This window comes from Eptesicus fuscus, chromosome 13 (assembly GCF_027574615.1).
Source record: "Eptesicus fuscus isolate TK198812 chromosome 13, DD_ASM_mEF_20220401, whole genome shotgun sequence".
NCBI lineage: Eukaryota > Metazoa > Chordata > Mammalia > Chiroptera > Vespertilionidae > Eptesicus > Eptesicus fuscus.
Window position 1 is genome coordinate 23,024,294 of NC_072485.1, and position 72,089 is coordinate 23,096,382.

Here is a 72,089-nt window from a genome sequence, read left to right on the forward strand (position 1 = left end):
GAAAGAGAGAGAGTGATTTGTTGTTCCACTTATTTATGCATTCATTGGTTGATTCTTGTATGTGCCCTGACCAGGGATCGAACCCACAACCTTGGCATATGGGGATGATGTTCTGACCAACTGAGATACCCGGCCAGCGCAAACCTTCTTTCAATAAAGCATGTAGAAGTCATCCTCACTCAAGTAAAATGAGCAGCAACAACCTAAAATATGTATGCTTTCTGAACAGGGATCAAAACTTGAAGCTACAAGTAGATGCACTGAATAATGGTGAGCAGGAATCTGGGCCAGAGTGGGCTCAGTGTCCTGTAAATCAGGAAGCACGAGAGGATGGCCACAGCTTTCTCTCCGTGTGAGCTGGGTCGGCCCTGAGGGGAAGCCCATTCAGAGTCCCCAGCTACGTACAGTTCCCTGACTGCCTTTCATACCTCCCAGGTCCTCCCTAGTCTGTACGTTGAATCCTCTGTCCTCCCTTCGAACTAACCCCGACACCCTCCACCCCTCCTCCGACAGCAGCCCTGCTCTGCGTGACCTCTGAACCTGGAACACATCTCCGCTGCTGTACTCCGGATGCTGTTTCATGATTTATTTCTTCACATAATTTATTTGTTCACATGCCGGTCCCCTCCACTAGCCCGTGGGATCTTCAACAGAGCATTGTACCCTACAGGTCTGGCACACTGGTGACGTCCAGACAATACTCATGACTTTGAACTGAAATTTGGTTCGAGCCCTCAAATCTCTCACGGTGGGGCCTGTTCCGGCTGAATGACTCTGGCAGCTCTTTCTAAAGAAGATTTTTTTTAAATGTTGAAAACTCATTGAGTTGTACCTTTTAGATATAGGACAAATGACTTGGGCTTTACAGGTGAATGGCAAAGCAGTGATCTCACGCATCCTGAAGCTGCCATATTTTATGCTAATCCACTCCAGGGCCGCTCATAATTGCTCAGAAAAAAAAAAAAATGTTCTTCCTTATTTTCCCTGTGCTAGCAGTTAGGGATTGCCTGCGGACCTGGGGAGAGTGGGTCTCATCATTTAGAGTCTAGACCCTGCCAGCCATCGCCCCAGCCTGCCACTCCTGCCTGATGGCAAGCTCCTTTATGAGAGCACCACCCTCTCCATCCTCACTTGCAACTTAGCCGGCATAGACCTGACTGGGCTTCCCTTCTGGGTCTGTATGTCCTACCCACTAGTCTGTACGTCGGTGTCGCATGCCTCTTTAGGTCTCTCCCATCACCTTGCAAAATGATTAGCACATAGTAGATACTCAATAAATATTTTTCGATTTTTGAAAATCGAGCTACTTCTTTCATGAGCCCTCAATTTCAAATAGAAATTAATTTTTCTATTATTGCTAAGGAGAGTGAAGAATTTTTCATTCAGCACCAAAGAGTCACAACATACCAAAAAAAACAGTGTTTCCTTTGAATGTAAGCATACTGACAATACGGTTGTTAACGGTGCCAGGTGTTATGTTGGTTTTAAATGCGTTGTCTTACTTTTCACAATAACCCGTGAAGTAGAGGTTTCTGTCAGTTTTCATCACTTGTGATAGAGAAAGGGCGACTCACATACTCAACATCATGCAGCTAAGGAATGCAAGAAACAGGACCTGAACCATCTCAGAGTCCAAAGCCCACAAATTTTCTAATACATCGCTCTGCGAGACATGGCGAGACTCCAGGCATGCACTGAATGGCACCCAATTCCTTCCTTCTCCGTCTGTACCTCTCCAATCTCTCCCTCCCCCAGAATTTTGAGGAGAAAACTTAAGAACAAATTTTTTTTTAATTCTAAAGAATTCTCTCATCATTCTCAAGATAAGCAGTCTTGGGCTTCAGAAACTTGTAAGACTAATGGGGTTAACCTCAACATGGTATTTTGAGCATTTTATGTAACATGACATTTCTCCTCTGTTACCGAACAAGTTTTTTATTTTTTCTGCCTGGGGAGAAGTTCAATGTCTTCCTCAAAGAGCCTGATCAAACAGGTGAGCCTCAAGTGGAAACATTTTGCCTGCTTTCCTAATACTGTGGGAGTCCCTGACAATGGGATATTTGAGGAGCTTTTAAAGTTTAGTTGAAAAAAATTAAAAATAAAGTTGAGTTGATTCTAAGAGCTTTGGACTAAATTGAGGCTTGGCTGGGCTTCCTTTGTGCTCCAGCTGCTGTGTGGAGGGGCCTGCTTTTTCCTTTGTTCTGTAAGATGGAAAGCAAACAGAAGAAGCCCGGGAGACAATGAACACCGTGGAAAGAAAGAAATCTTTGATCCCGTTTCTCCCTGGCCATCGCCATATCGGGTCATGGGGCCCACCCTCTTCCCTGCATTCCCATCACCATTGCACTCACCGTGCCCTTTGCTTGGACCATGGCAGTGGGTCCTCATTTGTCTCCCTGTTTCCATGCCTCCCCCTCTAGACCTCTAGACTGTTCCCTAGATGGCAGGCAGTGTGATATTTGAAAAATACAAACCTGAATATCCGACTTCCCTGGCTAAACACCGTCAAGGCTTCCCATCGCCTTGAATCACGGCAAAAATCTTGAACCAGAACTTCAAAATGCTACGTGGTCTAGCCCCTGCCTGCTTCCCTAGCCTCATCTGGACCCCTTCCTCCTTTTTTTTTTAATCCTGCAGCCATATTAACAATTTTCTCTTCCATGAAGGTGATAGGCTATTCCCCTGCTTGGAATGCTCTCCCCCCTGCCAATCTTCTGGTTAACAACTTTTGGCTTTCAGATCTTAGCTTAAGTGTTATTCCCTCAGAAGAAGTGTTTCCAACAACCCAAACTAGGTTAGAGATCCCTCAAATAAACTCTCAGGGAACCTTGCGCCTCTTCTCCATGAGCACATTTTAACTAACGATTTCCCTCGTTGTTCATTTGATGGCCATGCCCTGGTCGTTGCCACATCCCCTGAGCACAGCACAGTGTCTGCTGCCTGGACGACCTGGACATGTCTCTATGGAAGGACCTGGCTTCCAGGCCTGGTTCTGCCACTCAGCCGTGTGACCCTGAGCAGGTCATCTAACTTCTCTGGGCCTCGCCTTTCTCATCTGTAAAACTGGGTTGATGACAACTGCATTGTTTCCAGGCCTGTTGATAGAACCAAATGATAAATGGAGCCTAAAGCAACTTGGAAACTGTAGCATGTTGTGTGGATGTCATATATTGTCATTCTTTTACAAGAGGATGTGTTACTAGAGGATTCAGCAGACCCAATACCCAAAACTCAAGATCCTTAGCTCTCATGTTTTCCAGAAAAGTTCTGAATGGCCGGGTGCCTGCTGGGCCTGTGACACGTGGACTCTGGCCAGTGGGAGAGTGAGCTGGATAAAGAGGTAGGGCAGGGAGCCAGGGTTCTTCCTGCCAGAGCCGAGCATCTGTCTGGTTTCCCCAGGAAACCCTGTGTCTACAAGGAGTTGAGGAGAGTCCCATCAGGAAGCCTTGTGCTGACACTGTGTGTCGGGGCCAATCTGATTCCCATGGGTTTTAATCCTTGGGACCAGGCACTCCTAAAGATTCTGCCTCCCACCTTTCTCCTCACTGCTGCCAGTGGCTGAGATATTCTTTATGACGAGCCACCAATTCCATGGCAAGCAGAACTGAGCAATGATTTTCATAAGAGTTCATTGAGGTAAAAGGCTGAAGTGGGAATGTAGCTAACTGACCGCTGAGGGTCCATCTAGACAATCAATCGATGTCTTTATAGGTCAGTGCTGGTTGTTGTTCAATGGAGAAAGGTGGGAAGAGGGGGACTTGACTGAGAAATAACAGCACAGCCACTCATTTGCCTTCTTTTTTAATTTTCTTTATTGATTAAGATATAACATATGTGTCCTTATCCCCTTATTGCCCCCCCCCCACTCATGCCCTCACCCCCCTAGTGTCTGTGTCCATTGGTTATGCTTATATGCATGCATACAAGTCCTTTGGTTGATCTCTTCCCTCATTTGCCTTCTGTATTAGTTTTTCATTTTGCTATGGAACAAATTGCCACAAACCTACCAACTGGAAATGTCTAAGTTTTGGTATATCGGAAGTTCAGGCCTAGTGTAACCGAGTCCTCTGCTCAGGGCCTCACAAGGATGTAACCAACATGCCAGCCAGACTTGGCTCAGCTGAGGCTTGGAGTCCTCTTCCAAGCTCATGTGGTGATTGCAGAATTCAGCTCTCTGCAGCTGCAGAACTCACACATGTTGTTTCTTCAAGGCCGGCAGCAAAGAATGAGCTTCTGACCTCTACACCCTTTTCAAGGGCTCACCTGATTAGGTTGGACCAGGCCAGGATAATCTCTTACTTGATGGTCTTTAAATCAACTGATTAGGGACTGCAAACTCCCTTCATTGTACACTAACGATGGATGCCAGAAATAGGAGTCAGGGAGGCCAGCTTAAAATTCTGCTGACCACACGTTGCATTTACTGAGCTCCAAGTGTGTGTGTGTGTGTGTGTGTGTGTGTGTGTGTGTGTGTGTGTGTGTAAGCAGAAATAAACTTGCTCCCACTCACCTAAGCAAACATAGGGAGATTTGTTTAGAGGAAACAAAGATGTCTGTGGCCCAGGGTACAGTGCAGCTGCCTGAGGAAGGACGGGAGTTGGGATGTGGCATGCCACAGGGAAAGCTGTCCCTGTGTGCATTTGCTTTTATCACTGTCTCTCCCTGTGGACCAACTCTGTCTGCTGTCCATTTATGCTTTACAGTTGTAGCCACATGCTGCCGTAGATAGAATCTCTCTCTCTCTCTCTCCCCCCCCCCCTCTCCATCTGTCTCTCTCTCCCCTCACCTCCACTTCTAACCACTCAGAGGAGGAATCTTGGCCAGGTGCTCATCTCTAGGGCAGTCCCCTCTGGTCAAGTGGGAAGGACTCCGCTCCAGCAGAGCTTCCAGCCATGGTGACCATCAGAGAGAGGAAGCGGCTTTTTCCAGCAGCTGTCCACTGCCCAGTGCAAGGCACTGTCCTCAGTGGCCAGGATGTGCACCCTCCGCGTCATCTTGTACACGATTCAGCAGCGAGGCCCTCCAGTTCGCAGTGGAGGGAGCAGATGGGTGTGTTTAACGATGTCCCACAGATGGTGCCAGGGGCTGCCTAAGCCAGGGTCCTGTTTCCAGCCAGGAATGACTGCCCCTGTCAAATGAGGCTGAAACTCCCTATCGTGACCACAGCACTCAGAAGAAGGGTCCTCCCACAGAAAGAATGCCCTGGTACAGAGCACGCAGGGACAGGCGCGGAGGGCCAGTGTGGAGGCACAGCCATGCGGCATCTTACAATCCCTTTCCTAGAAATGGCTGAGAAAGAGAATGCTCTGAGTGAGTGCAGAGAGCAGAAAGGTCTGGGTAACCAAAAGCCCTAAAGGAGGAAGGGAATGTTCCAGCACAGACTGTACTGCTCATGTTCTGATTAGAACAAAGAGAGACACAGAAGATGGAGAGTCCAGACACGGCCAGTAAACTCAGCCGTGCTGCTTAGGCACGCTCACCAGTTCTCCCTTGGGAGGCAAGGAGTCAGAGTCCCTCCTGCGTCTGATAACTGCCTCCTATAAATGTATATAGTGATGTGTAAACTGTGTGTGGTTCTCGCCCTAGGGCATGGCTGCATGGCCATCACGTTCCTCTGGGGCCTTCATATGGTTCAAAGTTAGAGTCATCTCCAGTGTTGGCACACTTGTGATCATTGTACGCCTGGACAAGGTGGTCTCCACAAATGGTCGCAGCCAAGATTCTGACACTAAAGGGGCCAGACCAGCCCCATTTCCTTAAAGACCTTGGCTTCCGTGAGCTGGTTCACATCTGGGTGTTCTACATGTTACAAAAACATTCTCAAAGGGGCATTTGACATGGCTGGTGGTAGAGCCCCACTAGATTGGGGGCGTCTAGTGACAGGGCCCAAGGCCTGCTCATCTTCATCTTGTGGTGTCAGCACATATTAGGTCTTCAAAATATGTTCATTGAATGAAAAAAATTATAGTTACTTATAATTTCCATATCATATAATCACTGTAATTATAATCTGCCATCTGTCCTAGTAGATAGTGCCGTCTCTAGAATTGTGCTGTCCAATATGGTTGCCATTAGCCACACAGAGCTTTTTAAATTTAAATTTAAATTAAGTCAAATGAAATAAAATTTAAAATTCTGTTTCTTCATCGCAGAAGCCACATTTTAATGCATAATGCACAAGTGGCTAATGGTACTGAACAGAGCTTTCCCATGATCACAGAAAGTGTTGTGGGACAAGATTGCTCTCAGAGGTGGAAACTCCATCAGTATCCCTCACAGAACCTGTATCAGGATCCTATAACATTGTGTTCAAGTACCATGTGTTCATTATTTTTTGAACTAATAACAATGACCCTCTCCTTGTAAATCTCAGCCTGGTCTTCATTTCTGGGTGGAAGCCTCCACTGAGTTCGACTCTGTGCTCCCCGAGACTAAAGCCAATCTCTGTTTTAGATTCTAACTCACCTTACACCTCACACAACCATCATACTTTTTAGCCTCTTCACTCAAATTCTTCCTTCTCTAAATTTTCTTTTCTTTTGGTATAGTGTGTTTTTTTTCTTTTTCTTTCTATTTTTCTTTTGTTTGTTTGTTTTGTTGTTGTTAATCCTCACCTAAGGATTTTTTCCATTGATTTTTAGAGAGAGTAGAAGACGAGAGAGAGAGAGAGAGAGATGAGAGAGACACATCGATTGCTTGCCTCGTGTGTACGTGTGTTGCCTTACTAGGGATGGAACCAGCAACCCAAGAACGTGCCTTTGACTGGGAATCTAACCCAAGACACTCTAACCACTGAGAGCAACGCAGGCCAGGGCTGTTTTTGATCCATTTTATACCTTTTATTGTATTATATAATTTTCTATATGGTATAGTTTAAAAAATACAAAAGTTGCAGAGAACTAGCAAACACCTTAAACCCTTGTATCAAGAAAGGTTCTGACAGGAACTGCATGGTAAAGGAAAGAGCAAGGTGTGGGAAAATCACAAGAGCGTCTTAAAGGGGCACGGTGTGGAGCTGTTACCAAAACCTGACAAGAGAGGGCTTCCTGAAAGGAGCCTGCCTTTCCACAGAGGGGGAGGAAACTGGAAAAATAAATACCCAGAGTCCCTCTCTCCCCTCCCTCCCACTCCGCCCTGTCCCCAGCTGGATGAGCCCAGTGGAAGCTGGCGGGCTGGGCAGCTGGGCAGAGGCCAGCCTCCTGGGGCACAGCAGGGTGGAGAAGGGCGAACAGTGGGTCTGGAGGACGACAGAGAATAACCCACATAACCTCCATCTGGAATTAACAAATGGAAACATCTTGATATTTTTGCTTCTCGTTTAAAAATAAATAGAAATTTACACATGGAATTAGAAGTCTCCTTTATTGCCTCACCATTCCGTTCCCCTCCCTCATCAGAGAGAACTCATTATATGAATTTGATGTATGCCCTGTTGTCCATGTTTTGTTCTTTCTTTTATTCCATATGTATAAGTAAATACTGGGTAGCATTGTTTTGGCTTTTAAAGATTTTTTTTTTATTGATTTTTTTTTTTTTTACAGAGAGGAAGAGAGAGGAATAGAGAGTCAGAAACATCGATGAGAGAGAGACATCGATCAGCTGCCTCCTGCACACCCCCCACTGGGGATGTGCCCGCAACCAACGTACGTGCCCTTGACCGGAATCGAACCCGGGACCTTCCAGTCCGCAGGCCGACGCTCTATCCACTGAGCCAAACCGGCCTCGGCTAAAGATTTTTATATAAAAGTTTTCATGCTGTTCCTATAATTTTGTGACTTGCTTTTTTCATCTAACGGTGTCTTTTGGAGATAGTTGCATGTTAGCATGTATCACTATATTTCACTCATCTTAACTGCTGAATAGTATTCCACTCTATATCTTCTCCTGCTGATGGATGTTTGCATGTTTTCCAATATTCACTGTTCAGTGAGCAACCTTGCACCCTAGCTCATAGGGCCTGAACATCAACTTTACTAGAAATTGACAAATTACTCTTCAGATGGTTGTGCTCATTTATATTCTTACCAGCAACATATGAGAGTTCCTCACGGTATTTCAGATTTCAGTTTTGCCAATATAAGGGTGTGACACGGCATCCTGTTGCTGGCATTTTCCTGGCCGCTAGTCTATATCCTTTGCCTATATTTTATTGAACTGTTTCTCTTTTCCTTTATGATTTCTAAGCCTTTATGTATATACTAGATGTTAATTTTTTGCATAAAATGTGATTTGCAACCTAAGACTCTTCTAAATAGCTCAGAATGAGGTTTTATAAATATCTGAATCAAGATCCTAACAAGTACGTCATCCTCAAGAGTAAAGGCCAACCAAAGGCAAGATAGTATGTTTTTCCAAAGTACTGGGCAGTAACAGGTAAATGTATAAAATTCAAAGGGAACCTCCACATTAAATCAGGGCCTACCTTCTCCACAGGGCTGCTGTCCCCTCTCTCCTGACTCCAGATGCATTGCATCATGAGATGAAATTATTGCTGTGTTTCCAGTAAGGGTTTTTAATCATACACATTGCTTCTTCTTTCTTTGGGGGATGGAATGGGCCCATGACACCGATTACCTTACTGGTGCTTGACCAGAAAATTCCATACTTGTTGGTTAAGATTATGTTTCTGGGAGAAGCTGAAACTACAATTTGATCAGATATTAAATCTAGGTTTGGTATCACGGGCTTTTAGCATGGTGGTGCCATTTTGGGCCTGTGGGTGTTTTTCCCCCTTTAACAAGGGCAGCAACTGCTATTTCTCCATCTCTGACTTCCCGGGCCCAGGGCATGCCTGGCTCTGTGAACCAAACAGAACTTTGCTTTGAGATGTGAAAAGGCCTTGCATTAGCGAAGTTATCTGATTTGGATTTTGAATGATAAAGAGGAATAATCTAAACCAGGCTCTCCCATGGAATTTTTTGTGATGATGAAAAATGTTCTATACACGCACTTTGCAACACAATAGCCATTACCACATGTGGCCTTTGAGTAGTTGAACATGTGTGACCAAGGAACTCAAGTTTTTATTTCATTTAGTATTAATTGCTTTACATTTCAAATGCTGCCACATTGGATAACATGACTCTAGGCATTGAATCACTTGTCCCACTATGAACACCATGCACCAAATGCAAGGAAGGATTTGAATAATTTCCTAGATATTCAGAAACATATTTATACTTCCAGTTTCTTTGACCACTATCCAAGCCTAAAGCAATGTAGTAAAGAATAAAATGAATATTACTATGCTTCTCTCTGTGTGTCTTAGGTGCCACTGAGTTTCCTCTGACTCCTGGCTACTCTATGAATGAGTGAGGCCCACAATATCCTGTCCTTGACAGCCCTGTAGACTAGAGCCTATGGCTTCTTTGACACTTCACTCTACAGAGGTGATAAAGAACCTAATCCCACACATTGTAAAGCAATGGGACACCAGGTCTTCAAGATGATGCTGGTGGACTTCTCAGAATCACCCAGTTCATCTACCCAGCCTTCTGTGTGTTTTACCCATTCCCTTCTTGTACCCGTGTACAAGAGATTCTCTAAAGTATATACCTCAAGGTAGACTTGCTGGTTTGTAGGGTCTGGAACTTCTAATATGACTGCACCAGTTCATACCCCAGCAGCAGTGGTTAAATTGGTTTCCCCACATTCTCAGTATTAGGAGACTTTTTAATTTTTTCCAAACTTATGAGAGTGAAATTAAGTCTCATTGGTATTTTATTTTTTAATTTCCCTGATTACTGGTGAACTTGAGCATCATCTCATATATTCATTAGTCATTTAGTTCCCTTTACTATGAATTGATCATTTTTGGCCCACTTTTCTATTGGGTGATTTTGTTTTTTTTCTTTCATTTTTTAAAAACATCTTTTGGATAAGAATCCTTTTCCTGTTGTATATGTTACACATATATTGTCCTAGTCTGCTGTTTGTTGTTTAGCATTATTATTATCTCACTTGCCATTCAGAAGCTTACATTTTTACATAGTCAAAGTGATCAGTCTTTTCCTCTATAATTTTTGCTTTTTTGTATACCACTTTAAAAGGTTTTCCTTACCAGAATATCATAAAAATATTCCCTATATTTTCTTCTGGTTGTTACAATTTTTGTTTTTAATAATCATGAAATTTCTTTTTGTTTTTCACTTAAAATGGAGATCTAATTTTCTTTCTGTAGAAAGCCCAACTACCTTTTATTGAGTAGTTAATTCTCTCCTCTCTGATCAGTAATTCTAGTTCTATTAGATAAGTGGCCACATGTCTTTAGAATTTCTACCTGTTCAACTGATCTTTACTTCTTTAGCTTTATAATAAACTCTGATACCTGATAGAATAAGCCTTTCTGTCTTATTAATCTTTCTCAGAATTGCATTGGATATTTTCGGACTTTTATTCTACCACATGAATTTTATAATAACTTTACTAGAGGCCCGGTGCACAAAATTCATACATGGGTAGGGTTCTTAGACCTGGCCAGCGATCAGGGCCAATCGAGGCCTTCCTTTATTCCATGCCGCTCCTTAGTGGTTAGCATATGTCATAGCGAGCATTCGAACACCCAAGGGGACAATTTGCATATTAGGCTTTTATATATATAGATAAGTTTTATGGAAAACCATGTTGGGGTTTTCATTGGAATTACATCGAAGTTTTAGATTTATTTGGGGGAAGATTTTCATCTTTACAATATTAAAGCTTCCTATTGGTGAGCACAGTTCAGCTATCTTTTTGTAAGTAACTTCTTATATGTTTTTCAATGCAGTTTAGAAATTTTCTAAGCAACAAATTTCACAAAGTGCTTGTTTTATTTACTCTTAAGCATCAAATTATTTTTATTGTCAAGTTAGATTTTTTCAATTTATTTGTATCATACTAATTCATAGAAATTTGTTTTTGAAGGTAATTTTATATGTTCTATCTTGTTGAATTATTTTATTAATTCTGTAGGACTTCCTGGATGTTCTAAATAGATAATAATACCTGAATAAATCATGATAATTTTGTCTCTTTCTTTTTGATCTATGTATCTCCATTATTTTATTGACTAGAAGCTTGAATACAGTATTAATAATAGCTCTATTATTATTATTATATATAATATATAACACCTTATAATACAAAGTATATATTATATATATAGACATATGATAATATAACTATTATTATAGTATAGCATTGTTAATGTGGTAGTGGATATCTTTGTCTTGTTCTTGACTTTAATGGGAAAACTTTTAAGCACATGATATATGATAAAAATTTATTATAATAGGTTATAGATTTTTTTATTAGAAGCCTTTTTTCAAGCCAACGATGTTCGAATTTCCATCTGTTTATATTTTGTTAAGAATTGTCTTTTAAAATGACACATGAATATTAAATTTTCTTGAATGCTTGGTCTGCAGCTACTGCAGTGACAACGTGGATTGTGCCTTTAAATCTGCTGATTACATTCATAGATTTTCTTAAGTAAAACTTTTGTGCATTCCTGAGATAAACATGCTTGGTCTTCTTTTTATTTTATATTTATTTATTTATTTATTAGCCTCATCCAAAGATATTTTTCCATTGATTTTCAGAGAGGGTGGAAGAGAGAGGGAAAGAAAGACATAGAGAAATGTTGATATGAGAGAAATACATCAATTGGTTGCCTCCCGCAGAAGCCTGTACCAGAGCCGGGGAGGAGCCTGCAACTGAGGTATGTGCCCTTGACCAGAATCAAACCCGGGACCCTTCTGTCTGCAGGCCAAAGCTCTATTCACTGAGCCATACCAACTGTGGCTTGGTCTTCTTTTTAAAATGTATTCTTCTATTCTGCTAAACTGGGTTTGTTAATATTTTATTTGGATTTTTTACATCTGTTTATAAGAGAGGTTGGCATAGAGTTTTATTTCAATACTGTCTTTGACTGGTTTGGAAATCAAATTATATTGTCTCATAAAATAAATTGAATGTCTCTGTCTATTTGTCTCCTCTTTGGAACAGTTTGTATAAGACAGGAATGATCTGTCCCTCGACCAGGATAAAACTCAGCTGTAAATCTTTCTGGCTGTTTCCTTCTTAGGCTGGACATTGTGACTACTGAGCAAGCTCTTATTTTGTTATTACCATATTAGAAGTAGGTAACACTTAAGACAGTGCCTCTGTTCCGATCTAAGCATTTCAACAACTAATTCTCATTCATCAATACCTATTCCTGAAAGTGGGCCCAGCATCTGCATTTTTTAAATCTTTTAAATGTCTACTCCAACCCCCCTTCTCATAGTACAGATTGAGTAACTGAGTCTCGGGGAGGGGATCCCACAGCTAACAGTGTCGGAACCAGAGCTCAAATGAAGAGTTTCCTAATCCCCTGTTGGCTTCTGGGAGTTTACTTGACATTGGCTCTTCCGCCACGATCTGCTACACCACACCTGCAAAGGGGAAGGGCCCTTGCTCCCACACAGTCCTTGTCTGCCCCCTGGTGGGCTAAAATGGCAAGGAGCCCTACCTTGAGCAAGACTTGATAGTTAAGAAGCTCTACAGAGTCCTGTGTGGATTAACCCTAAAGCCGGCTGCTGGTGATGGCGCTTTACAGCATCCTTGTACTTGGAAGGAGAAAACAACATCATCGACACAAAAACCCAACCACTCTGGATTGGTTTAGTAGCTTGCCTTCACTTGCCAACTTTAAATATAAGGCACCCCCTCACCTAAGAAACTCAGGGAGAAAATTTTAAAATCTTACTGTACCTTTTATTCCAGTCTTATGGTTCATCTCACAGGTTTTGGAGTCAAACACACCAAGGACAAATTCTAACTCCACAATTTATTAGCTTTACAGTTGGTGAGCCACATAGCATCTTTACTCCTCAGTTTTATCATCTGTAAAATGGTCGTTATAGTGACTCATTCACACAGCTGTGGAGGTTAAATGTGAATGTAAAGAGCTTGGTTTGGCGCTGTGCCTGGGACGCCCCTCACACCCATCCTGGTTATCATTACTCTTTCTATTACTGAAATGGACCATGTTACCAGGCCTGAAAAACACCCTCAAATGGGAAAAGAATGTTTTCCGTGCCATCGTATATCTCTGCATAGGGGCCTGCTCTCCTCGCCCCTCAGAGACAACCTTCGGCTCTCCATACCCCCTTCACTATAGCCTTCCACCTAATCTCTCTCTGTGAGAAGAATCTAGAACTCTGATTTTTTCCTTCATAAAAACAGATTTTGCATGTGGCCATATTCTCATTCCTGGGGAATCTCCTGTGAAGGATGAGATGAGAAGATGAGGAGAAAGCAGCAAAGGAGACTGGGAATGTGTGACTGATCTAGTGGGAGAGAAACCAGGAGAGTGTGTTATCCTAAAGGCCACACAGTGTCTCACAACGAAGGAAACCATCAGTTGGGCCAAATGCTCTAACAGGTTAAGCAAGACCAGGACTTAGAATTGACGATCAAATTTCACAAAGTGGAGGTCATTAGTGACCTTGGCAAAAGCAATTTTTTAAATCCTCACCCAAGGATATTTTTTTACTGATTTTTAGAGAGAGAAAGAGAAACACCGATTGGCTGCCTCTTGTATGGACTCTGACCAGGGATCAAACCCGCAACCTAAGTTTGTGCCCTGACTGGGAATTGAACTCGAAACCCTTTGGTGCATGGGACAATGCTCCAACCGGCCCACCCAGCCAGGGCGACAAAAGCAATTTTGATGTGGTGGTTGTGAAATTCTGATTGGAGTGAAGAATTTAATACATTGAGGATAGACTTTTTTTATTTTAGAAGTTTTTCTAAAAAGAGGAGCAAAGAACTGGGATGGTAAGTGGAGGGGGAAAAGTTTCTTTATTAAGATGGAAGAAATAACCCAGTGGTTGAGCATTGACCTATGAACCAGAAGGTCACTGTTCAATTCCCAGTCAGGGCACATGCCTGGGTTGCAGGGTCAACCCCAAGTGGGGGTTGTGCAGGAGGCAGCCGATCCATGATTCTCTCTTATCATTGATATTTCTATCTCTCACTCCCTCTCCCTTCCTCTCTGAAATAAATAAATATTTCAGATTTCAGAGAGGAAGGGAGAGGGAGTGAGAGATAGAAATGGAAGAAATAACAGCACTTTATCATGCTGATAGGAATGATCAGTGTGAGAGGAAGACTGATGATGCAGCAGAGGGAGGGAAGAAGGACTAGAGCAGCATCCTTCACAGCCAGAGGGAGTGAGAGTGAGCACACAGATGAGAGCCGTCCATAGAGCAGAGACATGTTTACTTATGATAACAAGGGAGGGTCTATGCACACAGAAACCCTTAGATGGATGGAATGGAAGCCTGTGCAAGTCCTCTCGGATGAAGTGTTTTCTCAGTGCAGTAAGAAGCAAGGTCTTCAATGAGAGTAGTTGTATGAAGTGAAATAAAGTACCATAAAGAGAGCAAGTGATAGGCTCAGTTTTAGAAATAGGACTCAAAGAGTGATGGTGATGAGGTCTAGTTGGTAAGAATTTTTGCTGAAAACACTTATGGTAAATAATAAGGTTCACATGTAACTTCAACTGAAATTTAAATAATGATAAACACAATCTACGATGCTCTAAATTTTCTTTATTTTCTAATAACTACTTACACCACTCTACAAAATGCTCTATAACATTAAGAAAACTTCTGAAACATTTACGGTGGGAATTAGACCCCGTTTACCTACCCATCAAAACATCACGCAAACACTTATTTTCTTAGAAGATATTCAGCTTTGTGGACTTACCAACAGGTGATGGTACATTTTAATACCATATACCACAACGAGAATCTACGCCAAGCATATAGCTTTCAAATAAAACAACATACATTCCTTTTGAACCATTTCAGATTAAATTTTTTGTTTTCCCCAGAAGTTAAAGCTGGCTCAATCTCCTTTCCTCAGTCACAGCTTTGAGCTCATGGCAGATTTGTAAAGAGTATACCGACTACTCCTGGGGATTCTTCATCTGGCAATGCCGATGGTTCGTGTCATCACAGGTAGAAGAGAGAATTGGCCAGCTCCAGACTTGGTTCTTTGTGGATGCTCTGTGCCACGAGGAAGGTCAGCTTGTGCGCGTACTGGCAGGGTGCTGGGATACTGACTAAGCCCTGAGAGGAGAAAGTATGGGTGGTAATTAAGAGGATAACTTGTTCTTCAAAGTGATTTTTCCCTGAGATTCTTCATCTACTAGTTACATACACAATAGGATAAGTTTGTGAGTAAACAGTAACTAGACCCAACCAACAAAGGGCATCGGCTCACTGGACCTTATGCTCACTGGGCAGAATGGGCCGGAGGCCAGTCTGGCTTCATGGCGCTGGGCGCTGGGAGCTACCACACTCAGGGCTAATCTATGTTTCCTTCAACTTAATGTTCCAAGGGGCTCAGGATGAATCTTGGCCTTGGACTCTGAGAGCAGATCTCGGCCTCATGCACAGGCACACAGCACAGGGCCAGGCCCGTCCCTTTCCCGCCAGACCTCTGAGCTGGTTTCAACGTCAACTGTAACATGGAAATAACAATATCCTCTTTTCCCCCCAAGGCTTGCATAAGATAACGAGTTCATACGATAAAGTCCTTTGGGAATTATAAATAGTAATGTTTTAATAGTTATTGCTATTTCATTTCTATGACAGACTGGGTTTCTCCCATTGTGGACTCAAGGAGTCCTTCATTCATTCACTCGTCCATTCATTTCTCCTTTGTGAAAAATCGGGCATTATGCGAGGTATAGAGATACAAAGGTAAACCGGGGAAGAATTCCTGGGTGGGAACCTTGAATGTCGGTACTCGAGTGTCAGTAAACGGCTGTCACTCACCGGCCAGTTGTAGTAGAGGTGGCACAGCTTGAATGTAAGTCTCTGCATGTGGTCGGGCTTCAAGCCGTTGTCATCGTAGATGACGTTATAGTAGGTGGGATTAACAGTTCCCCGACAGGCCGTTTGGCTGACCAAGTAAAAGTCATACCTGAGGGGGGAAATGGAATGAATGTGAGAAAGAAGGCAAACAAAATGAGGCCAAACCTGAACAACACACAGTAATGTTTCACTGAACATCGGTTTTCCAACAGCACTCACCACTCAGGACGCGTGGCCTCTGAATCCACCACGGTGCCCAGCGGCGGGTTCTGTAAGGTGCGGTTCTGTTCCACGAAGAACCGCGGCATGCACCGCTTCCTGACCACAATCACCGACAGCTTGGAGCTTGGAGCCAGAGAGGCAAGAAAGTAAGACAGAGAACCGAAAACCAAGCCATGCCGCTTTCTATTTTCTGATTTTTAAAGAAAGATAAGCTGACATATAGTAATTCTAAGTTTTGATGGAATAAATGAATTAATAAACTCATTAGAAAAGCACTGCAATAACAAGGAAAATAAAAATCACCCCCAATCTCTCCTCCCTCAGAGAACACACAATTTTTTAAATTAGGCATCGTCCTCGTTACTGCAAGAAGTGGGGGAGGTCCAATCATTTGGCTAGTTTATATCATTTAAGGGGCAATGGTTAATAGGACAATGAACTTAAATTAGCACTTCTAAAAAATGATTTTCCAGAATTATCTGTGGAGACAAGATTCTTTTCCGGTAGCAACAGTCCCTCTATTTTCGCCTTCAGTCTGCCTCTCACTTTCTGAATAGGGAAGGAAGAACCACGAGTCCCTCTTACTCTTCAAATCATCGCTTTTGAACCATGGAAAACACACTCTTAAAAGGATGGATGGGCGAACCAAATACACACTTGGGCCAAATGCTGAATGACCAAGTGTTAAAGGCAGCATTTGGGAAAGCCAAGGCCAAGTCCAAGAATCGGCCATCATGGAAGGGACCTCTGGGATGCAAAGGTCACCGTGAAATTTCACCTTAAGCATTTTAATGATTTAAAGTACATATTATTGTTTCCAGTGTTGAGACTTAAACGGTGATGTCCTAATGCTAGAAAACTAACTCCCTGGCACTCTTAGCAATCCCCAAATTGCACCCTTGTGATTCTGAATAGACACATTCACCTGCCATCGGTGAATAGGGAGAGATTTGGGCTCTGACAATTTGGATGCAGCTGAAGATGATCTTGCCCTTAAACCATGATGCTCTCCCTCCTAACAGTCACTGATGAGGTTAAGACAGCTCCTTGTGGCTCTTGGCTGCAACACTTGGTTGATGGAGGTGATGGTGGTATAACCCTACAGATGCCCACTGTGCACTGCTTGGAAGATGCTTTCTGAATATTTTCAGATTATCATCCGCCCCCACTTTCCAGTTCTAATATTTTTCTTGCACTTGACATAATGAATGTTGTACTGAAACATGGAAGCTAGACACGTGGCAATGGAGCGAGGTGCCTGGTGTTTAAGATGGTCTCATTACCACATGCAGCTCGGCTTTCACAACACTCACTCCTCTCCCTGCTGTAGATCTCGGCCGCACACCAGGGCCTGCACTTCAGAGGGTGAGCCCTGTGTGTGGATTTGGGCCTTGAGCTGAAGCCATAGCTTGTTTTTCCCCATGGCACGTTAACATGTCTGAGCATCTTCACCTGCCAGCAGCCCCGCAGGCTTTCTGCTGCATCTCAGTGTCAGGCTCTGGAGGGTGTCCCCCAGGCGCCCAAAGCTCATGCCTCCCAGGCTATTTACGTAAGACCACCCGATTACCTCCCATCTAGGGGAAATCAATCCATCCAGATGCAGAAACAGAGCAAAACTTAACTGCCTAAAAAGGATTTGCTGACATACAGTAACTTTAACAGTTACAACAAATGTGCTATAATCAGGAGTTGGAGAAAGAACAATTAACTGAATACCTGGCATTTGAACTTGCTTCTGTCACACTGCTCAGCAGCTGTGGAACTTCATATTCAAGAAGTGTTTGGAGCTGACCATTTCCGACACCATCACGGTACACAATAATCCGTGCAGGCAAACCGTGATTGTACGCGTACCATTTGTTGAGTGCTCCTGCAGAATGCGGTGTAAGAAAACAATGACTCGTGCAACGCCAACAAAGAATACAATTCCCATTAAATTTCAATGGTTAGCTCTAGCTGGTTTGGCTCAGTGAATAGGGCATCGGCCTGCAGACTGAATGGTCCAGGGTTCGATTCCGATCAAGGGCACATGCCCGGATTTCGGGTTGATCCCCAGTGGGGGTTGTGCAGGAGGCAGCCAATCAATGATTCTCTCTCATCATTGATGTTTCTATCTCTCGCTCCCTCTCCCTTCCTCTCTGAAATCAATAAAAAAAATATTTAAATTTTTCTTTCAATGTTTCAGACCACTGTGAAATAAGGTAATACCTAACTTGGGTTGTATTTGCAATAGCATAAAAACAAGTAACTTTAGGGAAACATTCCTGCCTCTTTGCTATTTGAGGAATCGTAATGATTTCTATGGCAAAATAGATTCTTAAGCTTAGCATATTGCAGCAGTAAAATTTTAATATTTAAGCAATAAATTAAAACTTAATTCATGCAATAGACATACGAATTCTATTTACATGAGCCAAATTAACACCAATTTAGTTTGTTTTAGCCTTTAAATCCTCTCCATAAATACAGACTGGGTAAGTTCAGTTCATTTTCTCCTTTAATGAGCATGGGTATGAAAATATAAGGAAAGACCTTGGCTGTTCCTCTGGAAGCATCTCCACAGGGACTCACCCAATCAGATTCCACGTCTCACTGACAATATAAATTCTGTAAACATTTCCACCCACTCTAACTAGAACTCACCTAAAGGCAGAGACCAGACAGTAACTCCCACCCAACAGAAACTTTTCATAACCACTAAAAAAAAAGGCCAGGTTTTGAAGTGAGAAGAAGGTAATAATATAATAAAGATGCAGTGATTCTTTTTGTGTATATATTTTATATACAATTGTATAAGTTTACCAACCATGGAATTCATTTTAAGTTGGTAGAAGATGATCATATATGTAAGTCTATTACCACCTATCACCAAAATTCACTTTCTTAGTAGAAAAAAAAAACTCTTTAAAAACCCCCAAAGTTTGCCCTAACCGGTTTGGCTCAGTGGATAGAGCGTCAGCCTTCGGACTGAAGGGTCCCAGGTTCGATTCTGGTCAAGGGCATGTACCTTGGTTGCGGGCACATCCCTGATAGGGAGTGTGCAGGAGGCAGCTAGCTGATCGATGTTTCTGACTCTTTATCCCTCTCCCTTCCTCTCTGTAAAATATCAATAAAATATATATATTTTTAAAAAGAACTCATTATAAAAAAACACACAAAAAAGCAAAGTTTACAGATGGGAAAACGCAGCTCGAGAAGGGAGTGAGGTGCACAAGCACACCATTCAGGAATGACGACGCCAGATCCAGCCTGGGCTGGTGGAGGGGGGGAACTCCAGGTCCCTCTTCTCACCAAGTCACACTGTGAAGAGGACACCCTTCCTCACCTGCTGTCTTCCCCATCTTCTCCCGCTATGCCACACGGCCTGCACACTTCCCCAAAGCTTCTCTCCTATTTCTACACCTAACACTGCTCTGTCGTAATCCTCGTTCCTCTGGGGTAGGTTTCTTTTGGCCTTCAAGCTACTCGTCAGAGCCACCAGCAGCCACAAACTCTCCCTCCTCCTGGCTTTGTTTATCACACGCCGACGAATTCCGAGGTCTGACTGTTAGAGTCAGGACACAGCTCTGGGGATCTCTAACTGGCTGCCCACTGGCTCAGGTAGGCTTGGGGAGTTTGCTTCCTCCTATCGGCTCTACTATCAGCACATGGACCTTGGGTCTTGGAGCCCACACGCACTGTTACGGTTTTAGTACCGATCATGAAAACTTTTAAGCAGTCTGCAACCTCCGTGGTTGATCTCTGAAGGATACAGCGGGAAAACCACCTAAAGTAAGCAAAGAACAAAAGTAAAGTTCAAAAATTGCTACTATACACATGCTACTAGGGTTAAATTAAGAAATAAACATTACAAGTAAAAACCAATGTTGTTCATAATTTTGTATATGCTGTATGATCACAATTATATTAAAATCTCACCCTCCCCCCAAAATGAAATTTATTGAAAGGAGAAACTAAAGCGTTCTGCTGACATCAGACACATCTGGGTTCAAATCCTGGCTGTATACTCATCAACCACGTGACTCTGCTATGCGAACCTAAGCTTCAGTTTCCTCACCTGTAACGAGGACATTTACAAGCTGGTAGGATAGTTACTACCTCACGGGGTTACTGTAAAAATTAAATTAGATAATATACGTAAAGTGCTTAGCACTGGCCACATAAAAAGCACTACTAGAGGCCTCTATGTTATTATTATAAAGGAATTTATTAGGTTAGCAGTAGATTTCTACTTTCAAAATAGCCAAAGATTTCTCAAGCATAAGCTCCCACTTCTAATGGTGAGCCTTTTGGACTTAAAAAACGTAACATGATGAACTTATTTCTATTTCAGAAGCAAGTTTTCTTGCTAAAGTCATCAATTAACTTGAAGCACTTAGAAAATGAAGGTGACGACAATACTAAGGATGCCGTCAGCATTATTATAGTTCTCTAAATAGAGGCCACAATGATGATGCAATGAGGATGCTGCTAGCTGGCTGGACATCCTTTAGCTGCTTGATCAGGGAAGTGATACCTGTAACCAGGATCTCTTTCAGCCTGGAATGAAGTTGGAGGCATGCTGCTACTTTCCCTGTTTTCCACCATCCCAAATACACCCAACCACAAACTTAATGGAGGAAATCCAACAGCTTAACCCTTTGCACTCACTTGCTTTTTTCGCGATTCCTGCTACTGATGCTAACCGTGTCGAGTCACACTCGACATCCGAGTGCAAAAGGTTAAGTCTAGGAAGAAGGAATTTGCCAGCAGCTCCTCCTGCCTCAAAGCAATGTTTAGTTACAAACATGGAAACGGTTTTAGGAACTACAATTTAATAAGAGCCATGAGCTCATGTTTAATGTGTTATCCCTAATCCTGCCTATGTTTTTTCCCCTGCCTTTTTAATAGTTGTTCAAACAGCCACCATATCAAGTGTCTGTGAGCATTAATAATAATATAATAACAAGCATGAATCCAGGCAATCTGACTCTCAACTGCTTGACATAATGTATGTGAAGTTCCTAGTACAATGCTTAATACAGTGCAGATGTTCAGAAAATAAATGCACAAGAATTTTTACATGGCCATCCTTTTGGGAATATGACTAGCATGTGAGTAACTGTCCTAATATATGTGTAAAAATAGTTATTTAATGTGGCAATGTATTGCCCCAATATTATCAATCATTTATATATGTCAGTATAATTTATGACCTTTATTCACATTTTAAAAATACTAGTAAATAAAGAATACAAACTATTCCTTGCTGTATAGTCTTTAGTTAAGCCACAATTAATAGTCTAGATAGTGGAAGAATATGTTAGAGTCATTGTAAAAGTACCTGGTGATTCTGAGGTTAATACTGGCCACAAATCCAACCACCACCATTCCCTTGTTGAATGCATCTTTACAGACATCGATACCAACTACCATCAGGGACTTTAACTGTAAAATTAAATTTTTCATGATTTTAATGGGATGAGGTATTATTTCCTCAAACAATGACTTAATATCAAAGTTTTAAAAATTACCCCGTTATTTAATTATTCAAGTTAAGCTATGTGCTAGGATGATCAAGGTCTAGGTGAAGCAGATTATTTAACCAGAAACCAAAGAAACTTCAAGAGGAAGGGAAGAATATGGTACATACTTTGCTTTAAGAGACTCACTAGAGTCCAAAATAGCAACCATCCTTTGTGGAGATGGCCATGAGTCATCAGTGGTTCAAAGGATTCTGGGAAAGTGCTCGGTCCATTTATCCCTTGCCTCCGGGCTGAAGGAATCTGAAGAGGAATTCCAGCCCCCTTTCTTCATATCTCTAAGGACTCCTCACCTGGCTATGCAGCTGGGGCCACCCTGCTTATGGAAGCATAAGAGAATGGGCTACATTCCCTCACTTCTCATTCCCGCACTTCCTCCCACGGTGGCCACAGTTCAGGAAGGAGAAGAGGATTTTCTCAGTTCCCCACACAGTTTGGAGATTCAGATGATAGGTTCTGCCAACAGATCTCCAAGGTTTGGGGAGGCCCAACCAGGATGCAAGACTACCCTGAGAGTTAGCACCTGGTGGAAGCAGATAAAGGCAAAGGCCATGGAACACAGATTTTAAATAGCTGCCAGAGGCTCTAAAGCAAGTCCTTCCAAGTCTATGCCAAACTAGATTCTCTCCCATGAACTATTCTGTTATCAGCTTAACTGAAGCTCCTTGAGAATGGGGGTTATGCCTCATCTGTGCACACCTTCACAGTGGCTTGTGTAAGCCAAACCCAGAGCAGAGCTCATCAAGCAAAACAAATACCTCTGGGATCCTATTAAAATTTCTCCTACTTTGATTTCATTTTTTAAATGAATTAATCAGCCCGGCTGGCGTGGCTCAGTGGTTGAGTGTCGACCTATGAACTAGGAAGTCACAGTTCAATTCCCGGTCAGGTTACATGCCCAGGTTGCAGGCTCGATCCCCAGTGTGGGGTGTGCAGGAGGCAGCCAATCCATGATTCTCTCTCAACATTGATGTTTCTCTCTCTCTCTCCCCTCTCCCTTCCTCTCTGAAATCAATTTTAAAAAATATTTTTTTAAAAAATGAATTGATCAATTGACTGATTACTAAAAGGACAAGAGTGACAGATTCCTCACAGGGATCTCAACGGCCCACAGCTCGCCTCCGAGTTTACAGGCCATCTGCATGGCAATCTTGGTGGCAATACTCATCATCATCCCCTGTTTACTCAAGGTCCGAACAAGCACACACTGGCTTGGGACGGGGCAGTCGGAGCTCAGATATTTTTTAATGGATTCATAATAGTTCTGCTGAGTGGAAGGCAGAATACACATGACCTAAAAGCAAAGCAAAAAAAAAAAAGAGTCAATTTACTTATGCTTAGAAATTGCTTTTTAAAGAAAAATGAATACATGGATTCTTCAAACATCTTTTGCCCTTAAGTTTTCAAGAGGCAAATGTGAACATGTCTACAGGTCTTTAAACGTTGACAATTAATCAAGGCCATCTGAAACGCCTTCTCATCAGCCATCCACTCCACCAAGCCCAACTCCGTCTTACCATCTCCCTCGGCCAACCTTTCCCATCTCCTTCACTCCTCTACTGAGTTCACTCTGTCTCGTCCTCGAGTTCCCTTCTAACCGAGCTCTTCCTCCAGCCACCTGCCCCCTCTCTGCATGACCCTCTATGGCTCTCCTGTCTCACTGCCTCTGCCTCCCACCTTCACCCACAGAAAAGTGGCTTACACTGTGGTCTTTTTCCCATTAGGTACTGAACAACCAAAATAAAGAAAACAAAAACAACTTATGTTTTGTTTCCTGGAACTTGAAAGTAGGGATATGGGAAGAGAGAAAATAAGGAGAAAGAAACTCCGCCCCCCTCCCCCCGGCCCCGATATATTTTAAGTCCACCCAACTCTGTCCCTGCCCTACTTATCAGGTATTTCCCTCAGAGAAGGATGATCCCTGGACTACCTCCACCTCCTTTCCACCTTCTATTCTCTACCTTCAAAACCCCCCTAAAGTATAGAAAAGAGAGGTACTGTCATGATAAGCAAAAGAAAACAAATACAGTTATTTTTTTCACCTATAGATCTGTTCAAAATCATAATGCCCAGTGCTAAAGTCATTTACACTTGATTATAGAAAGTAGGAAAAGGTATTCTTAAATTGTCAGCAAAATTATCTTAGGAACCTTCCTTCCTTCCATCCAATGAGTTTGGGGCCAAGCAAAGTAGGGGGTAGCAGCAAGGCAGTGGCCCAATAGGACCAGGGCCGAAGAAGGTGGGAGCCAAGTGAGACTGGTTACACTCCAGGGATGGAGAAGTAAGCATACATTTAGAAAATAATAGCGGCCACTAGCAGAGGAGGAGGGGCACAAATTTGGAAAGGGAGAATGCTTTCCTGTGGTACTGAATCATAACTGGAGGTGTGAACATGTTTTTAATATATACATAGGTACATATAGTAATAACATAGATGTAGTTATACATAATATATATGTATATACGTGCAGGCACATGCACACACATATTTGCCCCGGCTTTGCCCACTGAGAGAGCCTGGGACAGCAACACTTCAGTAGCAAATGAGCACACGCAATGCCCAGATCTTGGTTTCCAAATACTGTTCTCTACCCAGAGGAATCAGGGCTCATTAGAGAAATTTCTGATTCCAGAGCTGGGCAGCAAAACTTCAAAATTAGCCTGGCATATCTCCTTGTGCCAGACAGTAAGGATATGTTCCAAGAACGATGGGGACATGTCAACAAGACACATAAACCAGCTTGAAGAGGACTCTCACTGGAAAAACCAGGGACAATTTGGGCACAAAAGTAAGTAGTAGTAGTGGACTGTAAGGTAGTAAGTAAAATAGGGATCCATACTGCTATAAATAGATGAACAAATAATTGGAGAGAAAAGGAAGCTTTTATGTATAATATAATGGCACCTAATAAATGTAGAAGGAAGTATAGAATTAGAAAGCCACCATTTGGCAACCATCATAGTAATAATGGATTCAAACAAGAATTACTAATGGATTCTAAAACTAGTGGGTAAAAGTTTGATGAGGAATAGATATTGACAGAGTCTCAAAGTATCTCCCTATCAAAAAGAAAAAAAACTAATTATAAAGAGAAAAAGAATAACTTGACAGGTACCACCTTAATCAATGGGGTACCCTATAGGACGCAGTGAGAACTCAGATTCATACTTCCGCCCAAAGTGCATAACCTGAATTTAATCATAAGGAAATGTTGGACGAACCCAAATTGAGGAGCATTATACAAAATACTGGTCTATACTCTTCAAAATTAAAAGGCCATCAAAGGCAAGGAAAAAACTATGGAACTGTTCCAAATTGCACACGAAACTAGAGACAGCACAACCAAGTGCAACACATTAGATCCTTTTACTAGACAGGACATACAAATGGAAAAATGTCCATGGAGTCTGTGGATTAGCTGGTCATACTGTTTCTTGATTCTGATGGTTGTCCTATGGTCCTGCAGGAGAGAGACCTTGTTTGTAGGGAATATGCACTGAAGTATTCAAGGCTAATGGAATATCATGTCTGTAACTTCCTCTCAAATGGTTTTTGGAAAAAAGAGATAGATAGATAGATAGATAGATACATAGATAGATAGATAGATAGATAGATAGATGGTAGATAGATAATGATAAAGCAAATATGATAAAATGTCAACAATTGGGGAATATGGGTGAATGGTATATGGGAGTGTTTTGTACTAGCAACTTTTCTATAAGTTATATTTTATTGATATTAGAGAGGAAGGGAAAGAGAGAGAGAGAGAGAGAAATATCGATCAGTTGCCTTCCATATGAACCCTGACCAGGGTTCAAACCCACAACCTGGGTATGTGCCTTAACCTAGAATGGAACCCACCACCCTGAGCCACACCAGCCAGGGTGAAAAAAAAAAGTACTTGCCCTGAGGGTGAGAATTCCCTTTGTTTATTACAGCATCCTTACGGAGCATTTATTCTGTGTCAGACTAAAAGAGCTGAACTGCTCTGCATGAGATCTGAGCAGGAATGTAGGGAGCTGGGATGAACAAGCCAGGAGGCCAGAGGAGGGGATGGGACAGGAAAGGCCCTGCAGTGTAGTGCGAGGCCTCCGCCTGGGAGAAGAGCACACACTTCCAAGAAACAGGGATGGTTGAGGTTTTGTAAGAACAGGGATGTCGATTTTAACTTGTCTGCCATGTTGGAGTGTGATGTCATCAAACCTAGGCCCCAAACCCTGTGCAAGGTCAGTCTCACACCACACACACACACACACACACACACACACACACACACACCTTTGGGAAATTAGGCAATTGTGGAAATCCCACAGGCTGATGCAATGCAGGAGGAAATGGCACTCACAAAATATGAACACACACAGGAAGGCAAGAATTCAGGGGAGGCAGGAACATGGGGCCATAGGTGACATGGAAAACCCTCACCCTCAAGAATCCCTGAAACACTGGGAAGAACACGGGTGCCCCAACATCTATGGGGTAAGATGGGAATCAATTTATCTTAAATCTCAAGTGAAAGATGACCCCCCTCCAAGAACTAGAAAAATATGTAGACACCCAAAAGGGTAATATAGGGGTAACAACATATATTTTCAAATTAATATTAGATATAGGAAAGAAAAATAAACTGTTGATTAAAATGCTAAGAGTAATACTTTCTTGAATGCTTGGGGAAATGCACAGCAATTTGTAAACATCACAGGAGATCATGTTCAGATTCTTTCATACTGTTATCTTGCCGAAACCGGTTTGGTTCAGTGGATAGAGCGTCAGCCTGTGGACTGAAAGGTCCCAGGTTCGAATCCGGTCAAGGGCATGTACCTTGGTTGCGGGCACATCCCCAGTGTGTGGGTGTGGGGGGGGGGGTGTGCAGGAGGCAGCTGATAGATGTTTCTAACTCTCTATCTCTCTCTCTCTTCCTCTCTAAAAAAAAATCAATAAAATATATATATATTTTAAAAGACTGTTATCTCCAAAAAAAATAAAAATTACACATGAAAACACAAAAATGATCCTGTACTCACCAACTGAACATCAGGATCAACGTGTTTCTGTAGAGCGCCAAAAAATGCAGCCGGACTTTCCTGTACTTTTATGCTGCATAAAAAGATTAATTTTGAAGATATAAAATCCCCTTTGTAGTAGCACATAATCATATAGAGTTAAAATAATACAAGTGGATTTTTATAACAGACTGGCAATTTGAGAAAAAAAATCATTAGAGAAAAGTGACAACCTTTTGAGTCTAAAATTGTTTCTCACATGCCAAGATATGCCAGAATTATCTAATGACCATTTTTACTAGCTTAAAAGTAGTTCGGGGGGAAATAAAATTTTCTGAACCACCTGATATCCTACAATTAGTAATTCTGTTGCTCAAAATGAGATTGAAAGCGAAGTTTGGAAATCACAAGTCTCAATAGCAAGCGTCTGAAACAAGATTCAAGTTAAACTAGGAGTAAGATTTCTCTAATACCAAATTGCCATAAGAATTTTAAAATGAATGTTTCAAAATCATCAGGTTAATGAGACCAAAATATTCAGCTAACCTTGAAACTGTATGATTCAGACTAAATGATTTCCCCCCCTCCGTGACAGCTTGTTTGAAGCCTTAATCAATCAGTCAGCAAGTTCTTATCAATGATCTGTTCTGTAGTTAGGGGCCAGAGGCTACAGAAATAATTCCCACACGGAGGAATTTCCAAATCCACTTTCTTTATGTACAATCAGCCTCTTTTGAGTGTATACGACTGGACTGCCCCAATGCCCTGTGACCTTTTAAAACTTGCCCAGCAGGGGGCAGGACCACTGCCTCCTGCTTGCAGATTCCAATGAGCTCTGTTAAAACAACTAAATGCTTCTGACTTTTCCAGTTCAATCTCTTGAATGCATAGACTGCTGTCTTACTGTCCATTCCTTCCAAAGTCACCTGGCAAATATTTCAGGTGGGAGACACTATGCACATAAGTCTCATGGGTAAATGGATACTTCACTGGGGGGGGGGGGGGTGGAGCGGGGGAGATGGAACAAAATACGGGCTTTCAAATAAAACAGTCCAGGGACAGAACATAAGCACAGGCTTGCCCATGGAACTGGTGTGAGAAAGGTGCCGGCCCAAGGCCTGCTGACTGTGGCTTCTTCCATTATTAGTCTTTCCCTGCCTTATTAATTAGCTCATGGTTTAAGAGAAATTAGAGCAGGTGAAACTCAAACCAGGCAATCTGTTAATAGATTTGGTCAGAGGAGAATTCTAAACTGCGGTGTAAAATGAGACTTTGGGAAGATCTGTGGTTTTCAACAATGCTGATGTAATTAATTAGCAACTCTGTGTTTAAAGAATAATTTCCCATCCCAATGAGGACATCTGCATCTCCACCATCACAAGGGAAGAAGTATCCTTACTAAGGATAGAAAAAGCTCCTTGCTAAGCATATCCAGCTCAATAAAACGAGACATGACCAACTTTATGACTTTTTAAAAAGCAAAATGATGTTCAGTTTGGAGTGTGCTTGGGTATGTCTGGATCGCTTACTAAATGGAAAGCAACTAATTTATCTTTCTCATCCCCCACAAACCGGCATTATCTAACATAGAGTAGCTACTCAATAAATGTTGAAAAACTAAATGAATGGCCTTGGTTTTATCAGAAAACTATGTAAATGACTCATTTTATACTAAAGTAACAGCATCAGAAAAACTTATTTCAGATCTATTTTTACATCCAATTGTAATGCATAAAATTTACCAAATAAGTCAGGAAATGCAACTTTCATTTTTGTACTATCCCATTTGCTGTTAAGTTTTATAAATAACTAATAGCAAAGAATTAAAGAAAAAAGCTGAGAAGGCAATATATGGATTTATACCCGAATGACTACTGAAAGACTTTGAGGTAATGAGACTATTGCCTTAAAAAAAAAACCTGAAAAGATAAGTTTACAAAGACCAACATGAAGAATATTTAAACCGTATGAAAATTTAATCATTGCAAAAGTCCATTTACTTAGAACTATCTTCTTGGCACTTTCTATTAGGAAACTTTGCTGAGATAACGAAGCTTTTATAGCTAAATCAGCTCTTATTTCCTAGATTCTAACCAAACTAAACACATATAAGAAAGGTTGGGGTGACTGACAGGGCATGCTCACATTTTGGGATAGTCCACATTAAACCCCATGGAACTTCCAACTCTTCTCAAGCAGCTCAGAAAGTGCTCGATCATGCTTTCAGCTCTGCTGCTACATACAATCAGCCATTTACTCAGAGACTGTGCACTTAAAACCTTGCAACTTCGAATATCCTTGGACCAATCAGCAGCAGACACAGGTTGACACTGGGAAAAATAATGACCATGATAGGGTTGAGCATTTCATTCAGAAAACTATTAAATAAAGAGTGTGAAGACGGTCCACATTGTCTTAAGAGAACTATTTAGTACAGTTTGCTATTCAGACTCGAAACACTGATACAAGCTCTGTAGGTGTAAACAGAACCCAAGGTGCTTCCTGGGAGTGGAGGCATCTGAGCATCACCCCAGGTCGGCCACTCATGGCTGCAGAGCCTTAGACAAGTCCCTTTACTTCACAGGCCTCCACTGTGCGCAAAAAGGGGGTCTGGTTCAAAGATCTCTAGGTTCCCTTCCAGCTGTAAGGATCTCTGACCCTGACTGTGAATGGCTCGGGTGAGCAGACTGTCCAATTTGGTCTCTTTACTCTAGGCATCTAAGTAGGTCAAACAGAAAATGCTGATCACTGATACTCCAGGTCCTCATAGTAAAACCAACAAACCCTACAGGGCAGTTAAGAATATATGTATTCGAGGAGGAGCTACATCTAGGAGCAAAGATGAGGCCAGGACGCAAGCTCCTTCCTCACTCGGAAGGTTCCCCAGGTGACCAGGGAAAGCAAGCTCCCTGCACTGAAGTGGGGAGACATGAGACTGGTCACGTCGGTCACTCGTCTTCTGCTTATATCCATGGGCTGAACTGGAATAGAAGTGTCCTTGGTATGGTGAGCCGGGAAGAGCCACTGTTAGAATTTAGAAGAATCACACTGCAATCTACTCCCTTGCTCCTCCAAGTGTTGCCTTGCAGCAGCATGGCTAGCTGCTGTGAACTTGTTGGAAACACCTAGTTCTGGGCCCCGCCCCAGACCCACTGAATCAGGATCTGCATTTTACTAAGTTGCCAGGTGATTCATCTGCACTTTAATGTTTAAGAAGCATTATCATCCCCTTGTTTTACAGACTCCGAAGCTGTGGCAGAGACAGGTTATGGGGCAGTTGGTGGCAGTGGCAGGTTCAGAATGCTGGTCTTGACATTTCAGCCAGGGCACTTTCCACCAAGCACTCTGACTTTCAACCACCTGCCATCCTCACGATGCTTTGACATTAGGTGGCGAGGCAAGGACTCAGCTCCAAGAGGAGACCTTAGCCTGAGAATGAGGGGGAAGGGTTAGCCCTCCCATGAATGGTTCTGTCTGGAGCCAAGGTTTATTCCTTCCCATTACAGCCAGTATGAGGAGAACCATGGCCCTCTCACCTACGCTCCCACCTGTAAGGGCTGGAAGGAGACAAATGCCCAAGGCCCACTCTCGTGTCCATGAACCTTTAGTTTATTCATTTCCTGGAACCCAATTCAGAAAACCAGAATTCGTCAAGAAGTCAAGGCCCAGCCACATGTAGCCACCCCCCACCACCTCTAGGGGGCAGCCTCTTCATTTTAGTGCTCTGTCTATGGAGACCTGTTTCCAGGCAAAAAATGCAAGTAACGCTCAGACAAACAGGACTTTACTTATGGAGATGATGAGACAAATCATTTTAAATATTTAAATCCTGCTTTATATGTGGAACTAAAATTGAGCTTCTCTTTATTGACTCCTGACCAAAGTCCTAACGGGGGCCTACATTTTAGTACTTTACAAGATTATGTTTTGTTTTTAAAAGTAGTTTTCCCTCGGCTTCTCCAGTAAGGTGTTGGTAATTTGGAATAGGTTAACAAAAAGAAAGGATGAAAAAAATCTCCATTCTGCCAACATAAGCCATTCGTTGCTCAGTTACATTAATTTAGACATGTCAGTTTATATCAAATAAGGCAAGAAGAGAGCCTTTACAATAAAATAAAATGTCACTGGATTTTGAAATGGGGAGGAACATGGAAAAAGTAGAAAGATAATGCACAATTTTGCAGAGAATAGATTCATTTCTTCAACTAAAGCCTAAAGCCCTAAAGAAGCAATGATTGGTCTCTTAACGTTTCAGAATGCCTTCCTCCCTGAATGCTTTGGCTGGGGATGTGCTCTGTGCGAATTTCTTCATGTTTATGCCGATTGAGCAGCATTTTACTTTGGGATAAAAACAACTATGGTATCATGAAAAAATGTATTAAAATTAACCTTCACCAGTTAGTAGAATTTTCCCAGGTACTATGATTTTTTTTAGTGACATAAGAGTACTAACAGTATCCTATAACAGGTGGGCATGTTTTAATTGCAATGGCTTAAAATACCATTTTTTAAAATGCACCTTTAAATGTGACACCACATCACACTGACTGACCTCAATCATGTCCTCTGGGTGCCCTAAGCCGAGCAAGTACCCGGAAACTGAAAAGGAAAACAGAGGGGACCTCGAGGTTTAGGACAAAGGGAGTGTATGAACATGGGCACAGAGAAACCTAATGAATATGACAAGCCCACGTGGTCACTCTGGCGTATGATGGAACTTACACCCATTCAAGCAAATACTGTTAAATAAATATAAAATCACTGCACTTACTATGTGGTTTTGCATTAATATTTTTTCAGAAGGCACAACCCGGCCAGTCAGTGACATCTGGCATCCAAAATGCAGCCCCCAGGTCTCCAGCTCAAAACGAGCATCCTTGTTTCTGTTGATAGAGTTGAGGCTTAAGTCATTCAAGTGCCTATTTTCTAAAGAATTTAATAATTAGAGACAGAATGATAACTTCCTGAATTATTCAGAGGCTGATTTTTTGTTTGTTTGCTTTAGGATTCCCGACTTATTTCTAACCACTAACGGTTTTTCTCCTGCTCAAAAGAATTACGGGACAACTGTGCCCAGCTGGGACCGGCAGGGATGGAAAAGCTTCCAGTGCAGCATGTTGGTCAGCAAAATGGGCCTGTGAGTCAGACAGACCGGCTTCACTCCTAGTGCTAACATTTAATGATATGCGACCTTGAGCAAACTCTTAAAACTTCTTTAAAGATTTTTTTTTATTATTATTTTTAGAGAGAGAGGAAGGGAGGTCAGCCCAGCTGGTATAGCATGGTGGTTGAGCGTCCACCTATGAACCAGGAGGTCACGGTTTGATTCCCGGTCAGGGCACATGCCTGAGTTGCGGGCTTGATCCCCAGTGTGGGGCATAAAGGAGGCAGCCGATCAATGACTCTCTTTCATCGTTGAAGTTTCTATCTCTCTCTCCCTCTCCCTTCCTCTCTGAAATAAATAAAAACATATTTTTTGAAAGATCATTCTACAACAATGTTGCCCAGTAGAAATATAAAACATATTTCATTTAAATTTTCCAGTTGCTGCACTAAAAAAGTAAAAATTAACAAGTAAAATTATTTATATACATATATATTATTTAACCCAATGTAGCCAACATGCAGCCATTCCAAGATGTGGCATTAACCACATTTTAAGTGCCCAATAGTGATGGGAGGCTACAGTACTAGACAGCGACATTTTAGGAGGTCAGCAGGGAGAAGTTCAATTTTCCCATCACAGGTTACAGCTCGTTGTCACAAATGAGTGCAGGAATGCCATCTGAGAATCAGGTGTGCTGAACCGAAGGGCACAAAGGTATTCCTAAGTTTAAAGAGTGCACAGAGGAGTTTTCCTAATGATCAGTGTGCTGCGGCCACTCTATTAGGATCTGAACATTCCTGACCCTGAATATTGGGGGCCTGGAGTGGTAGTTTGGAAGGATTTTGTTTTTGTTTTTTAAAATATATTGTTATTGATTTCAGAGAGGAAAGAAGAGGGAGGGAGAGATAGAAACATCAATGATGCGAGAGAGAGTCATTGATGGGCGGCCTCCTGCATGCCCCCTATTGGGGATCGAGTCCACAACCTGGGTATGTGCCCTGACCGGGAATCGAAATGTGACCTCAATCACTGAGCCACGCCAGCAGGGCAGATTTTGTTTTTTCAATGACAGCCCTTTTCTTCATTCAAACTTTCATCCAGAGCCTCACTGTATTAAATGGATGAAAGCAGAGCCGTCTAGTTGAAGTGGGTGGTACTTCTGCCAGCGTGACCCAGGACAACACAATTCACAAGGGCCTCGCTCTGAGACAATAGGAATGAGACATTCCCACCAGGGAATGAAACATTCCACAGATCAGCCAGGTCTATACCGAGGCCTTCGGCGGGTACACCCTGGTCCTGGGGAGGCGCCCCCCCCCCACACCCCCCCGTACCTCTGGATGTCATCAGCAAGCCTGGCCAGGCGCTGCTGCCTTCCTTGTGGACTGAGCCGCGTTTCTTCCGCCACAGCCTTCATCAGTTGGAAATCCGAGGTTGCCTGGCTAGTCAGTCCTATGAAATGTAAGCAAAAATAAAGTGAAAAAAGTGAATACCTAGTCTACAATGTAATCCCAACCCATCTCAGGCACAGTGTAAGCTTTTCAGAGTTAGGGTCTGGATAGCACTCGCCAATAGAAATGATGCCACACGTGTCATTTTAACTTTCCTAGTAGCCATGTTAAAGAGGGAGGGAGGGAGGGAGGGAGGGAGGGAGTTATTTTAAATAGTATGTATTATTTAACTCAATATATCCAAAATACTATCATTTCAACATGAAATCAATGTAAAAAATTTATTGAGTTATTTTCCTGTTTTTTATACTAAGTCTTAGAAATCTAGTCTGCATTTTGCACTCATGGCACATCCCTTAACCACGTTCGTTACATTTCAAGTGCTCAGTGAATGCATGTGCTTTCTGGCTACCCTATGGGACTGCGCAGATCTGGAATATCAGAACACCACTAGACTAAGCATCCCTCCCTTCAAGGAATATATCCTTACGAGCATTTCTAATCGCAAAGTAAACATCTACACACCCTCACTGGTTCGAGCAATACAAAAATGTAAAAAGTGAAAGTCCTCCCTCCTTAGTCCCACCCTGACAATCAAAGGAACGCGATGAAAAGTACTCGAGACAGTTACGCAGATTCCACTCTACAGTGAAGATGACCTTCTGGAAGCACAAGCAAAAGGAAAATAAGGGTCCTTTTGGCACAGGACACGGGAGGAACAGTCCAATCACTTCCTAAACTAGTGAGTTTCAAACAACGATGAAGGGCAGCAGGTTGGGTTTAGAAAAACATCCGGGGCCTGTTTATTTTACATCGAAATAACAAATGGAATCCCCGAGATGAAGGAAATAGGTAACCTTTACTGTGCCAAGCAGTTTCCAAAGGGCACTCCATCCTCCCCACTTTCTCTACTACTAAGTAAAGTCTTTAAGGGTCCCTCCTCCATGGGCTGAGTTCATGCTCAGGTGCTCAGCTAACTGAAGGAGGTCCTGCCCACTGCTAAGTGTCAGAAGCCTGCGCCCCATCAGGAACCTGCCGGAGCATAAAACATCAACTTTACCTGTTAGGAAGCAGAGCTCGGGTATCAGGTGAACCATCCGAGCCTCAACGTCATTTCTCTTGCTTTTCAACAGACTAACAAGCATTGGCTGATGTAGGTCAGATAAAGTAATATCATATTGCTATAGAATGCAAGATTAATGAGGGAAAAGTTAATAGGGAAACTGTGAAATGAGCATCTCTGCTTATAAACAACAAGGTAATCGCAAAATGAACATAAGCAAGTATTTCAATGAAGAAAAAAAAAAATCCCATGATTACCTAGTCATTTCTACTTCCTTCTTCTCGGGTTCTATCTTTTATATCGGAAGGCCAGTCTTTAGTTATCTTTTACTAGAGGCCCGGTGCACAGATTCGTGCATCAGTGGGGTCTCTCAGCCTGGTCTGCACCCTCTCACAATCTGGGACCCTTCAGGGGATGATGGAGAGCCTGTCTGGGTTCAATCCCCACAGGCCAGGCAGAGGGGCCCCACCTGTGCACAAATCTGTGCACCGGGCCTCTAGTATGCATTTAAGATCTTTAGTTAATCTCTTTCTGCCCTCCCCCCTCCCCCGTATCCCCTTCCCTCTGAGACTCATCAGTCTGTTCCATGTTCCCATGCCTGTGGTTTCTGCTCCTGCATTGAGCGTCTGCCCCTGGTGGTCATTTTGCATCATAGCTACCAGACGGTCAGCTGGTCCAGTCGCTTAGGTTTTTATATATATATAGATAGTACACCATTGTTCTGTCTTGTTTTTAATCATTTCCATGCTCTCTTCTGGGTTTCACCCACAGTTAGAGGAGCCTCCAGCTGGCTCCATACACAGTGCCCGACCCTCCTGTAGCTGCCTCAAGGCCAGCATCTCCACTCCTGATGACTCAGATGGGCTGCCCATGCATAACTAACGGGCTCCAAGATCCCACATTCATTTTGAAAATATCTATACACAAGTTGGAGGCAAGGGTTAGTTTAAGTCAACCTCAGCTTTCCCCAAAAAAGAGCTTAACTTCCAGGGTTGTCAGATGTTATAGGGAAGCAGCTGTGAAGTCTGGCAAATGTGAATCTGACCCCCGACCCTTCTACTTAATTGGACGAGGACACTGGAGAACTTACCGTATTTTCCGGCATATAAGACGACTTTTTAACCCAGGAAAATCTTCTATACGCCCAGTCGTCTTATACGCCGGAAAATACGGTACCTACCTTTCCTCACCTCTGAAATGAGAACAGTAGCTCAGAAATAGCCCATGGAACCACTAGCATTGTGTCTGGTTTTTTAATGAGCTCCTACCTCACCCCCTTGCTTCTCCCATTCCAGTATTTTCAGAATTTCAGTATTTTCACCTTGCCAAAAGTTCATTTCTCTTCCAAAGGCAAAGGTTCCAATTAACATTCATTTCCAGTAGAATTTGCTCAACACTAATGACTGAACAACTGGAATTATGAATTACAAAATGCCTGGGCACTGTGTGATGCTGACATCAATACTCATAATTAAGTAAGTAATAAAAAATAAATAATAAAAAAAAAGAAGTGAGAGTGTCTCCACTTCAATAAGGACTTTTAGTCATTAAAATAAAAAACAGTTTAGAAAATTGCAATTTAAAGTGTTATAGCTACAAAGCTTGGAGAGCCTTTGTAGAAGGAAGAGTGTTTATACATGACTTCATTAATTCAGTACACGTCCTGGGCCCACCACGTTCTGGGAACTGCGGTGGATAAGTTACCTATAAAGCAAGGTAGATGAGAAGCACAAATAATGATATGCTAAATACTTATATTTTTCCTCATTTAACCTTAACAAACCTATGAAACATATTATCATCATCCCCTTCACAGATGAAGAAAGATTATGAGACATTAACTTTCCCAAGGCCCCATAACTGGACATTAGCACGGCCAGGATGTATCCCTTAAGACTTGGGAACCTCTGCTTGTTACACCATTTAGCACTGGGTCCTGGGGAGGGGGACGGGAGTGGGGGGAGAAATGGTGAGACAATTTATGGCTTTTAAACCAGAGAAGGCTTTAGGAAGGACGCAGAGTCCAGACGGCACCTTGAAGAAAATGTGGGGGGTGTAAGGACGCCTGGGTAACAACCTGAACAAAGCTGGGACATGTTCCAGGAAGAGAATGTTCTGTGTGTGTGCGTGTTGTTCTGTTTTCTTTCTTTTTTTGTTTTGTTTTGTTTACCTTCTCATTGTGGGGGAGGGGGGGAATATTCTATTTATGTGGAGCATGGCCAGAATTCTCCCCCCTATGCTAGGTCATGAGGCAAACTTTACCCTCTTCCTTGCCCCAATGTTCTTAGCCTATGAAAATATCTTTTATGAGAAAATAAAAGAGAGAAACATAAAAGTCAATTATCAACACGTCCTTCACTTTGAAAGTGGACTACATCATAATTTAGTGTTCCTTTCCTGGACAGGGAGGAGGACATTCTAGAAAAATGCACAATGTGTTTCTTTTCCTCCCTAATTACAAGATAAATGTAGTGAACAAAAATCATTTCAAAGAAAGTGAGTGGACTTTTACAATGCCTCCCTCTTCGGCATGTCACAGGTCCTGACATACCTCTGGCTCAAGGAAGAACCAACTTAACCACACAGAAAAGAAACCCAAAGGTTGCACACACTTAGTGTTCAACAAACACACACTCTGGAGCACATTTTATGCACAAGATGCCGTGGGAGGCACGAGGCACCAGGGGTTAGCCAGGCGCCGGCCCTGTTCTAGAAGGAAGAGTGTTCTGGAAGCAGTGGGATAAGAGGTACAAGAGCTCCGAGGACAGCCGGCTCTTCTGTGACTGTGGCAGGAAGCAGAGTCAGAGAGGACTTCACAAATGAGAGGACAATGACCTTGAAGCCAGGATTTTACCCGCTGGCGAAGGAGAAAGGTGCGGGGTGGCTTTAGGCAGATTTCTTTCCTGAACCTGAGCGAAAGCTGAGGAGCATTTAGTGGCAGCAAGTGGACTGGGCGACAGCAGCCTGGGGTACGTGGCGGGAATGCCTCGGGACATGAGGCTAAAGCTGAGCTGGGACAAACTGTGTGATGCTAGAGATGAGAAGGGGAGGCTGGGAAAAGGGGGCAGGGTCTCCACTGTTCACCCAGTGCTCCCAATGTGCTAAATGCTCTGTGTGCACTATTCTCTCGCTCAGTGTTCACACCGCACCATGTCGGCAGGCAGATGACTCCCCTTACCGACGACACTTCACATTCAGGGACTTGCCCGAGGTTACACAGCTATGCCAGGGCCACCTTATTCCAGGGCTAAGCTCTTACCCACAGTTCTGGGCAGTGTTTCAGAAAGCTCTCTGGTGGCAGTGAGGATGACGGGTACGTGAGGGTGGGAATCCAGAATTCCCCGGGTGGGATGGGACTCCGTGAGAGGTTCTACACTGAGGCGTGAACCGGGCTGGGGAGGGCACGGGCTCCAGGGAGAGTTCAAGGATAAAGGAGGCAGTGCAGTACTCATCTTGGTGACAACCGGAGGAGGTGAGGGTGAAGCAGAACAAGGAAGCCAATGATTTCCTGAGACACGGAAATCCCAGGAGGAGCGGAAATGAGAAAGACAATGAATTCAGCACGAATTATGTTAGTCTGAGATGCCTGCAGGATACTCATGCAAATATGGTCTGAAAATAGAGATGAGTATGTAATTGAGAAATGAGGGCAAGGCAAAAATAGTATATTTGAGAGGTCTCAAAATATGAAGAACAAATCCTGTATGAGGGGACCATGGAGAATAATAGCATTTAAGGTTTGGGGAGGGGATGGGGGAACCGCCAAAAGAGGCTGAGAAAAACCCATCTGAACCCTCATGGAGAACCACCTGGGATGTGTGGGCAGGCCAGCCAGGTGGGGGTGGCCACTAGTGTCACATACCACCAAAGGATGATTAAGATGAGAAAACAGTAAGTGAATTTGGCCTTTAAAGAGCTATTTCTGAGGCAGAATAGTAAGAGGCTAGGGAGACTCCTTCACAAGTGGAATAAGGGAAACTGAGACAAAATAATTAATCAAGACGAACAATCTAAGCAATTTACAGCTCAAACTGAATCACAAGGTTTCATCTTCCCTCACCAGGGACACTTAGGATCAAATGGTTTACACAGGTCAGACCATCCCCGGGCAGACAGGCCTTGGTCCCAGTCCCTCTTTGATGACATTATTTGAAAATAAAACTAATCAGAAAATAACCCTGATGCCTCCATAAGCACATTTTGATGACTCGACATACCGAAGGACACGCCTGGAAAACTAATGAATATTAGCTTTGAGACACCCCCCACCCCCCCCCCCCCCCCCCGCAAACCTCCCTTAGGATTCCCACTGGCAAAAAAAGTTAGAAAAGCCATAAGACAAAGGAGCCACACCCATGCCTTGGATCTCTGCTCTCTTTCTCCTAAACTCTAGGGTCCCCATGAGACTTACAACCTGGGGAGCAGTGGGCAGAACTCAAGTCCTGACGTTGCTGAACCCAGGTCCCGTCTGACCCCTCGATCTAACACCTGGTGCCATTCTCACCGTCGCCAACAAAAGCAGCCCACCTGGGCTCATTTCTTTCCTATCCTATCTAATAAAGAGTAATATGCAAATTGACAGTCACTCTAACACACAAGATGGCCCCCCCATGTGGACACAAGATGGCAGTCACAAGATGGCCAGCAGGGGAGGGCAGTTGGGGGAAACCAAGCCTGAAAGGAAGGGCAGTTGGGGGTGACCACGCCGGCAAAGGAGGGCAGTTGGGGGCAACCAGGTCTGCAGGAGAGGACAGTTAGGGGTGACCAGGCAGGCAAGGGAGGGCAGTTAGGGGTGACCGGGCCAGCAGGGGAGGACAGTTAGGGGTAACCAGGCCTGTAGGGGAGGACAGTTTGGGGCGACCAGGCCTTCAGGGGAAGACAGTTAGGGGCAACCAGGCCTGCAGGGGAGGGCAGTTAGGGGCAATCAGGTCAGCAGGGGAGCATGTAGGCGTTGATCAGGCTGGCAGGGGAGTGGTTAGGGGGTGATCAGTCTGGCAGGCAGAAGCTGTTAGGGGCAATGAGGCAGGCAGGCAGGCGAGCGGTTGGTAGTCAGCAGTCCTGGATTTTGATAGGGCAGTCGGACATTCCTCGAGGGGTCCCAGAATGAAGAGGGTGCAGGCTGGGCTTAGGGACACCCCCCCCCCATGCACAAATTTCATGCACCGGGCCTCTAGTAATATTTCTAAGAAGCCAAAGCAGCCTCATCTAGGCTCTCTCCTGTTGCTTCTCTCATCCTAAGCCCTTCCTTCATTCCACTGTCCCCAGCTATAAAAAACATACTCTCAAAATCACCTGGATCCGAGCTGTAAAATCTTTCCTGCATGATGTCAGGAACCCACACACTACAGGATGGCCCAAGGCAAACCCGCCCCAGGCCTGGTCCCAGACACCAGCCTGGGGGCTTCGGGAAGGAAGAACTGAAGAGGTGTTTGGAGCTAATGTGGGTGACTTTCTCAAGAAATTAGCTAAGGAGGAAAAGGAGACCACTTTTCTTGGAGGTGTGGAGACATCAAGGAAAGGATTTTGCTTTGTGTTTTTTAGCTTTTTAAAACACCTGTGAGATTTTTCAGACTCTCTGGAATACAATTGTCCATTACGGAGAAGGAGCCTCTGAAGAGAACTGTAGGTGGAGGTGGGGGCAGGGGTGATTGTGATCCTTGTGAATCAAGCTTCCAGAGGCAGCAGGAGATTCCATCAGTAAATGTCTGAGTACCTACTACGTGCAAGGCACTGTGCTCGCCGTGGGTATCCAGAAATACAGAGCTCAAAGTCCAAAAGGGGAGCTGGACCATTCACATCCTACCCATAATGACCTGCTGCAGCTAAGTGCAGGGAGGGGGGCCGTGGGGAAAGCTTCCGGGGGCTCCCCTAAGACTTGACAGCTGAGCTGAGTATTGAAGAGTGTTTAATGGTTGGCTGGCTGTGAAGGGGTGTCCAGGAAGAGGAAGCAACATGTGTGAAAATGCACAGGGAAGTCACCACAGACCATATGAGGGGAACGGGAGGGGTAAGGGAAGAAGCTCAAGAGGCAGGGAAAGGTTATATTATAAAGGGTCTTGGGAGTTCTGCCCAGGAGCCCCTAAGGCCATGGGGAGCCATACAAATATTTTAAGCAGGGAAGTGACATTATCAGATATGCTTTTAAGAGCAATTACTCAGCCTACAGGAAGAAGAACAATAGGAGACAGGATGAGGGTCTGGGCCAAGCCAAGAGTGACAGGGATGGAGGAGAAGGGACAAGTCAGAGAATCATACTGGAGGCAGACTCAGCCTGACAATCTGAGGAACCTGTTGGACTTGGAATGACACAGGGAGATTTCTCTGAGCTACGAGGGAGGGAGATGAGGATGGAGGGAACAGAGCCCGACCTGCTTGTAGTAATCCACATAGGTGATCTCCGTGCCGTCCCGCTTCTGGAAGGAGTGCGTGGGCTTCACCGACCAGTCAATGTCATCAACGCGATAGGTCCGGTTGTTATATCTGGTAAATGCAATAAATCTTAACATATTTTTCAAGTCATATAAGATAAGCAGCAGTTTCACTACACTTTTAATTCAAAGCATTAGACTCCAGAATTTCAGAAATATGAGAGTAACACAAAAATAGTCACTTTAAAACAAGTGATCAGCTCTTATCTGCAGGAGTAGTAATTAATTCTTCACTCTACAGGGGGACGGACCTCTGTATGACAACAAAGCTGGCAGAAAACTTGTTAGACCTCAAACTGTTTTTCTCACTGATAAGCACTCTGACTTCCGGTAAATCATTCATAAATGTTGGAAGGCCAAGCATTGTTCAAAACTTCCCCATCAGCTCCCAGTGTCACCCAGATTTTTTTTTTTTTTGAGCCCCTAGATAACTTTTCTTTTTTAATTTTTTTAAAATTGATTTTAGAGGGAAAGGAAGGGAGAGGGAGAGAGATAGAAACATCCATGAGAAAGAAACATTGATGGGCTGCCTCCTGCATGCCCCATACTGGGAATCGAGCCTGCAACCCAGCCACGTCCCGTGACCTGGAATCAAACCTGCAAACTCTTGGTGCATGGGACAATGCTCAACCAACTGAGCCACACTAGCCAGGCCCCAGATAGATTTTCTGATTAAACAAACTAATAAACAAACCACCGAAAAAAACAAACACACACACACACACACACACACACACACACACACACACACAAGAAGGGGGTTAATCAACCACTGGATTCTGGTATGCTGCTCTATCTTCCATCCAGGGCTGGCCCTCAGCAAAAATGCAAAGCAGGTCAGCTAAGATCACTCTAAGCTTTTGTCCCCTTCAAGCTGTGTGGCTGGAGTATCTCCTCCTTACCTTGCCAGGTGACTTTAAATCAGTGAGACAAACAATCAGGAAGCTCAAGATAGGAGAAGAAGGAAGCCTTCTCACCCTAGGTAGTGTGGAATCTAACCAGTCCCACCTCTGTGCTCTATAAACCAGAAAAACAACTTTCCGGGGGACTTCTGAGCCAGACTAGGAGAAGGCCAGCAGGTCCTGCACAGGAAGTGTTGTGGATGAGCAACAATATGCGGAGAACTTTTTGGTACTCAGGAAGTTACCTCATCTGCCCGTGTGTGATTCAGTGCAAGGTGTACGGAAGGCAAATTATGTGCAGGCAAACCTGGAGGCTTGAAAGGTCTCAGCCTTAAAGACCTCATACTCTTCTAGAGAAGAGGACATGGGCCTAATGTTCTATCTTATACTGTCATTAAATGAAATAAATGACAATGAAGAGGTGGCTATAAGCAATGAGGTATGCGGGTAGAACAGGGGAAGGCACCGAGTAATTCCAACTGGGTGGACAGGTGTTGGCCTCTGAAAAGCAGTGACATTTGAGCTGGGCTTTGTGGAAGTACATTTAAAAGGCAGAATTAGCCTGGCTGGCTTGGCTCAGTGGTTGAGCGTCGTCGTGGTTCGATCCGCAGTCAGGACACATGCCCAGATTTCGGGCTCAATCCCCAGTGTGGGCATGCAAGAGGCAGCTGATCAATGATTCTCTCTCATCAGTGATGTTTCTCTCTCTCTCTCTCTTCCCTCTCCCTTTCTCTCTGAAGTCAATTAACATATATTTAAAACAAACAAATAAATAAGAGGCAGAATTAGGGGTAGGGAATCCAAGTGGAGTGCAGCAAGAGATAATTCAGGCCCATGTCAGATTGTGGACAGTCCAGAACGCCACTCAGGAAAGTCTGAACTCTAGACAACTGAGAACGGCCAGGTCTTCTAAACAAATGGTGAACTGATCCGATCTGTGGTCAGGCCGATATCCTTGAGACAGGCCAGCAAGCCAGGACAAGTGGAATAGGGAAACTGAGAGAGATAAATGGCCGAGCAATTTGCAGCCATGTAGTGAATCTCAAATTCCTATCTTCCCTAACCAAGGACACTTAAGAGTAAATGGTTTACACTTTCCTTCCCAACTAGAGGGCAAATAGCTTAAATCACCCTACTCAGGGAGACAGATAGCAGAAATCCAAGTAGTGCCATCTGTGACAACCACACCCAAGGACAGATGAAGTTAAGGGAATAAATCTCAGTATGGTGCATCAGCATAAAGCTGGCGAATATTCTACTGAGATCCTCCCCAAGACTTCCCTTAAACTCCCAGCCTTTTAAAACCCCTCACAGATGACCCAGGGTGCACTCTCCCTCCCAGAAGCACGCCCAAGCCTTTCCCTTCCCCTCTTCCTCCCTCTCAGACGTTCATCTCCTAAACTCTAAGGGACCCCATGAGCCGTGCCACGAGGGGGGCAATGGGCTGTGGCAGCTAGTCCCGAGCTAACCCCTGAACCTGCCTCCAAGACCCCCCCTTTTCTCTGACCTCTCAGTGAGCCACAGCCGCTCTGCCTGGGCTCACTTCCCCACCTGTTCTCTCTCCTCTTGCTTCTTCCAGCCCAAGCCCGCCCGTGTCTCGCGGTCCCCAGCTTTAATAAATGCACTCTCGAAATCCACCTGGGCTTGTGTTGGGAAACCCTTCCTGCACAAGGCAAGACCCCACACACGATAGGCCAGCCAGGTCCCTGTCCGGTAACACCTTGATGCTATCCCTGTTCCCAAATACCATCAGTAATTCGTTCTCTGGGGAAAAGTTTATTTAAAAGCAGGCTTTCACCTTGTAAGGACAATGAGCCCGACCAGCTGTTTTTCGCACATCTGGGTGAAGCTGGGCATGCCAGTTTGGTAGCAGAGAGCAGTCATGAATTCCAGAACAGTCTCGTTCCGCAGGACTTTATAACTCACATTAGCACTGAACAGGAGCTTGCTTTCAAAGTAAGACACAGAAATGGTGAACCCCGGCCAAAGGGACAACCTTAAAAAAAAAAAAGTAATATGAAAAAGAAAAAGAAAACATTTTAAAATGGTGGTTTAACATTCCAATGCTCTAGGTTTTCATGAAACATTTTTTTCTTTAGTCTAATTGCTTCCATTTGCTAACTAAACACTTCAGGTATTTCCAGCTGGAGTGTCTTTAAATACGTATTTAAGGTCAAATATATTCCTGTACAGCAGGGCTTCTCAATCTTGACACTAGGGGTGCTGTGGACTGGACAGGTTTTTGTTAGGGGCCGCTCGGCGCATTGCGGGATGTTTAGCATATCCTGGCCTCTGCCCACTAGGTGCCCGCCGCATCCTCAGCTGCAACAACCCAAAATGTCTATAGACATGGTCACATGTCCCCCGGGGACAGAACTGCACCTGGCTGAGAACCACAGCGTGAAAACACCTGTGCTCTGAAGAGCACAGTGACTCAGTGGTGAAGACAGGGAGAGACTTAACCAAGGTTAGGGAATGACGGAAGTGACGCCATGTACAGACATACAAAAGAAACTGTAGCAGAGGCTACAGCTCCCTCCCACACGTATGAACATTATAGACTGAAGTCAAATATGAGAAAAATGACAAAACGGCATGAAAGAGTAAACAAGTATTTTTTAAAAAATCATCTGTTTATATTTTGTGTACTACAGCCACTGGGATACTAAGCCAGCCTTCACCCACTCCAGCCCAGTACACACTGGGCCTGTGAGAATTCCTAATCCAGGTGGAAAGATAAGCACTGGGGATGAACAGCAGGCCTTCTGCCACTCGGAATTAGCATGAGGAAAGACCCAACTTCTCCCCCTTTCCCCCCACTCCCCGGCCTGGCAGACACCCTGCCCGCATTTCCAATCTTTCTGTGCTTCCCCCTTTAGTTACATATCTGTCCTGGGCGGCTGGCTGCCTCTGTCGTCAGCTCGGCCACATAGTTTGGAGAGCAAAACACCCAGTTCTAGATACAGCTGAGCCCTTGCTCTGCAGCGTCTACTCCCCAGGTTAGAGTGGACATTCTGCAGGCGTGCCTAATGGTTCTACCCTTCACTGGGGTAGTTTAGTTGACTTGTTTGTCTGACCTCTGCTTACCCGATGATTTCATGCCAACCTCCCGGCCACGCTAACTTCCTGACAGCGAGAAAACAGAACACTAACCACGTGGTAAAGCATAACATAGCTTATTCCCCTTTCATTATTACTTGTCACACACACAGCACTCAGTTTCTGAATTCTTTCTAGGATGTCTGATCGTGATCTAGCACACTAATATCAGTGGCTTCGCGTGGCCACTCCCCCATTCTATAAAAAACTTGAAAATTAAAAAAAACCCATTACTTTCCATACCATGGAGTCTCTCATAGGAGGCATAACAGTATAATATTGCATCGTAAATTATGGTGCTCACATTATAACAATTTCAGAGGAACAGAGACTATAAACAAACCTACTTGTGCTGGGGAATTTCCACTGGCTCCGAAGGCTTATAGAAGTTCCGTCCAATTTGGTACATGGACAATTTTTTTAAGATCCTGCAAGTATATATATATATATTTTTTACTCTTTGGTAAACATCAGTGAATAACAGTGTAATTCTAAGTTTGTACCCTTCCTGAACATAATGATAAAAATAGGTAGAAAGTAAAGATCTCTCATAGCCCTGGGAAATTCAGATACTAAAGTACATATGAGCGCATATATAAGAACGATAACTTCATATTTGAGAATGACATATGAATTAGTATCTGTCTGGACTTAACTGCAGTGGTAAGTATGATCCGCATCAGTTTGAAGAACTCAGCAGCTTAGCCACCGCCTTCCTTCTGCCCTGAGTGACAGCAGAGAGCAGATGGCAATGGCCTTTCGCACTAAAATAATCAACTAGGAGAAAAACAATCCTTCGGTACTAACCCAGACATACACAGCTTTGAGGAGGAGGAGGAAGAGGGTCCAGAAAAGGAAGGGAAGGGGAAAGGCACCTTCGCCGCTACCACGGGACAGCACAACCCTGGAGTCCTGTCTGAACTCAGGTAACACTGGACAATAGCGAGTAATGCCAGTTCGCTAGGGACACAAATACATGGAGGCACATGGGAAACTGCTCTAAGGATGGCGTTGGGGCTGGCATACTGCCCACACATGGTTGATAACCTTAATACCCAGGCTCCGTGCTGGAAGGCATCATCAGCCTGAATCAAATTCCCATTTAAGACAACACTTACTTTTTGAAGATGATGCTGAAGACCTGGATGCACACGGGGGAGCTCGCCGGCAGCTCCCCGGTCAGAGTGATAGTGATCTTGACGGTCTCGCCTCTTCGAGTCTCACTTGACAATTCTGTGACCTGGGAAGAGAAGTACTTCATATGCACTCCACAGAGGATCCCCACGTGTGCAATGCAGCTGTGACGAAGCCGCCGCCACTTAATACAGGTTAACAGAAACACAGCTGCAGGGCTTACCTTGTGAGTAATAATGTCATCAACACGTTATGTCTGAAGGGGTTATTGTCTCTGTATCTTGCTAATTCTAGAAACGCAACACATCTCACTACTCGGTAACTTCTTAATGGAGAATCAAAACCAGACTCGGGGTTCAAAGATTCTATCTAACGTGAATTCCAGGGCAGTGGCTCTTGACTTTTTGGGGGGTGCGGGTGGGGGTGGGGGAATGATTAGGTCACAAATTACTTTAAGAGTCTGATAAAAATCACAGACATTCTCCCAAGAAAGTGCCACACGTGTATATACCACAGTGATGTACATAATGTACACATTTTCAGGGAGTCCATGGATTTCAGAGTACCGCCTCTCAAAAGTTTATTCATGAAAGAAAGGAGCAGAGAAGAGAGGAAGAAAGCAAAGGACAGGATAGACAAGAGGGGAAGTAAATGTGGGGAAAGAGAAGAAAGCGGTGGAAGTTTAAATAGACTAGAAATCTGATTTTGTTGATTTTGAAAGGCCCAGAGAAATCCCTAAGGCTCTAATAATCTGGTACGATGTTCTAACACTAAAATGAATTCATGAGTAGGTTTCCACACCAGCTGTCCAACTAAAGTAAAAGCCCCTGAAACTAGACAGAGCTCCGTACAGATTTTAGGAATAAAAGAAACACACACACACACACACACACAGAATAAACAAGTCAGTCAATATAAATCAATGATCAAGGATTTTTCAGAAAGGTAAGCAATTAGAAGAGGTCAGTTCATTGGTAAGCACTTACGTATTTTGCCTTAATTTTCTGTAGTTAAAGTGTAGTTTTAACCACTTTTAGGTTGAACCAAGAAAGTAGGGTAGGCATGGCTCATTGCATGGAAACAAAGAGAAGCAGTTCTTTCCCAGGAGCTGAAATGTTCATGAGATGATTACTTGCTTCAGATAAAATTGCAGAGAAAGCAGAGGTTGGGGAGCTGCAGAAAGTGCTCACCAATGCATGGGAGAAGTCCAGAAGCCAGCAGAGCTGAGGGGCTCGCACTGCCACAGGCTTCAGGACTAAGAACGAAGACAATAAGGATGGGGACCTGGGTGCGTGGTTAGGATGGAGGGGCAGCAGATGGTCCCCCATTGAAGCATACCTTTAAGATTGGTATCAATGACTCACGTTTCATATGATGGGACAAGTCATGAAATAAACGACAGTTTTAGAATCGGAGATTGATGTAACATTATTAGGATACATGAGCACAACTGTGCAGGAGCCAAAAAAGGTAGTAAACTTAAAGCCCTGAAGCCATAGGCCAAATGGTGTTTCTTAAAGCCTTGCCTATTTGGGGAAAGGCTTTAAGAGGATGCCTATTTCACCTGGCCAGTGTGGCTCAGTTGGCTGAGTGTCGTCCCATGCACCAGGAGGTCACCAGGTTCTATTCCTGGTCAGGGCACGTGCCCGGGTTGCAGACTGGATCCCCAGTAGGAGATGTGAAGGAAGCAGCTGATCAATGATTCTCTCATCATTGATGTTTCTCTCTCTCTCTCCCTCTCTCTCTCTCTCTCCCCTCCCTTCTTCTCTCTGAAATCAACAAAAATATATTTTTTAAAAGATGCCTGTTTCACCCTAGCCGGTTTGGCTCAGCGGATAGAGCATCGGTCTGTGGACCAAAGGGTCCTGGGTTCAGTTCCAGTCAAAGGTAGGAACCTTGGTTGCAGGCTCCTCCCCAGCCCAGACACTGGTCAGGGCACATGCTGGATGTGTTTCTCGCACATCAATATTTCTCTCTGTCTTTCCCTCTCTCTTCCACTCTCCCTAAAAAAACCAATGGGAAAAATATCCTCAAGTGAGGATTAACAAACGAACAACAACAAAAATGCCTATTTCAAGGAAAAGGCACCTTTGAAAAAAAAAAAAGTAGTTGAAAAAGTGGTGTTTGTATTACAGCTCTTATTTTCAAAATGCCAGACCATCAACTTCCTAATTAGGAAATAAATTACTGATGAGGTCTCAATTAGGAAGCCTTGTTGCTCTCGGCCATGGGGATAGGAAAGAAGAAAGGAGTGAAAAACTCATTCCAGCTGTCAGGAAAATCAGCTGGCCTCATAAATATAGACGGATGAGCATTAGTATATGCGCATGTGTGTGTGTATGTATTACAAAGTAACCATACTGTACCCTTTCTTCTAGCTGTTCTGAGAGAAAAAGGATGACACCATCGAATGCCTTTGCTTTGTTGGAAAGTTCCTTCTGACTATAAAGCAAAGCAATTCTCAGGCTTCTAGATTCCAAATCTGGCATATATGTCACATGATACTGGTACAGCTTCCAGTCCTGGGGCAAATCTAAGCTAAAAAGATTGGTGACCAGTTTCACGGGTATTCCACTGGAACCTGAGGAAAAACAAATAAAAAAACATTTTATAACAAAACAAAAAACAATATCACCACGTTAATATTAATCACATCATTAAAAAACTTATTTGCACATGCATAGTTGTTTCTGTACAGCCAGGATTCTTGCTCGGTGACACAAGACAAGCTAATCAACCTGCAGCCTGAGAGCATTTATAGAGTCCTATAAACATAGGTTTGGGAATTAAAAAGGGATTCTGTGTAAAAGAAGTCTCATAAGAACATGCGAGCAGACCTGACATTCCTGTCCGTGGGAGAAAAGAAGCATCTGAATTCAGCTACCCTAGAACTCCTTCCAAAGCCCTGATTCTGTGCAATTCCAATCAGGCCGACTGATGTTTTAGGATGCTGCTCTGAAATTGTGCTGCTCTCACACGATGAAAACACTGTCCTGTTCTTACCACGAATACCACCCCCAGCCTCTTGGAAATCCAGGTAACCAAGTTAACTATACTTCTGGAAGTTCTGAAACAGTTCCATCAGTGGCTAGATGCTCTGCAAATCCCAGAGAAGGCCCTCGGAGATGGAGGGGAGGAAGCATTGTGTCAAATAGGCACTATTTTGTTTTTCTCATGGAGGGAGTGGAAACATGAGCCCCCACTGGTGATAAGAAAAAGTAACATGTGTGTCTCAGGATTTCCTCAGCTTCTGCCTGTGGCACAAACCTGTTAGGAGCAAGGGATTATTGTGTTATTTTAATTAAACAAAAGCTTTCTTTTGTTCTTCCAGATCCTGAGGAGATGACAACATATTTTTGCTGCTCACTAATGGACAAAGAGACGTCATCCTAGAAGGTTAAAGCTAGGCAAGATGCTTCGAGATCATCTACACCACTATTTGCAAACTAATCGTGACCTGTTAGTGCTGCAGTTATGAAAGCGCGTCAGGCAAACCACCACGTCTCCTGAAAAGACTAGAACACAACAGAAGCGGATCAGAGTGCCTCGCACACCGTTGGGGCAAGCACTGGTTCACGAAACTTTGTTTCAATTATGTGTGCACTGCTGGATAACAATATATACATTTCTTAGTTTGTTGCATCGTTTTAAAAAGTCTGAAAAAGGCCCTAGCTGGTTTGGCTCAATGGATAGAAAGTCGGCCTGCAGACTAAAGAGTCCTGGGTTTGATTCTGGTCAAGAGGACATGTCTCGGGCTCGATCCCCATTAGAGGGTGTGCAGGAGGCAGCCCACCAATGATTCCCTCTCATTGTTGATGTTTCTATCTCTCCCTCTCTCTCTCTCTCCTCTCTGAAATCAATAAAAAAATATTTTTTAAAGTCTGAAAAAAGGCTGATCTGCATGAAGGAGTCTTAACTTTTGGGAAGGAGTCACAAAGCCTTTGGAGAATCCAATGAAAACAACAGACCTACTTCCCTGAAAATGCATATGCCCACAATTCTGGGTGCAATTTCTGGGTTAAGAATTCCAGAAATAGGCAACACTTTTCTTTTTCAGCTCAAGTTCAGAAACGGTATTATTCCCGCAGAGGAAAAGGGTTGGGAAAGAGACAAAACATCTTTTTAACTCCTATCCCAGTTTTAAGGAGAAAATCTTTTCCACAAGTGAAATGTCACTTTGGGGAAAATAGTATTTTTATTAACAAAAAAGAGAATGGAGACTAAAACAACTGGTATCTAGATAATACCTTGAATATAGCAGATGTTCAATAAATATCTTTTTAAGTTAACATATGAACTTATTTATTTTAGATCTAAAAATTAAAATTCCTTAAGCAAGATTTGGTGACATTAAAAAAATAAGTCACATGAAGACTGGGTACCTGTTTTGCAGTCTCTCACATGGGCGAGTTTCTCTCTGGTACAGACCCCCAAATCCATGACATCCGGGAAGATTCTCCCTCCTCTTTTCATGAGAGTACACTCAGTATTACCAGAAGACACGACATCTTTACCTAAAACATGAAGAGAACGCCATAAAAATTCATACTTTTTTAAGCGATATTGTTTACAGCTACTATATAAAAAAATGCATCTACAACTAAAAGTCAGATTTTTGTGGTTTTTAATAAAACTGGCCCACATTACCGAAAACAATCATGACTATACAGAAGTCTTCAGCATAAAAATTAAAAATCGGGGACCCATGGCATGTTTTGTTATAAATAACAGACCCTGAGTTGGTCCTACCTCATAATATTTCGGTCTTCTCTGATTCCCCTCGTGGCTAAGCTCTATCTCCCAATGTCCCACTCCACACCCACGTATGCTCTCTCTCCTTCAGCGCTTGTGTAACACCCCAAGACCAAGACTGTCCACACCAACTTCTGCACAGCTTGGGGTGGAAGCTCTCATCATTCCCATTAACAAGAGAAATGCCCAGAACACTGCCATCAGTTTTTATGCTAGATCATTTCCTGGAGAATGCAAGCCAACACTTCATTCACCTTTGGGCATATTCCTCACAGTTAGGTTCTAGAAAAAATAAAATTAAAATCCAATGACTATTTTTGCTAAAATGAGTACAAAGAGGTGTTGATTTTTAGATATTACTTGGACTTTCTGAAGATAGCATGAAAACCCTACCTAATAAAAGAGCAATATGCAAATTGACCGTGCCTTCGCTATGCCTAAGCCACGCCCACCACCCAATCAGGGCAAGTATGCAAATTAACCCAACCAAGATGGTGGTTAATTTGCATATCAAGACAGCGTAGGAAGAAGCCAAGTGCTGCAGAAGGGAGCAAAGCTGCGGAGAAGCAAGCAGGCAGGGCGGGCGGAGAAGGGAGGCAAGCAGGCGGGGCGGGGGAGAGCGCAGCAGGAAGCCCTATTGCAGGAATCTTCCTGCGAGGGGCTACTAGTATAAAAATAAAGACTACTATCAAAAAGTTATATGATTCATAGTGTGACAAATCTCTGACCTGACCACCATCCTTTGATAGAACAACTAAATGCAAGACCCCAAATAGCACCATCACCTGCTCCAAAGTGTGGTCCATTCCTTTCTCAGTGGAGTCTGAGTCTACCCGAAAAAATATCAAAATTTATTTAATTTTAAAAGATTATCCCCACTAGATTATCCATAGCATTCACTGATCATGGTTTCAAAAGATATTGGGTGGTTTCTAAAAATTCAATCTACCATAGATTATCAGTTGCCAGGGTTGAGGGGGAGAGGGGGATGGGGAATTCATGAGTACAGAGTTTCAGTTTTGCAAGATGAAGAACGTCCTAGGGATGGATGGATGGTTGCCACTGCACCGTACAATTAAAAATGGTCAATTTTGAATTATGTATATTTTACCACCATTTAAATAAATAAATAAAAATGCAATCTGCCCTCAAAAGATGAAGGGTTTCCATCCCTTGGTAGTCACAAGAATGTGCAGCAGGCATGGAGAGGAAGCCCCGAGGAGAAGTTGGGGTAGGTTGGATTGGTGGCAGCAACACTGGCTGAGAGCAGGTCTTCTGAGGGACCACGTGCACTTCTGTGGGTCCAGATCACAAAGGGTACTTGAGCAGGGCTAGAAAACCCGGCAGAGAACAAGAGAACCAGGCACAATATGGACAGAATGGCCGATGATCCTAGGAGTCTAGAAGAATCTAAGTGCTTAGTGCGTACATGGTTATTAGCAACTAACCACTTAACTTCATGGCCACAGCAGGGGAGATGGCTAGTAGATTTCAGCAGTGGTTGTGAGCTGAATTGTGTATCCCCAAGTCCTAACCCCTAATATTTCAGAATGTAACTGTATTTGGAGACAGGGTCTTTTAAGAGGCAGTTAAGTTAAAATGAGCTCAATAGGATGGACCCTAATCCAGTTTGACTGGTGTCTTTATGAGAAGGGATTAGGTCACAGACAAGGACAGAGGGAAGGCTATGTGAAAACACAGTGAGAAGACGGCCCAGCCATGTAAGCCAAGGATAGAGACCTCAAAAGAAAGCAACCCTGCAAAAACCTTGATTTTGGACTTCCAGCCTCCAGAACTATGAGACGGTACATTTCTATTGTTTAACCCACCCAGTTTGTGGTACTGTGTCATGGAAACCTGGAGTGTGCCAACTCACACAGTGTGATAGCAACTACCCGGAATAGCATATTGACAAGTATCCTGAGGCCAAATCTGAATTTGCAGGGAAGAAAGCCACCATCGAATGGTGACATCTTCCTCGGGTGGGGAAGGAAGAAGAGCAGTGGCAGCAGGCACTCCAGGTTTCCACTATCCTTGCAAACTGACATGTACATGTCGTAAAGAATTTTTAAATATTTTGTTAAAATTTATTCAGTGGACAGACAGAATCTGAAAACTAGCATCCTGATGTCTGTGGGTATCCAACTGCCAAGCACTGTCCGCAAATTCAGCGGCAAACGCTGTTTGGGGCTCCCAAAGAAACACAACAAACACAGGGGGTCCTTCAAGAAAGGGTGAATGGGAGGCTCACGAAGAGACCCCGCTGCTGTGAGGCACAGTAGACGCACTCCTGTTCCCGCCAGATGGAACGGGACTGGATGGAACAGAACACGGCACTTACATTGCTGTGAAATCCTACTTGTGTCCTCGAAGCCCTTGTTGGACGATGCTTCATTGTCACTAGGATCAGGAGATACGGGCTAGCACGGGCCAAAAAAAAAAAAAAAAAAAAGTTTGGTCATATTGGAGATATTAATTCATAAACCGAAAAGTTATTACAAAAATAAGAACTCTATATGTCCTAAGTCATTAGTCAGCATGAGCTAATGTCTGTCAACAGGTGAAATGCTCGAGAGATGATTCTAGAAATTGCCCCTTCTAGAAGAAAGGATAAGGACAAGCTATCGTACTCCCCATGCATCAACGTTTAGTGCCAACTGGGACCCAGATACAGCCGCTGGACGCTGGCGGTGTAAAGAGGCAGAGAAGAGACCCCAGTCAGGGAGCTCATCAGGAGGAAGGTGGTGCCAGTGAGCACCACCTCGCGCTCCCACGGCACACAGACACGGGCCTCCAGGGTGAACATGTTTGTAGCAAGAAAATAAATTGAGCCAGAGCATCTCGGTCACCAGCTCAGGTGATGACTGTCCTGAATAAGCTTTTCCAAATTAGTTCACAAAACGGGTGAAGGGAACCATTAATAGTTTCTCTTTTTAAAAATACTCTCTTTTTTTTTCACAGTAACAGCTTCTCTTTGCTCAAGAAGAAATATATCTCGGCCTGCTAAAGCATGTATGAAGTCAAGAGAGGCCCTTTTCGCGAGAGTAAAGGCATAATGACCAGACTACTCACTCGAATACGTTTGAGTACAATCTAAGAGATTGCTCCAAATACGCAGAGTTTGCAGTCACCTCACTCAGAAGTTGCTGATTTACTGGTCAGCTCATTCTAGTTGCCTAAGTCTAGCAAGGAGCCCTACCCACAGAGGCTGCTCAAGAAGCAATGGTTAAATCAAAACCACATCTGGGCGTGAGATTTTTTTATTTTTATATATGAATTAACAAAAGGAACCATATTAGATTACATGCCACCTATTGAAGGCACTACTGAAGGCACAGCCATTTTTACCAAAAGACTGACTCCCAAATCAAGGAATTAAAATTCAGAAAATAGACAAGGGCGCCATGCTTGCCTCCAATATTTAGTCCTCTTCACTGGCCAAAATATCTACGTTAATATCTTACTGAGACAAGACCCCACAGGAAACAATTTGAGAAGCCCTGGAAAGACTCCAAGTTGAGAGAGAAGATAACCCACTACTTCCAAGGAGGGAAGAAGGCCGCGTCCACGAAGGAGACGGGTAAGAGAGAGCGAGACAACGCCAGTTAAGCCTTGTACGCACCGTCGGGGAGGCCTGCAGGTACCCCACTTCCGAGGCACTGGGGCTGCGGGTGATGCCTCGCGCCCTAACGCGGGCACGTCCGGTCATGTTCCCGATGAGCCCAAGGTGACTTCCAAGGCAGCAAGGCTTCAATTAGGGTGTTTTTTCCCCTTGGCATCCACTGGGCAGGGCTGCGACCAGGCGGTGGAGGTGGAGAGTCTCATGCGTGGGTGGAGGGAGCGCGCACAAAACGCGGAGTTCCGGCACAGCGGGGGTGGAGCAGCGGGGGTGGGGGTGGAGCAGTGGGGGTGGGGAGCGCACAGTGGGGCGGCAGCTCACCGGGAAGGAGAGAGAAGCACGCAGTGAAGGGATGTAGCACAGGGGAGGTAGTAGGGGAGGGCTTGGACAGGGGCCCAGACTCTCATTTTCTTTCATCATTCCCCCCAAAATCTGGCATTATCCAATTCTCTAGTTTTTGCCCATCTTGTGTGTTTAAGGTTGCATCACACTGTTACGTTTTTCAGTTTGTATTTTCTGCTTGCACCTTTGCATCTATGGGCTAGCTGTGAAGTTTTCCTTTCTGTCAATTGTTCACATACATTGCTGTTTTTAAAATCGGGCTTCTCATGTTTTCCTTTGTGATTTGGGAGACATTTTATCTGTTTTCTTTTTCTCTCTTTTTAAAATCCTCACCTGAGGATATTTTTTCCATTGATTTTTAGAAAGAGTGGAAGGGGGGAGAGAGAGACAGAGAAGAGAGAGAGAGAGAGAAAGATGGATTGATTGCCTCCTGCACACTCTTGGACCAGGGCCATGGATCCAGTCTGCAAACCAGGTATGTACCCTTGACCAGAATCAAACCTGGAACCCTTCAGTCCACAGGTCAATGCTCTAGCCTCAGAGCCAAACCGGCTAGGGCTATCTTTTTTCTTCTTAACATTGCAAATATCTACTCCCAATCTGTCACTTGTTAATTTTGACCATGAAATCCTTTATCCAACCAAAATCCTTAATTTTCACATAGTCAAATTTACCATTTTTAATTTTATGCTTTATAGGTCTTTTTGAAAGAAAATTTTTCCTTCCCTAAGTTTACAAAAACATTGTATGACATTAAATATCTCATACCCTTCAATAACACACACACACACACACACACACACACGAACATACATATGCATATGATGTGAGGAAGGATCTAACTTTACCTCTTTAAAGTGAGCCATTTCCCCCCTACCATCATCTATTAAACAGAATATACTTTCTGTAATGGTTTGTGACAAATTCCTGTACATACCTAGATCTGGTCTGTGCCTTCCATTTCTGCTCTGCACCAGTACTTTACCACTTTTTATCATGATTTCTTTATAGTATTCATAAAACCTGGTGGAACAAGTCTTTTTCCCCCCCATTATTTACTCAATTGTTTATTTAAAAATTTTTTCAATTATTTATTTATAAATTGTATTCTTCCATATTAATTTTAAAATAAATTTGTCAAGCTTCTTTTAAAATCCTGCTCTATTTTTAATTGGCGTTGTATGGCATCTATAAATTAATTTGGAAAGAACTGTCATCCTTACAATTTCTCCATTTATTCAATTTCTCTTTAACAGCATTTAAATTTTTTCCATAAAAGTCTTGTGTATTATTTAATTTCTGGAAATTTTGCTATTACTGTAAACTGGATCTTGTTTTCATTATATTTTCTCACTTGTTATTTGTATAGACACATTATATTGATTTTTGTATGTTGATATTGTTTATCAAGTTTGCTAAACTCCTTCGTTCTTATAGCTTGTCTTTTGATTTCATTGAGTTTGAATGTAGATTAGCAGATCATCTATAAATAATAATTTAGGCCCTGGCTGGGTAGGGCAGTTGGTTAGTGTGTCGTCCTGATATACCAAGGTTGTGGGTTCGATCCCCAGTCAGGGCACATACAAAAGTCAACCAATGCATAAGTGGAACAACAAATTGGTGTTTCTTTCTCTCTCCCTTCCTCCCGCTCTAAAAAAAATCACTAAATAAATAAATAAGAACTTTACCTTTTTTTTAAAAAAAATCATTTTATCTCTTCCCTTCTTATTCATATTTTTTTCTTATCATGCTGGTCAAGTTTTCCTGTACAATGTTGAAAGTTACTGTGGTAGCTGGCATTCCCGTCTTTTTCCTGATTTCAAGGGAACTGTTTTGTTTGATGTTTGCTGTGAATATCTGGTTTTCAGTGTTTATTATTTTAAGGAAGCTCCCCTCTATTCCTAGTTTTCAAAGATGATTTTAATCATAAGTATGTGTGGAACTTAATTAACTGCTTGGGTCTATCAAAAAGGTTGTGCTGAGGTTAAAAGGCACATTACAGACAGTTCATGAGCGTTACTTGGGGTCCATGAGAAGGGGCAATAAGTGGGTAAATGTGGTAGAAACAGAGAGTGGAATACTAGGCCAACAGTCACAAGCGATGACCTAGAGATACATTCAGCACCAAGAATAGATCCTCAACACACTGTGTTGGATGAAGAAAAAGCAAGAAAGGATTGCGATCTATACACTATGGCAAAATATCACGTTAATTTTTAAAACATTGGGAACACATGTAACAGGGTATGTACTAATTTTTTTTCAAGTAAACATACATCCAAGGAAACCTACAGACAATAAATTGAGTACCAATAGGAGGAAGAAAAATAAGGGTGGGAATGAGAGAAGTGAAAGGGAAAGCAAAATACAATACAGTATAGATAGCACATCCATAGACCCAGGAGACGAGTGTACAGTGAACTGAAGAATGTGATTCATTTAATTTCCTGGTTTTAGACCCTAAAATTAAATAAATATAATAGCTAATGTTTATTGAATACCTATAGTATGCCTGGCTCTGGGGCAAACATTATTGTTCCCATTTTACAGTTGAGGAAATTGAAATTTAAGAAATTTAAGTGACTCACCTAAGGTGTTACAGCTTTGTGTGGCAGAGCTGGGATTCCAACTCAGGTCTGTCTCCCTATAAAGCCCACACCATACCCCTTGTCTCCCTCCAAGAAGGTGATATGCCTTACTTCAGCTACTGGCCAAATCCTGTGTTATATACCTTGCTCTGCCTTCTGTTTAATTCCCATCAGAAATTCTTTCATCATGTTCTCCTGGGAAACCATTGACCGCGAGGGCTGACAAATGCAAAACGTAATGATGGCCTTGGGCAGAGGTGGCCAGTCTTGGACTTGGCTGAGTGAAGCTACTCAAATGAATAATACTTTTTTTTTTTTTAAATGAATGAATCAGAGAGTTTGGGAGTGATCATAAACTGCTATTTAAAAAGGAGGGGCAGATGGAAAATAATCTAGACAAGAAAGCCACTTTTGCAAATCTGTGCTTTGTTTCTGAATAGATGAATAACCTTTATCCCCAAGTTCTCCAAATTTACCATCTCCTGGTAAATTTGACTTGTGTTGATGAGACAGCTCTACAGAGTGACAGAATGGTTGAGAAAGTATATAAGTGACTTCAAACAGTTAAAGCTTTTCAGTTTTTCCAAATTTGCTCATTATAAAATCAGAAGTATCAATCATTATCAAGCCTTATCTGCATTTTTCAGTTCTCTGTTGTGATTACTATAATGACATACCAATCAGTCACATTGTGCTCTCCACACATGATTTTTTTTTTTGTAATGGGTTTTCTTACACAAATTTTTCTCTGTAACATGTGTCTTCCTGAACATAGTTGTTGTTGTTCTCCTCCTCCTCCTCCTCCTCCTCCTCCTCCTCCTCCTCCTCCTCCTCCTTCTTCTTCTTCTTCTTCTTCTTTTTAAATTTAAATTCTTGATTGTTGAAAGTGTTACATATGTCTCCTTTTCCACACATGATTTTTAAAGGCACTTATATATTCCCTGTAATAGGGAGGCAGTACAGCATGGTTACAAGTATATATAAAAATAAATTTAATACAATTTTTGCCATATTTTTTATTTTTGAACTTGTGTCAAATCACTTCATGCTGTTGCTAATCCTAGATCACGCTTGTCTTGTGACACCCTTCACATTTTCATATATATATATATCTATATATATATATATATATATATATCTATATCACACACACACACACACACACACACACACACACACACACATACTAGAGGCCCAATGCACGAAATTCATGCAAGAGTAGGCCTTCCTTCCCCCGGCTCCCAGCATCGGCTTCCCTCTGGCACCCGGAACCGGGCTTCCCTCCAGCCGTTGTCAGGCACCCGGGACATGGGCTTCCCTTGCAGCCCTGGCTTCATCTGGAAGGTCATCCGGAAGGATGTCCTGTCTAATTAGCATATTATTATGCTAATTATCTTTTATTATTATAGATATATTTTATTGATTTCAGAGAGGAAGGGAGAAGGAGAGAGAGGTAGAAACATCAATGATGAGAGAGAATCATTGATCAGCTGCCTACTGCACGCCCCACCGAGCCTACAACCCAGGCATATGACCTGACTGGGAATCAAATCATGATCTCCTGGTACATAGGTTGACACTCAACCACTGAGCTATGCTTGCTGGCCGCCCTTCACATTTTCCTTGGTCTACCTTTTATCTCCAGCCATTGCTTTGGTGATCAGCTGTACACAGTGTAACCTCAGCTGCACGTACATCTCTCACTGCTGTCCCCGCATGGGAGCAACCCTTGGCCAATGTGGGTGGGAAATGGTGGATAAATATTCCCTCTAACATCCACTGGGCAGAAGATTTTGTGGTGCATTTAGTAGCTTCATGAGACCAAGTATCAGACGCCACAGGGGTGACAACGTATTGTTGGGTTGGCTTCATTCTTCCCTGTTACCCCCTTCCCAGTCCCTCTCTACTGTTCTTTGAAAACACTTCCCAAGATAATCGACCTGTATCCAAACTCTTATCTCATGCTCTATTGTGGAGGGAACCTAGGTTAGCATAGTTCAATGAGAGAATACCATATTCACTCATTGAAAACATATTTCATGCCTACTGTGGTCCCAAGCACTGGTGTCTGAATTTTATCAATGAGGAAAAATACAATTTAAAAATTTAAACTCAATCTGCAAGTCAGCTCCAAAATCGGTTTTTCAGTTATTCAGTCCAGTGGCTGTAGCTTAAATTGTTTTAATGATTCTTATTAGGAAACCCCTGTAAATAATGACAGTCTACAAGTACAGACAAGTTCAGATCAGTTCGTTCAGTATCCATGGTTCCTGCTTGTACAGAATTAATTCCCCATGCACAGGTGTGGATGGTCAAACAGCTGTGAAGTTAGTGCATCAATGGTGTTGTTTTCTTTGGACCTTACTTCAACAATACTTTCTAAATGAGTCTTGAACTCTTTATTTAAAAATATATCCAGTTATCATTTTGATATATTCGCTTTAATATTTTCCCTTTATATGTATATTTTTTTTCCTGACCAGGTTACAAAGAAGTTGCAGACTTCAACTTTGACCTCCTAATATGTTAGTATGCAATTGTTAAGAACAAAAATATCTTCCCATTCTCTTATAAAACCACAATACAATTGTCCCCAAATGTACCTTAAATAATTTTTTTTTTCTTTTTCAGAGTACAGTCAGGTCAGGGTAATTGATTGCATTTGGTTGTCATGACTCTTTACTCTTCTTTAATCTGTAACACGAACAGTCTTGCTCTCCTGTTTTTTCAAACAAATTGTGAGAAATACATTATTAAAATGTGCAGAGGAAGGAAAATTTCCATTATGCACTAGATGTTAACTGCTAACCACTGTGATGTAAATCTTTTCAAACATATTATCCACCTCCTGGTCTACAGTGAATGGTCTACAGGTCAAATAACTCCTGGAGGACTGAACTTACAAGTACTGAATATTTTGTGCTGTAGAGGTATTTCTGGTTACCTACGTGTACCCCATTGTTTTCCAGAATGGATTTAAGATTACTTACAAAGGTACCAAATAAAACAAGAGGAAAATGGTTTCAAAGGAGAGATTCTCTATTTTCTAGTTCCTCTCTAGCTCTCTAGCCTTGACGTTTGCACTTTCCTCACCCAAGCACTCTCTTTTCCTGGAAAATCCATCCCCCTCAAGCAGGAAGTCCCACCCCAGTGAGCATAGGGTGGATTTGACTTTCCTTGGCCCTAAGTACTTTTACCTTGATGGACACCTTCTTCAATTTAAAAAAAAAAAAAGTACCAGGATCGGGCCTAAACCGGCAGTCGGACATCCCTCGAGGGGTCCCAGATTGGAGAGGGTGCAGGCTGGGCTGAGGGACACACACCCCCATGCACGAATTTTATGCACCGGGCCTCTAGTAATTACTATAATATTATATACAACAATGCTTAATTTTAAAAATTAATTCACTAACCTCAAGAAAAATTTTTAAATGAATATATTGATATTATATACTCTTTTCTTTTACCTAACTTTTTTTTTTCTATTTGGATTTTTTTTTAAAAAAATTAAAACATTTCAAGCACCCCTAACAGTACTGTGGATCTTAGGCATTATGTCTGCTGTGTCACATCTGCATTTCCCAAATTGAGTGATGTGATATGGAAGCATAATCAGAGGCTACAGCAGGAAGGTCAGGGATGGTCCCTGACTCCCAATCCCACAGAAGTGTGCAAGAGGTGCGTGAGGATGGATCCCAGGCCAAAGGTCAATAGTCAAGGGTAGATGTGGGTCTCAAGTTAGACTTCTTTTGCAGAAGTCCCCTTAGTTCCAGGTATGTCCACTTCTATGGAACCTGTTAGTACATTCACCTCTCCTAGGGACAGGTATAGTTTGGATGGAGGCAGTACTGCTTAAACTCATATTGAGAGAGGAAATATTTCCTTAATTAGCAAGTCTCCTCCCCTTCCCTGCCAGTTAATATGTCTTCTGTTATTGTGTGGAGTTGCTCTTGGTTTCTAGCTCTACTTCAGAGCCTACCAGATAAAAAAATGAAGTAATATTCTCTCAGTATTATCTACTCACTTTGTTGCTCCAAGGAAGGGCTCCAAATGTAAGACTCTAGCAAAGAGTCAATTAAAGCCTTTAATTTTCCCAGTCTGGAGGCTGAGATGGAGAGAAATAGTTCATTAGCCACTCCACAATGTAAATGAGCATTACCAGGAGTCCATAACACACTGGCCTGAGGTTTACAAAGTTTAGAACTATCGCGTTCAATATAAACAAGTGAGAATGTAAGCCTCTTTTTGTCCATTGGACACAGCTCCCACTGACTCCCTTTCTGAACTCATGCCTCAAATAACGCTACCCTCAATGTGCCCTATTGTCAGGCATGATGGTCAAGGCCAGGTCTTCCCAAATAGAGTTATGATGGCTGAGATTGTTTTTTATGGTGGCAAAATTCAAATGTGGCAAGATTCCAAGTAACCAAGTCTAATCTTGTTTTAGCCTGATACTATGGTAATACTAGGCAAAGTTCCTGGGACTCAGTGGAGCTTAGTCATTGAGAGAGAATTTCCTTGGTGGGGTGAGTGAGGAGAGCAGTGGGTGAGGCTTGGACAATACACCCCAGCTCCAACAGGCCTGCCCTGCTCTAATTTGTTTCATGTATTGCGGTTCTACATACAATTTTGTTTGAAAATTAGATTTTGCTCCTGAAAAGAGGTTTGAAAGCCATCCGTAAAGCCTTTTCCCTTTCTTTACAGAAAGAAACTACCTAAACAATCCTTTACAAAGTTGAGAGATTTAGAGTGGCGATACTCCATCCACCTGAACTGAGGTAGTGCACAATGAAAGCAATGGTCTTGGACTCCAAGAGAATCAACCCTAGCTCAGCAATGACGAGCTGTGTCACTTTAACCCAGTAGCACAGCCTCTTTGTCACCTATAAAATGGGGATCATAAAACTTAACTCACAGGAAGTGTTGGGATTGGAAAATGAGATAATGCATGTGAGAAACTAGCCAGTTTAGATAGCAGGTTCAATAAAGTTTACCTTTAATCTGTGTTCCCTGTTCCCCTTAGGGGGCCCCCATGGACTTTCCCTGTTAAAGGAACTTCTTTCCTACCCTATGGCTCAAAACCCATTTTCTCCTATTTGAGCCCCAGCAATGATAAAAGATGTTGGATATCATTCTCAATAATGAGTCCTCGTGTGTTAGAGATAATTATTTTATTTATTTGGTTACTTATTTATTTTCTGTTTCTTCCATATGGTTCCACCATGAGGACTTGAACTTTGTCTTTGCTACTTATCCCCAGTAACTAACCAGGGCCCAGCACTTGGCATAGTATTTGTTGAATGATTGAAGATGCTTAAAGACCATGAGGAAATTCCCATTAGTTTTTTCTTCTCTGCCTTATATTGTCCTATCATTTCATACTTTTCCATAAAGAAATTTCAGGCCAACTCTGTAATCATCTTTTCCAAATGACTCAGCAATTTTGGCAATTAGGAGAGCAAAATACAGAATCATTATTCCGATGCTTTATAATACACAGAAGTAAACTTGAATCTTGCTTACTAAGTGCAACTTGCTCAGTGCTTAGAGTTTAGGCTGTAGATTAATATACTTAATAAATAAAGCAAGATATTATAACCATAACCCCAAGAGAATGCAAATGGAATTTTAAGCAGAATGGCAGGTTGCTAAAGTTGATGTCTAAATAATTGTGGTTTATGGTATATGCTACATGCATATAGAATTACTAAGCAATAAAGGGCCTTAATAAATTTTTCAAGAGGAGACAGAGTAGAGTATGACTAATTTCCAAGAATGCTATATAATACTTTTGATTCTCTTATTATGTAACAATTTTTAAAAGTTTAGAATTTTATTAGCCATTTCAGAGTACTACTGGTAAAGTGTTTTCAAATAGAACGAGGCAGAGATAATGGTAAAGACATATTTTTTTTCTTCAATGGGAATGTATCTGTTAAGACTAGGGGAAAGAATAAATATAATGCAGAAAAGTATAAAAAGAAAGGAGAAAATTGATTATTTTAAAATCCGGGATTTTTTTAATTTCAGAGAGAGGAATGGAGAGGAAGAGAAGGATAGAAACACAATGATGAGAGAGAATCATTGATTGGCTGCCTCCTGCACACCCCTACTGGGGATGGAACCCACAACCCAGGCATGTGCCCCGACTGGGAATTGAACTGTGACCTCCTGGTTCATGGGTCGACACTCAACCACTGAGCTGAGCGATTTTTTAAATATATTTTTATTGCTTTCAGAGAGAAATGGAGATAGGAACATCAATGATGAGAATCATTGATTGGCTGACTCCTGCACGCCCCCTACTGAGGATCAAGCCCGCAACCCAGGCATATGCCCTTGACTGGAATTGAACCTGGGATCCTTCAGTCTGCAGGCCAACGCTCTATCCACTGAGCCAAACCAGCAAGGGTAAGCTAGGCGATTTTTAAAATTGGACACTTTCAAAATGGCATCTAAATTACTGAGTATTTTCTGTTTAATTATGTATGAAACATGATAAACAAATGCTCATTTAAAAGTGTAACAGAAAATACTGAGGGCAAAGTGTGTCCTGAAAACACAAATAGGTAAATTGCTATGTGGAAATAAAGAGGAACTTTGTAGTCAGTTTTACTGACTGACTTTACAGATTGAGAATGAGAGAGCGAAACTGCCTGTGCTACTATGAGTTAACCATCCTAATCTCATATCAATCCTTTTCAATGAAAGAATAACAGGACTTGCCTGTTTATTTGTATGGGGTAGTCTACTCTGGGCTTCCTAAGTGTCCTGCCCAAATCAGCAGTATTAACTTAAAACCAAGGATAGCACTACGCAGAGTTGGCCTATTGGCCTTTTAGTCTCCTGAATACCTTAAACCAAGCATGTCAAACTCAAAGACTAACGCGGGCCAAATAAACGAGGCATGTGGCCTGCGGGCCTCAAGTTTGACATACTTGCCTTAACCCATTTCCTTTTCAGTACATCAAGTAAAAAGGACAGTATTGTCAGATATTTAAAGAACAACATAGAAGAAGAAGAATGTGGCAGTAGCATCTAAGTCAACAAAAAAATAACAATTTCTTCTTATTCCTTAGGACATAAAAACCTGAGAGAATATGGTTAAGTGGCACAGTTCAAGATATAAACTTAAATGACCAAATTCTTACCATATGGGTTCAGTGATGACTTTCATTGCTATTTACCTAAAGGAGTTAAAACTTCCCACACATAAACCTGCACATGGATGTTTATAGCTGCTTTATTCATAATTGCCCAAACTTGGAAGCAACCAAGATTTCCTTCAGTAGGTGAACGGATAAATAAACTGTGGTAAATCCAGATAATGGAATATTATTCAGTGCTAAAACGAAATGAGTTATCAAGCCATGAAAAGACATGGAGAAGCCTTGCATGCATACTTACTAAGTGAAAGAAGCCAATCTGAAAAGGCTTCTTCATACACCATGATTCCAACTATAAGACTTTCTGGAAAAGGCAAAACTATGGATAGAGTAAAAAGATCTGTGGTTGCCAGGAGTTGGGGGCTGGGAGGAATGAATACATGGAACTTAAGGGCAGTAAAACTATTCTGTATGAAACTATAATTGTGAAAACATGTTATTATACATTAGTCCAAACCATAAAATGTACAACACTAAGACTGGCCCCCAATGTAAACCTTATAAACTTTGGGTGATTATGATGTGTCGATGTAGTGAATATACCATGCTGATGGGGAATATGGATAATGCAGTAGGCTATGCACATGTGAGGGCAGGGTATATATGGGAAATATCTGTACCTTCCTCTCAATCAATGTTGCTGTGAATCTGAAACTGCTCTAAAATATAAAGTCTAATATATATATATATATACACATATATATATATATGATAAAGAATTTGTATGCAGAATATAAAGATTTAATGGAATACTCGTCATCAATAAAAAGGAACTACTGCCTGGCCAGTGTGACTCAGTGGTTGAGCATCAACCCATGAACCAAGAGGTCACTGGTTCAATTCCTAGTCAGGGCACGTGCCCGGGTTTGGGGCTCGTTCCCTGATAGGGGCCATGCAGGAGGCAGCCAATCTATGTTTCTCATTCTCATCGGTGTTTCTATCTCACTATCCCTCTCCCTCCTCTCTCTCTGAAATCAATAAAAACATTTTAGAGGAAAAAGAAAAAAGGAACTACTGATACATGCAACAATACTGAAGACTCTCCAATGGATTAAGAAAAAGAAGCCAGATTAAAAGGTTACATACTGCCCTAGCCAGTTTGGCTCAGTATGTAGAGCATCAGCCTGCAGACTCAAGGGTCCCGGGTTCGATTCCAGTCAAGGGCACATGCCCAGGTTACTAGCTTGGTCCCCAGTAGGGAGCGTGCAGGAGGCAGCCGATCAATGATTCCCTCTTATCATTGATATTCCTATCTCTCTCTTCCTCTCCCTTTATCTCTGAAATCAATAAAAATATATTTTTTAAAAAGTAACATACTACTCAGTTTCATTTATGACATTTTAGAAAAAGCAAAGTACAACCTTAGAAGAGATCAACGGTTGTCAAGAGAAGGATGTAGTGGGAGCTGTTCCCAAAGAGGCATGAGAAAAATTTGGAAGATGATGGAACTTGACCACAAGACCTGCTTCCTGGATCCTGAAATGGCACAGTGCTGCACAACTGAAATGCCTGAAGGGAATTAATTGAACTAACTAAACTTCATTAGACTTCAGGCATGCAAATGGAACATGGTGAACTGAACACTTGAGACTTCTGTCTACTCAAAAACCTGTAGAAAGAAGAAGCACTGGCCAAGGTCATGTCTCCTCTTTGGGATTTATCCTTGGCAAAGCCAACTAACTCCTTCAATGGTTCCCCTGTTAGGAAACACTCCAAAATTCTTAGCCTTATTTTCAAGGCTCTTCCTGATCAGATCCTGATCTCCTTTCCAGAATCACCTCTTACCCTCTTTACCTCCCATTCCTGTCCCCAGCACACCCTTGTCTTCTGGTCCAGTTCCTCTAACCCAAGCATGTCAAACTCGTGACATGCTTGCTGAGTCTAACCTATCATATTCTCTCATATGTATGAGCTTTTGCCCATGCTAGTTCTTCCCAATATATATCTCCTGTATTCACCTCTTAAGGGTACTTGGTAACTTCTCTTCATATTTAAAAACTCAAGATTCACACAGACATTCCTCTAGATCAGAAACATCTTCCCTAATTTCCACTTACTTTTGATGCCCTAGTTGAATTAGACACCCCTCATCTATGCTCCCATTGCACTCCAGACATTGCTATGCTATGATGCTAATCAAGGCACTTGAAAATCATTGCTTCATTAGTTTGTCTGCTGGTTCTAGACTGTGGTCTTTTTGAGGGCAGGGACCATGTTTTTCACCTCGTGAACCCAGAATCTAGCAAAATACCTATTGTGTGTAAATGTCTATAATAATAAAAGGGTAATATGCTAATTAGACCAGACATCTTCTGGACATCATTCTGGACATCCTTCCTGATGAAGCTGGAGCCAGAGGGAAGCCAACCCGGGTCCCGGGTGCCTGGGGGCAGCCCGAGGAAAGCCAGTGCTGACAGGAAGCCGGTGCCAGCAGCCAAGGGAAGGAAGGCCCACTCTTGCACAAATTTTCATGCATCGGGCCTCTAGTCTATATATATAAAAGGCTAATATGCAAAGTGTCCCCATGGGAGTTCGACCAGGAGTTCTATCGCTCGCTATGACATGCGCTGACCACCAGGGGGTGGAATGGAACAAAGGAAGGCCCCGGCCAGCAGCTGGAAGGCCCCGATTGGCCCTGATCACCAGACCAGGCCTAAGGACTCTACCCGTGCATGAATTTTGTGCACCAGGCCTCTAGTATATTATAAAATGAATGAATGACTGGCCTAGCTGGGTATGGCTCAGCAGTTGAGCATCAATCCAAGAACCAAGAGGTCACCAATTCAATTCCCAGTCAGGGCATATGCCTGGGTTGCAGGCTCGATCCCAAGTAGGGGGCATACAGAAGGCAGCTGTATGATGATTCTCTCTCATCATTGATGTTTCTATCTCCCTCTTCTTCTCCCTCCCTCTCTGAAATCTCAAAGAAGGAGGCTTGATAAAATCATTAGATAAGACTCATCTTTATCTAACAGTATTTCTCTTAGATCACTAAGATGATTGTGCTTATTTGTATTTCAGATTAAGTTTCATGTAATGAAACAGAGATTTCGAAAATGTTTACCAAACATTACGAGAACAGAAAAAGTCATAGGGTAAGAGCAGGTGTTCCTAGTTGCTAGGAGAGAAAAATCCCTCTAGAGATTAGTCATTTTGAAGATGATGCTAATAATGATGTTTATTTTTAACTGTGGAATTAGTGAAAATAATCAGATAGATAAGTATGGAGACCAGAGGCTGGCACATGTGTACCTTTTGGAAAGAACATTAAGAAGACTTAGTTTTTCATCTCATGATAAAATTGCATAACAGGTAATGAACCTAAAGCAGTCATATTATAGTGCAAAAAATAAAATTTAAAAGCTATCAAGACTACATTAAAAAATTTTCAAAAGCGTCCTAATATTTAAATCAAAAAAAGGGGGGATAGTAGAAGAATATCATGTAAGGGAAAATATCCTGTAAGTAAATTACATCTAGAAAATTTTTACTTTAGAAAACTAATTGTAATGCTAAAAGCAAGACACCCATGAAAAACACACATGGTGTCAAAACAAGCCAGAGGAAAATCATTTGGGCAAAAAATGAAAAAGGATCCCAAGTCAAATTTATAGGAAATATTCCTTTATTAACTTTTGGTCGAGAATATGTTTGTATATTTTCAGAAAACAACTCCGAGACCACGTGGATCCCGGCAACAGAGAGGAATCGACAGGACTACTCCAGCCATGAAGACAGAAAAGAAGCAGTCCAGCGATGGAAGACGCTGAAGTCGCCTTGCCATACTAGCAGTCAGCAGCTGTGTGTCACTGCAGGTTGCCCAGGACCAAACCAGAGAGGGTTGGATCTGCATTACCACCATTTGTCCACCATCCAGAACTGAAATATCATTGCCGACATGTACACATAAGGAACTGTTTGACATTGAAATTGGGCCGCAAAAGAACTGTTGGCCCAGAAAGAAACTCACTACAGACTGATTCATTTGCTTTTCAGCATAACAATTATTGCTTGTCTCATTTTTGGTTCTTATAAGTGTATTTCTAGTAGCACATGATCTCACTCATCTAGGGGAAATGATGAACAACATGGACTGATGAACAAGAACAGACCCAGAAACAAGGAGGCATGGATCAGTCTGTCTGGCCTCAGAGGGAGGGTAGGGAAGGGTGGGGATATAGGGGAGAGATCAACCAAAGGACTTGTGTGCATGCATATGAGCCTAACCAGTGGTTAAGGACAACAGTGGGGTGAGGGCATGCGTGGGGAGGGGTGTGGGATGGGAATGGGGGGATGAGGACAAATATGTGATACCTTAATCAATAAAGAAATTAAAAAAATAATAATAAAAAAAATAAAATCTTACTTTAAAAAATAAACACTCAAATATATAAGTAAAAAAAAAAAAGACTTAGTTTGTGATGAAGGAATTCTAGTCCTGACATGTAATCCTCTGGCCCTTCTGAGGCTCCTACTGAGTTTGCTTTGTTTTCCCCTTAAATTCTATGATTCTGCACATGATCTTTCTATGATATACCTTTATTTCAACAATACTTATGTGTTGGGATTATCTGTCACCATGTCTGTTTCTCCCACTAGAATATACACTCTTTGAGTGCTGAGTCCTCACCTTAATGTTATTTACATCCCAAGTCCTTGCACATCCCTAGACCTGGGCGTAGCAGGCACTGAAGCAGTATTTGTGCTGTTGAGTAGTCCATTTCTCCCCTTTTAAAAGTAATTCAGATTAAAATTTTAGCACTTGTGTTAAATAGAGCATTATTTTTTTAGTATATTTAGGTAAGATTCAGTAACTTAAAAAAAGATTAATTTGAAGAACTCAAAATTAGATCCTTTACAACTTAACTTGAAGTGGTTTTTACAAGAGGATTCCACATGAAACTCTGAAGTGTATCAAATGTGCTGAGTCTTTTGATTCTTCTTCAAAGAGTCAATTTGTGATTATGCCTATATAAAAAAAAGAAATTTCTCTGAGAGTGGATATCAAGTACAGTTGAAGTATGCCCATTGGGAATGTTTTAAAAACTGCAATGAATGTGATTTTTCCAAGATGAAAAAGAAGCATTCATCAGAGTTCAAGAATCTGTTATAAAAAAAAAAAAAAGAATCTGTTGTAATGAATCAAGAGATCGTTTTATATTTCTGCTGAAATGTTCGTTTATTCCTTGTTAAGTACCTAACTTTCCCCGTCAGTGAGTTCAAACTTCCTGATTTCATTCTCCATTTGCCACCAGACGCTGCGTTTCAAGTTGGAACACAGGCTTCTTTTTAGAAAAGTGGCATTGAACGGAGGCTCTGGCCCCACTCCCTCATTCTCTGAGCATATTTTCCTCTTTTATCCTACCTCCTTCATTGTCTTACTCTTATCTTATCTTCCCTCTCCTTTCTAATCTCCTTTTCTCTTCAAACACTTTACTCATTTCCTTTTTCCTCTTCACTCCCCATCTGTTCTACTTTATAGTGCAGTTGTTGTTTTCACTCATTCACTACTGATTCCTCTTTACTTGTCTCTCCTCCCCTCAAATGGCCGTCATCATTTTTCAAAATCTGTAGTGAAATGAGCATGTCAGTGTCGGTGTGTGTTGGAGGAGGGAAAGCAGGGGAAATAATCAGTGTTTTTTCCAATTTCATATTTCCCCCTTTCAATAATTTGAGCACCAGCTGTTAAGAAAGATACCTTTGCCAACTATCACGTTCCCAGACTTTATTCCACCTCTTTAAAAAAAATGGCATTTTTTAAATTAGTGAACCGGAGGCTAGAGAGAGGGCATCTGAGCACTTAGTAAATAAGATGGAATGAGAGAAAGGAGTCTACTACTTACGCCCTTGGAGAGATGAGCAAGAAAGACAATAGGACCAGGTACAACTCAGAGGAGGCAAAGCCTTTGCATTTCAGTTACCCACCTAGAACCAATGAACTTACAGAAAATCCTTTGACCAAATAAACCCCACATTAGTGCCTGGGAATACACATTATAAACAAAGACTCATTTTTCATTTCATTACTTTAATTATTTTGTCAAAATAACCTGAACACGTATACAGAAATTATTGATTTGTTATAAGAATGTGTAGCATAAAAGTCCCTGAGACACATCCAAGAATGACTTGAAATGGATTCAATGCAATTATTCACCAGACTAATTACCAAGGACCTGGCTCCCTTCCCTGCCATCTAAAGCGTGTGACACTACATCAGTGTCCCTCTCTGGTGCCTGGTTTTCTGCCAGTTTACTGCTGCTGCATAGTAAGTCATTTCCAGACTGTAAGGAAGGCAGGTGGGGAGGTGGGTTAGTTCTTAACGCCCCAAGGTGCCAGTTAGTAGAATGATGGCAAGAGAACTAGAGGTCCCAAGAGAAGATCTTGTACAACCCTCTCGTTTTGCAGTTCAAGTGACGGAGGCTCCAAGTGGTTGTGCAAGGCTGGTTCTGCCACTACTAAATGCCCTCGTGACATCACAGCTATCTTCCAGGTGCTTCCTATGTGTGACACACTGTACTGAGTACTGTAAGTTCTTATCTAATTCTCCCAGCACCTCTATAAATTATATATGCTTACCCTCAATTAGATATGAGAATATCAAAACACAGAAAGCTTAACTAATTTGTCCAATATAAGACAACTAGAGGCTCAATGCATGAAATTTGTGCAAAAGTAGGCTTCCCTCTGGCCCGGCTTCGTCAGGAAGGACGTCTGGAATGACGTCCGGTCTAATTAGCACATTACCCTTTTATTATTAAAGATTAGCAAATCTTGCAAAGCTGGCCTAGGAACCAGGGAATATCTGCCTCTAAAATTTTTAAGTTACAATTCCTAAGCCCATTCTAAGAAGCCCCCATCAGGTAGGTTCTCAAATCCCTTCTATCTCTAAAAGTCTAGAACAGAGTTGACAAACTGACTGCGGCCAAATCCAGGCACCCCATTTGTTTATGTATTGACAACGGCTGCTTGTGCACTACCACAGGAGGTGACACTGCATGTCCTGCAAAGCCTGAAATATTCACTCTCGGGCCCTTAATAGAAAAAGTATGCCAACCCCTCCTCTAGAGCCTTGAAAATGTAGAACATCCTGTAACTGTATAGCAACTTACAATGTACAAAGCACCCTGGCATGCATCATCACATTTAGCCCTTGTCTTGTAGGGGCATTCCTGCATTATAAAGGAGGAAGCCAAAACTCAGTTTATTTAGGGGTAGAATGTGGCAGAACCGCTTACCCAGGTTCTGGCTCCAAATTGCAAGCTCTTTCCATGAAGCCTCCCTGTCTCTAAATTACCGCCAGGGAAGGGCTTGGACACTGGGAAGGATCTGTGAATACTGAGCGCCAGTCAGACTGTCTTTCCTGAGGCAAATTCATTCCAGATGCACTCATGTAATTAGAGTCATCAAGTGCTAAAAATACTCAGTTTGTAATAAGTTGTAAAGAAAAGCTTATGCGTTAAAGGAAGGCCATGGCAATCATAGGAAAGATATTTTGAAATCTATATGATGCATTTATGTACATTTTATATTTAGTGCTTGTGAAATTTTAAGCTGCTCAGTTTAGAATATGAAAAATAAAATACCATAAAATGAACAATTGCCACATTTGTCTTGCTCTTTGATGAGATTAGCCTTTTAAAATAGTCTTCATTTCACACCCCAAATTTTCAAATAAATAATAATGCAATTATAGCTTCCTCATGCTAAATATTCAATATGTGGTTACTTTTAAATGGACGATAGTGAGAAGAGCATTAGTAAAATAATATTTACTTATATAACTCAACCAAAACAAAAACAACCTTTTTTTTTCTCCAAGAAAGCATAGGTGGTCTG

At 42.5% G+C, this 72,089-nt stretch overlaps 1 protein-coding gene across 1 annotated transcript; it reads right to left on the bottom strand.

Moving 5' to 3' along the window:
* Positions 1–14,984: 14,984 nt before the first annotated feature.
* Positions 14,985–54,244, bottom strand: PIWIL4 (piwi like RNA-mediated gene silencing 4). Its single transcript, XM_054725438.1, has 20 exons — positions 54,158–54,244; positions 52,871–52,955; positions 50,166–50,291; positions 48,150–48,364; positions 45,768–45,889; positions 44,997–45,077; positions 43,349–43,546; positions 40,589–40,700; positions 34,218–34,338; positions 33,041–33,158; positions 31,371–31,482; positions 28,745–28,929; positions 26,621–26,693; positions 22,689–22,889; positions 21,397–21,500; positions 19,769–19,839; positions 17,790–17,943; positions 16,071–16,196; positions 15,813–15,960; positions 14,985–15,101 (listed from the first exon to the last, which is right to left on the bottom strand). Exons 1-20 carry the CDS (start codon positions 54,242–54,244, stop codon positions 14,985–14,987), a joined length of 2,556 nt encoding a protein of 851 aa, XP_054581413.1.
* Positions 54,245–72,089: the final 17,845 nt, after the last annotated feature.

Coding starts and splice junctions, on each gene's coding strand:
- PIWIL4 (XM_054725438.1), bottom strand. CDS start 54,244: ATGACCGGACGTGCCCGCGTTAGGGCGCGAGGCATCACCCGCAGCCCC. Junction 45,890..48,149: donor CAGAACAGCTAGAAGAAAGG/GTACAGTATGGT, acceptor TTCTCTTCCCAG/GTCACAGAATTGTCAAGTGA. Junction 16,197..17,789: donor GAAGCAAGTTCAAATGCCAG/GTATTCAGTTAA, acceptor TCTGGCTCCAAG/CTCCAAGCTGTCGGTGATTG.